The 72,089-nt window shown below is 40.8% G+C and overlaps 1 protein-coding gene and 1 long non-coding RNA gene across 3 annotated transcripts in view; one reads left to right on the top strand and one right to left on the bottom strand.

Moving 5' to 3' along the window:
- Positions 1-8,243, bottom strand: part of LOC127685907 (uncharacterized) — a 19,795-nt gene extending 11,552 nt beyond the window's left edge. For both annotated transcript variants that reach the window (XR_007977945.1, XR_007977946.1), the window contains exon 1: positions 8,074-8,243. This is a non-coding gene — a long non-coding RNA (uncharacterized LOC127685907). The remainder of the gene's footprint in view (positions 1-8,073) is intronic.
- A 25,384-nt stretch (positions 8,244-33,627) lies between these two features.
- LOC127684916 (signal-regulatory protein beta-1-like) lies at positions 33,628-50,890 on the top strand. The gene is made up of 7 exons (XM_052181688.1): positions 33,628-33,697; positions 37,571-37,888; positions 39,407-39,721; positions 45,259-45,567; positions 48,447-48,773; positions 49,791-49,900; positions 50,533-50,890. The coding sequence occupies exons 1-6, from the start codon at positions 33,628-33,630 to the stop codon at positions 49,895-49,897; spliced, it is 1,446 nt and encodes a 481-aa protein (XP_052037648.1). The 3' UTR covers positions 49,898-49,900; positions 50,533-50,890.
- The last annotated feature ends 21,199 nt before the right edge of the window (positions 50,891-72,089 follow it).

Genomic DNA, 72,089 nt, shown 5'->3' with positions numbered 1-72,089 from the left:
CTTGGAGTTTCCTAGCTTGTAAAAGCAAACTGTCACAGGAGAAATGCACCAATGTGGACAACGTGCTGGCAGGGAGGGAGGTGCTACAGACGAGATCCAAAAGGACCACAGGGAAGGAGTGGCTTTGGAGCTTAAAGAAAAGAAGGAAGAGGCAAGGAGAGAAATCAAAGAAGGAACAAAGCTTGGAGTGGAAAATCTGGTTCGTCCTGGGTCCTGTTCAAAGGGAAGCGGAGAACATGGAGCTGAGCCAGGGGCGCAGTTGAGCCCCTGTTGTAGGGAGGCTAAGAAGTCGTGAAGGCTGTGGAGAGACTTGTGCTTTTGTTTGAAAGGAACAACATTGCCATTCAGATGAAGCTTGGGGCTGAAGCAAATACACTAAGGAAAAGGCTACATAGATACCTGGGCAGGCGGTACAGCCAGAGTGCTGGAATCAGACACAGCTTTTGGCAAGAACTACTGGGAGGCCAAGAGTTGAATAGGAACAGATTGGAAGGTCCCTGAGAGCTAAGGGAAGCCAAGCTGAGTAAACCAAGACTGGCCCTGAGAAAGGGAAATGCTCTGGCTTCGTGGCCCTTCCCTCTCTCCTTCTTCCCTCCTCCCCCTCCCTCCCTCTCCCTCTCTCTTCCCCATCCCCCTTTCCTTTCCTCCCTCCCTCCTACCCCCTCCCAGGAAAAGAGATACATTGCTTCTCTGGGCTTAGCTGAGACATTATCTTTGAGGTCTGTGCTTTTTGAATGGGAACCTTAGAGAAAAATGAGGAAGCTAGGGTGGGGGTGGGGGTGGGGGTGGGGGGGAAGTGACCATGTGCTTGTCCCCTACAGTAGGTGAGTCAGTTCCCTCTGATGCGGAAGGGTCAGCATTTTTACTGTGTCTTAGGTCAGATGGAGAATTCAAGTGTCAGGGTCATCTGGCCAGTGTCCTCACCCCACGGGTTCACATGCGAGGCTGTGGAGGCTGCTGCTCTTCTCTGAGCCTCTTTTCTCTTGGGTCCCACAGAGGTGACAGTAGTCCTGAGACACTGGTTAGCACAAGCTGCACACGGTACTCAGCAGGGTTCCTGCTCACTGTAAGTGTTCCCCATTAACACTTCTAATGATATTGTGATTACTGCCATAGCTCTACTTTTTAACAAGGGATCCCACACTGGGTTTGAGATGCCTCCAGAGGGACAGAATCTGGCTTGGTCCTGTGCCCAAGAAGGCCAGTGGTCCCTTCTTCCTGTTCCCTCCATAGTAGCCCCAGAGCTCACCTGTTTCCAGGCTCTGAAGGTTGTCTTAAGTCAAGAGGCAATGTCAGGGGCAAAAGGGAAGGGATGGTAATAGGAAGGACAAGAGAGGGGGCATTCATGTTCTACCTCCTAGTCTAATAAGGAGGGACTGAACAGGTAGACACTGGAACTCGTCCTGAAGGTTGGCTTGGAACTGCTTGTGCCACAGTGACAGGAACTTTGCAGTTCTTAGAGACTAGATGTCAGCTCCTGACCTCAGCGCATGGGAGGAGAGTATCCCTAGCTCTCCATTCCCCTGCCAGGAATGAGGTAGGACCCAAAGCTGTTGCCTCTGAGGGCCCTGTCATAAAGCACACAGTGGTAGGTTACTGGTTTTCTCATAAGCCAAGCCCTTGATCTGCATGTTTGAGGAAACCCTTTGTTCCTTTCAAATCTCTATTCTCTCAGCTGCTGGTACAGTGACTGGAACAGTCAGGGTTTTTTTTTTTCCTTCTTCTTCTTCTTCTTCCTTTTCTCTTTGGGTTTTTAAAAATAACTGGCTTGTGAGTTCAGACAGAATTGGGTTCCAGGCTTGGTTCAGGGCCAGGGACTTCTACATCCTTTTAACCCCCTCAAAGGTCCCGGAAAGGGGAAGGACCTGAAGACTAATCAGGGTAGAGGAAAACATGCAGAGGTGGCCTCTAACTCCAGTCTAACAGAAAGAGACTGAACAATATTGTCAACAGGATGTACACTCTGTGATAGCAGGGAAGGGTTGGACAGATACAGACAGTGAGTGAATTCACCATCTACTCTAGAATAGGGGGAATAGTTTATCAGGTATACTGCAAGAGGACAGGAGTCTGAGGATCAGCTAGATTCCCGCCTATATATAATATTAGAGGGCAATGTCTCCATTTTAGAGAAACACTTTTGGTTCTTATGTTCAGTTTCTTAGCATGCAAAGGAATACAGCATAGACTGACTGGTGTCTAAGGGGTTAGCATGAGTGGCTGCACACATAATTTCCAGCTTTCTGATCTCTGGCATGCAAATAAGGTCTGTGTGAATCATGGTCATGCAAATCATGGTCAGCCCTAGCAGATTAAGGTTCCATCTTGTTAAAGGTTTTGGTTGTAGGCCACTTGGCTCTGTGGTATGCAACTTTCCAAGATTAGCAGTTAAGGATTCTTGGACCACACTTGTGAACATTCCTTAATTGGGAACAGACTCCATTTTTCTGGTCTCCTGTTAAAGGCCTTCCATCTACAAAAGGCACACAGATAGATGATGGGGATTCCTACACGGTCTGAACTCCAGGTACCCTCTCTCATTCCAGAGCTCAGTTTTCTTTGATATGAAATCAGGAGCCCTAGGAGATGTGTCTGCTTTCTTTGTCGGTTCATGCCTGACATCGGTAGTCAGTTTTCCACATGCAGTTTGGATTCTCAGATCTCTGAGAATGATTTTTAATACAGAGCTCCAGTTATCTGCTATCAATTGTATTTGGCCTTCCAAATGAAGCCTTTCTCCCATTCTGAGACAAGATCATCTCTAAGGGACCAACATGAAGTAAGTATGCAATAAATATTTGTTGCTTGAATGGACAATTGGTTTTTAGCTATTATTCCATGCCAAGGCTATTTTACGAATTATTTTTAACAGTGAACAACAAAAGTTCTTGACTTTAATATAATGTGTATGGGAGATGGGCAGCAAGCAAATAAGGAAAAAAAAAAAAAACCTCATGCTTGGTAATGAGCAATTGTAACAAATGGACAAACACAAAGCATCGGGAATCTCAATGGCCAGGGCACACTGTAGATAAGAAGTCAGGAAAAGCCCTCTAAAGCAGGAACATGGGAATGCAGGAGTCAAGAAATGGAGGGTCTCCTGGGATCCTTCTAGACTTTCAGTCTAACTTGGTCTGACTGTAAGATTGAAATCTTTTAAGAAAGACTCTAGAGGTCCAGTGACTAGTCACTGTTCTGTTGGTGTTACAAAACATCATGACCAAGTCAATTTATAAAAGAAAGCATTTAATTGGTGGCTCACAGTTCCAGGGCACTGGAGTCCATGACCATCATGGTGGGAAGCATGGTGGCAGGCAGGTAGGCATGGTTCTGGGGCAGGGCTAAAAGTTCATATCTGATCTGCAAGCACAAAGGGGGAGGGAGAGCAGGAGGGGGAAGGAAGGAGAAGGAGAGAGGGAGAGACAGAGACAGAGACAGAGACAGAGACAGAATGGTTTGGGCTTTTGAAACCTCAACCTTCACCCCAAGTGACAAACTTCCTCTAACAAGAACATATCTTCTAATCCTTTCCAAACAAAGTCACCAAGTGGGAACCAAGCATTCAAGTACATGAGTCTATGGAGGCCACTCTCACCCAGACCACCATACCCAGGACTCTAGGAATCTAACAAAACTATAGATTTCCACTGCTGCCATATTGCATGACTATGATCCCACTGTTCTTTGTAACCCTGAGATTCTTATTCGATAAAGCATTGATGCTTAAACATACCAGGAAATATTGCTACCCTCTTCCTCCCATTCCTAGGGAATAGATTTTTAAAATCTATTTTATTTTATCTTATTTTCTATTTTAAAAGATAGATTAATAGAAAAAAATCAGTCAAAATCATTGATTCCAATGCTAAGTGCCATAGTAAACTGTAGGTAGCACAGAGGTCCTAGTCAGAGATAAGCAATTGGAGAGCCTGAAATGTTAGCACACAGAGTTGTTCCTTCAAGGGAAGGAATGCTGTACCTGCTATTCTGTCAAAAGGCTGGATCGAATGTGCATTCTAGCCTGGTGCCATTTGTGCTATCTGTGTGGCTGGGGACCACATCAGACCTTTCTCATAAGCTTGTTTGTTTTTTGTTTGTTTGTTTGTTCTGGTCAATGTATAGAACCCGTCTTTATGAACGTATCACATAAACTTTAGAAGGACTTTTGAGGTAGTCACATCTGATCTTCATTTAGCTTACTTTATTCCTCAAGAAAATTTATGTAAGCTTTAGTGTTCACCCTGGATTGATCTAATTATCACTGAGAAATTTTTCACCAAGCTCTACTGTGCTTAAATATGCTTAAAATAAATCACTTGGGGGTCAGACTCTCAAAGTTTGAACTAACACCGGCTACTGTCATGCTGAACAGAACTGCCTGCCCTCTTACCTCCCACGGATCGGCACTCCGATAGACGTGAAGGTTACAGAGACCACACAATTTGGAGAAAGTAAGAACATTTTTCTTTAAGTGGGAGTGGAAGGCAGAAGTTCAGTCCTCTCACCCGAGGAGTCTCCACCATAAGAGAGGGTGAAATAACATGGGCTCTTCTTAGTCTTCTGAGCAAAGCATTTTATACAATTATTGAGACGCCTGTTAGCAAAATATTCAGACCAAAAGTTCTGAAACTTCATACAAGTGACTGTAAAATTCAATCCTTGGTTTCCTGAACAAGGACCCATCGGTGTTGCCAATTGGAAGCGCATAGGGAGCTAATGTGAAAAGAGACCGTGCAAAGGGGATAAAATCCCTGCCGATTATTTTTCGAACTCAACTGCAGTGATGCACTTCTTGGATCCCCTCCAGGAGGACCATCAAGAGGAAGAGCCTCTGGACACAGCTCAGCGAGGGGCTACTGCTCCTACGTTTAATGAGACTGATTTAGATACTTATGCTGCCTCCCCTTTCAAATACCCCAAATTTATATCCAAGTAAAACAATATTCATTCTCATCAATCTGATTCAGAAATTCTGTCTATGTTGCCTCCCTTTCAGAGACTACTTAGAGGAGATGAGGGACATAATCAACAGGAAAATGATTGGAGAGAACCTCTTACCATGCCAGCTCCTCTGATGTCTGTAATTTTAAATCCTCAAGACCCAAATGTGTGTCAACATTACCAATTTACTTTTGAGTTTTTAAAGAATTTCAGAAAGTCTGTTGCTGCCAATGGCATGCATGCTCCATTTACTGATATGATATAGGAATATTCAAGTAGGGATATTGTCACTCCTTGAGACAATAAACAAGTGTGTAAAGCTTCCTTAGCCCCAGGATAATACTTAATGTGGAAAGCAAAATATTATGATGAATGTGATGAACAGGCAGAAAGAAACCATAGCAATAATGCCCCTATTAGTTCAGATATGCTTTAAGGGAGTGGACTTATACAGTAATACTCTAACATAGATGAATGGTTTGACCCAGTATTTTGACCAACCACACTTTTGTGCACTGCAAACCCAGAGAACTACTCTTGATCATGGAGAAACTGTGGGTCCTCTGGTCATTTTAAAATAGAAGGTCAATGAGCCTTGGCCTGAGTTTCCTATTCAAGTTAGGAGAGCATACCAGAGAATAACTCACGGGGAAGCCGTAGGTATCCTGATCTGATATCTGGAGTTCGATGGAGCTACCAAAAACATAGATCTGCCACAGCACCAGCAAAACATGATGAGTTTTCTACTTGGACAACAGTCACTCAAGATGCTGGCAGATCTTCTCACTACAGCAACTATTCAAAAAACTTCAAAGGGGACCTTTGCTTTGAATGGGAGAATAAAGGACACTAGAAAATTTAATGAAAAAAAAATCTAGTAATCCAGCCCCTTGCCTTTGCCCATGATGTCAAAGAGGAAAACACTGGTGGTCTAAGGAACTTCAATCCAAATTTGACAAGGATGATAATCCTTTAAACTCCCAAGGGGGGAAATCCCCAATCCCCAAATTAAGGGCAAAATTCACCTAATCAAAAATGAACCAGACTCAAAAACAGTATCCAGTCACTCAGGAAGAAAAATAGAGTCTAGTGCAAGGGGATTCAATCCCTTAGCTTTATGGACAAGACCTTTATCTGATGATGGGCATCCTATGTTGACATTATACATGGAAAACTATTCCTCTAGAAACATGCTAGATACTGGAACAGATTATTCAGTTATTATCAAGAACAAGAGCCCATGAACCGGCCAATGTTTACAGCACCTCCCTTTACAAAGTCTCCCCCCTTTACAAGGTGTTGGAGGCCAACAGGATTCTTTAAAAAGTACTGTCTTAAATTGGACTAAGATTCTTCCTTTGGCACTGTGAAGTCTTATATTGTCCCAGGACTTTCATATTATCTGTAGAGAAGAGAAATATTACAACAAATGTAAGCAGAGAGAGAAGTTACCATTGCTACAACAAATCTTCTGATAATCACAATACAAAAAGTATAACACCCCTAATTGGGGTCATTGCTCAAGAGGCCATTCACACAGCTTTTAGAAGTACAATGGGTCTTTGATGACCCAGTATAGATTAATCAATGATTCCTTCATGAGGAAAAGTTAAAACAGGCCCAATATCTAGCCCAGGAATAATTACAACCAGGACATTGAACCTTTAGTCAGTCTCTGGAATTCCCCTACTTTTGAAACTCATAAAAAGGCAAACAATAAATTTCCACTGTTGTATGATCTTAGGGGCTTACATGTTACTATGAGAGCAATGGGGCCTCTAGCAAGTACTCCCCACTCCTACTATGATCCTCAAGGACATTATATTATTATATTTGACTTTAAAAGATGGCCTTTTCTCTATTCCTTTGATCCTGATAATAAGGAACATTTCACATTCTGTTTCTAAACAATCAATAGCCAATGACCCAATATCAGTGGAAAGTTTTACCACAGGGATGAAAAACAGCCCCACTATGTGTCAATAGTGTGCACATAAAGCACTTAGTCTGGTGCTGATTAAATTTCCCGAGGTATTGGTCATTCAGTATATGAGTGATGCTCTCCTCCCCTGTTCACTTAATCAATACTTAAACGAGAGCTTAACTTTAGTGTTAAATAGACCGAGCAAAATTTAAACAGTTTCAGACAAAATAAAAGTAATCACTATACAATTATTTAGGATATCATTATGCAATCACAAATTTGCCATCATCCTCTCTGCTTAGAATATCCTAAACATTGATTCCTCAATTAACAACAACAAAACAAAAATCAAAAAAACAAATTGGGGTCATATCAGTGTGGCAGGTCCTTATCTGCCTAACAGCACTACGGATTTGGCTCTGTTCTTTAAGTTGTTTTCCAGAGACTCTCAGGCAAACTTTGTAAGACACATAACACCTGAAGTGGAGTGAGTTATTAACTTATTAATTAATGCTGATACTAAAGTGGTAGCTTGGAGAATTAGTTCTTTACTTCCTTATCAGTTATTTATCCTTCCTTCCTCATCTTTGCCTACTGGAATGATCTGACAACAAGGTAATGGTATTACAGAAATTATGTATGTTATAATTATCTGTAACTTCTTACAAGAAAGTAATAATAATGGTGGGAAGGACAGACAGGTCTTAAACAATTTACTGATAAAGAAACCACAGAAATCACTGTGCCATTAAATAAGAATGATTTTTGTTCCACACTGATAATAATTGGCAGGTAGTGTTAATATGTTACTCAGAATACATAAATAATTATTATCCTAAAGATTCTTTCTTACGTTATTTTTGAAGATACTCTTTCAGCATTACCTAAAATCACAACTAATAAATCTCATAGAGCTCCATTTTAATGCTTTTACAGATGAGTCTTTAAAGATATAAGAAGCTTATGCCTTATGGACGAATTCCACATTCTCCACAAAAAAAAGATTGTACCCACCTTGCTAATCCAAACTCACCACAACCACTCAGCTTTTACTGGGGGTTTCTCAGCCATTAAACATTGTAACTGACTCTGCATATTGTGCTCAAATGTTTTTATCTTTTAGAAACTGCAAGACTTAAGCCCAAGACCACTACTAATGGTATTCCACAATTATTTCTTTCCCTTCGGACATCTATATGATAACGAACCTTTTTTTCCGTAACTCATAATCCCGCTCCTTCTAATTTCCAGGTCTCTTGGCATCCGCTAACGCTCTAGCTGGTGTGCTGCCGCCTCCTTGCCCCTAGTGCTTTTTTATACAGGCCACTCAAAAATCTCATGAACTTCATCAAAATGCAGAATCATTACAAGTAATTCTCTTTACCTCCAGAACGAGCACAACAAACTATTTGAACCTGCCCTTCCTCCTCTTTCACCCCACTGCCCTCTGCTGGTGTAATTAATCCTCAAGGATTAAAATTTAATGCCATTTGGCAAATATTAGTCATCTCTCAGAATTTGGAAGTTTAAAATGTGTTCATGCAACAGTTGATGCTTTTTCTAATAGCATTGCTGCTTCTGCTCACAAGCTATATCTCTTTTCTTTCTGGGACTCCCATTCCGACCAAACACTGATAATGGCCCTGCTTATACTAGCAAATGCTTTAAAGAATTTTGCAATTTAGGGAATATTAATCGTGTTACTGAAATGCCTTAAAATCCACAGGATCAAGCTATTGTGAAACAACACCATCAAATACTTAGATAGCATTTTTAAAAGTGGGGTTTTGGTTTATCCACCCACCTAAATCATTACATACCAAACTATACTTAGTCATGCTTACTTTAATTTTATTTTCATTTTAAAGGATAATGCTGCTCTCACTGCCTCAAAACATTTTGCCCTAAAGGAAACACAGCTTAATGTTAAATTTTGTTAAATGAAAATATCTAGAAACTAATCAATGGAAATGATCAATTGTTCTTCTAACATCAAGGTGGGGTTGTGCTTGAGTCTTTCCAGATAATGAATAAAGTCACAGATGGCTTCTGCTCCAGAGCATCTGACCAGGACAGCATTGGCTTGGGGAGACAGTAAGATTTTAACTCAAGTCAAAACTTTGGGAAGAATACAAGGACACAACACTACCGACCCCAAAATGATGCTGCTATGTTTACTGACTGTATCACATATTACTTCTCAGCTTGTCAATATAGGATCCAAATGCCTTTTGTCAAGGGTCAGAAAGGCATAGCCCTATTAGAAGACAGTATGATATTGTTTTGCAATAATAGGGGTTGTTTTTATGTTTTTTGTTTTTGTTTTTCTTTTTTATTACTAGTACCAGAAGTTATTACAAGAAAGCAAGGAGAAATTTTAAAAAATGGTCTGTATGGTTAGTAAAACTACTAACACTACAGCAAACCTATTGGTAGAAATTAGCCAAGAAATGGGTGAATTAAGAACCACAATTTTACAAACTAGAGCTAATACTATATATTATTTGCTGCTCAATCATTATCTTGGTTGTCAACAGTTTGATGGTTTGTGTTGCTCTAATACGATATATGTCTCTCATACTATCAATGGTCAAAGTAGTGATCTACATAAAGAGAGAAACACAATCTCTCAAGTGACCTTTGAGTGCCCATCCTGGTTAAGATGGCTTTTCTCTTTCCTTGGTCCTCTGTTAGATATTCTTATAGTTCTGTTATGCTTGTTTATAATAGTTAGACTAGCTATGCTGGCAATGTCTACAAACTTCGTCTCTACTACAGTCCCAACTTTATCTTTAAAAAATAAAAATGATGGGGAGAGATGTTGGAGGCATGGGGGGCCTTGTGCTCACAGATAAGTACTAGATGAATGCAGAATGTTGGCACACAGGATTGGTTGTTCCTTCAAGGGAAGGAATGCTATACCCGTTATCTCCTCAGAAGCCTGGGGAGGGACATGCATTCTGCCCTAATAAACTTTGTGCTATATGTGTGACCACACCGGACCCTTCCCCAGGACCTTTTCATAGACTTATTTGTCTCAGTCAATCTATAGAACCTATCTTTGTGGAAGATGTTGTACATACTTTACAAAGAGTTTGCATGTTAGTCACATCCGATCTTTATTTAGCTTACTTTGTTCCTTAAAGAAACTTATGTACCCGTTGCTGTGCACATGGGAGTTAGTTAATTACCAGGAGGAAAGTTTTCACCAAATTGTGCTGTGCTTGAATGTGCCTAAAATAAACCAGTCAGGGTCAGACTCTTGACATTGTGTTTATTCTGACTGCCTTCTTGCCTCCCACAGATCACCGTTCTTTGGGTTGTGGAGGTCTCAGAGATCTCCTGCAGTAAACAAATGGTCCAATGCTGTGCGGAAAGCCCATTGCAGCAATTTCATATGTGTCCACTCAGGAAGTTCCTGCAAACAATAGAGAGGAGTGAGACCCTCTGGTGGCTCTGGCACCCGAGGCTGATGCTTCCAGGGTGGGCTAAGTCTCATCAGTCAGAATCCCAATGGGATGGATCAAAGCCTTTAAAAAAAATGAATGTGACAGTATGCATATGATCTCTAAAACTCAAACCAGACCAAAATCCAATATGGAGGCGGGCAGGTGGCCACCCCAACCTGAGGAGAACATGCATTTGATTGCTTCTTAGAGGAGAGTCAGTTTTCTTTAATGGTGTATGACACCTGTTGGATCGTCTACACTGTAGGGCAAAGGAGTAGGTGACCAACGCAAACTGAACCTTGATGGAGGGTTGGGAAATGAACATGAAGTTGGATGGGTAGGGAGGTTGAGAGGACCTGGGGGAAGCTGGGAGAGAGGGGTGAATATAATCAAGATATGTCGTATGAAATTCTTAAAGAATTAATAAAAACAGTATTTTTTAAGGAGTGAGTTAAACAATGGTTTTCAGCTACAAGGATTTCATGAAACAACAGGCCTCACAAAACTGGAAGGAAATGGTACGGATGCTCCAGTCACATGAGGTTCCACAAGAGCTCACGGGAGTTAATTCTTTGTTTTGGCAGCATTGGATAAGGCCTCATGGAGGAGCTGTTGATTGAATTGGCTCCTTGGAAGGACATGGGGAAGGGGTGAATAAAGGAAAGGGGTAGTTTGAGAGACTATGGCTTGTTAAGGGCCAGGTTGGAAGACTGGGTATATGGAGGGATTCTGGGAGAGAGGAGGTTGGTTCTGTTTGGAAGAGAATATGCCATATTTTGGCCTACCCATTTCTATTCAGCTCTGCCTGCCCATCCCAGAGCCAGGTAATTTAATTAAGTGCCCCATCTTAAAGGAGATGAAGCTGTTTAGCAGATGTTATCTTCCACTCAAGATGAAGGTCCATCTTGGCAGTGGGCAGTGCATTTCCGAGGCATCTAATTTGTGAGACTGTAAAAGAGGCAAGAAGTACAAGATACTGTGAGCATTCCTTAACAGTGCTCACTCCCTACTCTCTCTCTCTCTCTCTCCCTTATAGTACCACCACACACATTATATTTTCCTGTTGGCTTTGTCCGATCTGGGATTGGAGGCACGGAGCCCTACTGGCTAGGGATCTGAGGCTTACTTAGCTTTGTTTGTTGCCACTCAGAAAAGAAGAAAGAAGAAAAGAAATGAAAGGTGGCCACAGAGCCTTCTAGAACTCTGATATGATTTTAAATGCCACAAGTAAAAGCTGTACCCTGTTGAGCACTTACACAAAGCCAGGCAAGTATCTGCTGCTTCTGCTGTGTGCCCTTGAGTCTTTGATCCTTCCTGAGGCCAGCCCCAGCCCCACAACAGAATCCCCATGCTCACTCTTTGCTCTGGTTGGGGGATGTTCTCCTTCCAAAGTCCACGTGACTAATTCCCCCATGGGCTTCCTTGATCACTTAACATAAACTTTCCCACCATTTTACTCCCTGCCACATCACTCCCCATTCCCCTCTCCCCTCCCCTCCCTCCTCTCCTCCCTTCATCTTTTCTTTTTAAATGTTGGTGCTTTATATCTCTAGGTTCCACATCCATGAATTCAACCAACCCATCATGATAAAAATGATTTTAAAAACAACCCCCCTCATTTTGGAGCTGGTTACGATGCCTCATTCCGGTAATCTGATTACTCTAGAGGCTGAGGTAGAAGGGTCACTAGCAGTACAAGACCAAACAGAGTTCAAGTTCAACTTGAATCATATAGCAAGACTTTGTCTCAAAAAATAGAACAAAGCAGCCAGGCATGGTGGTGCATGTCCTTAATACTAACACTTCAGACGCAAAGAGAGGCTCTGTGAGTTCGAAACCAGCCTTGTCTACAAAGTGAGTTCCAGGACAGTCAGGGCTGGTACACAGAGAAACTCTGTCTCCAAAACCCAAAACAAAAGCAACAACAACAACAACAAATAGAACAAAGTGAAATCTTATATTTTTCTTGCCATTATTCCCTAAACAGTGTAGCAACTACTACTTATTATTAGGTATTATTTTCAATCAGTGTAATTAATCTAGAGATGATTTAAAGGAGATTGGAGAGTGTAGGTTATACATACACTAGGCCATTTTACATAAGGGGCTTTCTTTCCTGGGTTTTTCTATAATGAGGATCCTAGAACCAGGTCCCTGTGGTTACCAAGGGAGGACTGTACTGTTTAGTGTCTGTTTCTCTTCTGAGAATTTAAACTTCCAAAGGCAAGGATTTTTCTCTGTTCTGTTCATTGTGGGCTTTATAGAATTCAGAACAGTATTAGACATGGGTTACAGTTTCATCAACTTTTGCTCAGTGAGTGGAAGAATGGCCAGTGTGGATCTCCTTGAACATATAAGAACAAGGACATCCAAAGCACCTTCCTAAGAGTTACAGCCAAGGAATGGTGAGGTGGGGTTAGAATTCAGGTCTGAGTGGGTGAAGGCTTTGTTCCCATTACTTCTCCTCACAAATTTCTGTGTCTGAGAGATTCTTGGTTACTCCTGGTTTAGCTCCAGGTCCCCTCACTGAATGGCAGCTCCCATTCATCTGGTTTGCCCACGGCTGAATCCTGGGTGATGGGACCCTCTTACTATGAGGTGCTCCACTCTGGTGCTCCACTCTGGACCCTGGATTACACACAGACCACGCCCAAACACCAAGTTCCAAAGCACAAACCAAATGCAAAGAGATCCTTTAATCAGCAAGGCAAAAAGACAAGGTAACAAAATCTAAATTGGGCAGAAACTGCAGTGAATAGCTTTGCAGATGTTAATTTTAAGGGAGGGGGAAGGGAGGTGTGTTAGGATGAGCTAGGACAAGTGAGTTCTGGTTAGGCTAAGCTCTGGTTGGGTGTTTTAGTTAGGTTAGTCAAAATAATGAAATTTGATTGCTGGACCTTGATATCTTATCTTGATTGTTGGACCTTAGCGATCAGTCTCAGGAGGAGGAAGTGGCCAGATAAAAGAATAGACCTTGGTGGCTTTGGGAAGATAATCTAACGGTTTAGCAAAGGGGGAAAGGCAATGCTTGCCATGCTCTTGCCTGCTAGAGCCCTTCCCTGAGTACCTCCTCAGTATATGCAGAAGGAGTGGAGGAAAGGCTGAAAAATTGGAAGCCAGGAGGGGTGGGGTGGGGTGGGGGCGGGGATGGTTCTCCCTACCTTTGGTGTGTTGTGATTGGTTGGATGCCTAGCCTCTCTTGAGTACAGATTGCCAGCAAGGAATCACTAATCCTCTTAGACATGAGCAAGTTGAGTTCAATCAGCTCACCCAGGTTATAAGTGGCAGGGCTGGCATTTGAACCCATCTTTCCAGAGCTCACTTGTCATGCAAAAAGGACTCCCACTTATCACTTCCTGGCTCACTCTACCCAAAGGTAACAGCTGTCTGTCCAGAAGGTCCACTGGCAACCAATTAGGACCCGTGTGTCTCATTCAAGGTCAGAGCTTTTGGGGACAATGTGAAATTCACTTTTAATTCACAACTCCCTTGTATCCATTTATGTAAAAACTTTCATGTTATTTAAACCCAAACCCCCCTTGGACTTCAATGGAAGCTTTGAATCCATGTGGAAGGTCAAAAGCATTTCTTTGAAAGTGTGTAGGGACCTGGTAGAAATCATATTAGCATATTCATTATCATCAGGGTTCTTTGAATGTAGCTTTTAGTCGTTCTCTGAAAGTGGTTGGAGAACTGTGGCTCTTTTTTGTTCAAAAACTCGGGGTCTGAAGTGAGGCTGTGGCTGCCTACTGGGTGCTACAGCATACCTTCTAAAAAGCAGCAATGGATCTGTGTTGCATAAGGCAGTGGTAAAGTGTCATCCATGAGGAGTCTCCACAGTGACCAAGCCTTGCTGGAGTCTGGAAGACGTACCTCTCCCTCAATAAGAATGATTTGTGGCAGAACCCAAGGCAGTGCCCAGGTAATAAAAGATGACTTCCTATGAAAGTTAGACACTGTTCACAGGAGGACCCTAGGTGAGGCAAAGAATCAGGGTTACACCTGTGTTGACAAACTAAAGGGTCAATTCTGTGATGCATGGATCTGATTCTTAGTGATAAGTGGAAGAGGCAATTGGGTATGGAAAGTTTTCAGTGTTCCAGGACACCTTCCATGTACATACAGATATGCCCATACAGAGTACCAAGACAATAGGTATTACTAGGTCATTCCAGATGATGTATTAATAGCCCAGAACATGGTAAGAAGTAATTAGGCTCTACGTTGGAAAGGTGGAGCCAGTGGATCCTGATGGCCAAGGAAATACTGGGGAAGAGATATTGGAGTTGGAGACAAGGATAACAGGCAGAGATGGCTTCTAGGTATTGATCTCTCTCATGGAACCATAGAATTACTGGTGTTTCCTGAAGAGGGATCATGCTTGAGCCATGATAAGAAGTGAGTTTGGTTGGGTAAGATGTAACATGTCTGTGACACACAAATGCAGTTAAGTGGGCAACTGGACATGTGTCTGTGGCACAGGGGAGAGCAAAGCATGACTTAGAGTCATCCCTAATGATGGGGAGGGAGGGAGACCATGAAGGGTGCCATCTGGAGAGAAGTGTACCAGGGACTGAGCCAAGGTTCTAGTGCCACAAAACTAGGCCAGGCTCTGTCTCCTGGGCTTCCTTGCTCGTGGGCTATGGGAGGGAATAACCTACTTGCCACTTGCAGTTCTAGTTAAGTCAATGGGGAAGGCTGAATCAAACCCATTCACAAATAAGGGTAAGACACCTGTCAACTGATTTCCATCACCCAGGTTATTGTAAAGCTACCTGCAGAGATTCATGGCTGGGGATTTTGACCATGTGTGACTGAACATAGTTGAGTCTTTGAGAAATTATATAGGACCTTGTGCTTAGCTATGTTGGTGGCTCTCGCTGGATTAGGACTGTTTTTTACCCGTGCTCTCCTGAGCTTCTGGTTAACTCTTTCCCCAGGCCTCCATTCCATTTCAAATGATGTAATCTGTAGAGTCTTCCAGCGTTCATGGTCTTGTGTGACACTTCCTAGAACCATGGCGATGTAGGAAATGACCAAGAGAAGAGACACAAGGCTGGAAGCTGGGAAGCAACTTTATTGCATGAATATAACAGGCCTAGGCAACATCAATCCCAAAATGGAGCTGCAGTTCAGTTAAGCAGAGCATCTTATACCACTTCTGTCCGCTTGCTGCTTCCTCACCCCCACATAGCAACGCAGAGTGACATATTTTGATTGGCTATATTAAGCTTGTTTAGAAGAGTTTGCTAAATTCCTCCATAAGCAGACATTTTCCTTAAGCAGAGCAATTAGCCACAGACCATTTATAGTACAGAGGGGAGAGGTGAGGAACATGGCTGCAGATCAGATACAGTGATACAACACAAGGGTGTGGCCCAACCTGTTGCATCTTTTTCCCATCAGCTTCTACTTCTTCTACGATTTTGATGCTCAAATCCCTTTCAGGGTCTATTTTAACTAGGTTTTCTATTACTGTGACTAAAGATCATGACCAAAAGGGCTTATTTCATCTTACAGCTCACAGGCCATGCATGCTACATTGCTGAGGAAAGTCAGGGTAGGAACCTTGAGGCAGGACTGATGCAGGGACCATGGAAGATTGCTGCTTACCGGCTTGCTTCCAGTGGCTTGTTCAGCCTGCTTTCCTAAAGATCCCAGGATCACCAGCTTAGGGTGGCCCCACCCACAGTGAGCTGGACCCTCCCACATCAATCACTAATTAAGAAAATGTCCTTCAGGCTTTCCCTTTCTCATTGGAGGCATTTTCTCAGTTGAGATTCCCTCCTTTCAGATGACTCTATCTTGTGTTAAGTTGACATAGGACTAGCCGGTGCAAGGGCAGAGAGAACCATCTACTATCTCAGGTGGTGCCCAAATACCTTGGAAATATAACTGTATGCATACATGAACAGGGCTTCTAATACAGCAAGCAAGCAAGAGTCTTCCAGTGTTGGAGGACAGAATTCTTTGGTGTTTAGATGTCACAGAATGTGTGTGTGCACGTGTGTGTGTGTGTGTGTGTGTGTGTGTGTGTGTGCATTCTTGTTCTAAAGCAAGATAAGCACATGGTTTGTCAGTCTCTCTTCTTAAAATTCCTATAGTTATATATAAATCGAAAGATATTATGACTGGCTCAGTCATTAACAGTATAAAATGGATAGAAGAATGTTAAAAATTGTAGGTAGGTAGGTATGTGTATTTATGTATTTATAAAAAGTCTTCTAGGGAGAGCAAATCAGAAACTATTAAGAGAATGAAAATAAAACAAAGCAAAACAAGAGAATCAACATGAAAATTTCCTAACTACCATTTGTCTTGGAGGCCACAGAAATTTTTAGCCATGTTGGGGCTGTGGCAGTCAGGTCTACAGCAAATATTAGAATATAGTAGATAATGTCAAGGGGTATAATATATAAGAAAATAAAAAAATAATCTACTTGTTTGTTTTGGTAGTCAAATCCTCAAGTTTTCACTACGCACAGTCTGGTTGGTTCCCAGGGTGGCCATAGCATGATCCTCTGGTCTCACTGGTCTTCCAGCAACAAAGCTTGGTCACTCCAGATGGTCGGTTTATGTGATGTTGACAGATCAGGAACACATTCTCAGTTGCAAGAAGCTGGCTTCATTCTGTTGTGCTGAGCCCAGGGAATCATCTCTGCCACACTTAGTATAGAGATGGATTCAAAAGCCAGCAAGCATATCCAACACGGGTCCCACTGGGTTTAACACCTAACACAAGGGCTTGTGTAGCTTGGTCTGAGTAGGTAGAGCTTAACTTTATGTTCGTCCATGGTTGACGTGGCTTTGTAATCGAGCTTTCAGAAACACGTGTTCAAATGCTACAGCTGAAAAGTATACTACAACTTTGGTGAACAATATGCAACCATAAGCTCATATTTTGATTTTCAGAAGTACTGACCCTGGAGGAATTTGAATTTCTATTAGATGGCTCTTAAATATTTTTTAGCAATACATTTATAAATTGTAACTAATATTTTCAGATTCTTTTGCTTGTGATATTCATCAGGAATATATTATGATAAGATTTATGAATTTTGGAAGTTAAACGTTTTGAAAGTAGTCATTGGCTAAAATCTTCATAAACATGGAGTCATATAATACCTAATTGTAATTATGATTCCTATGACAATGACAAGGGGACTCAGTGGGAAAAGTGGAGCATACCACTAGACAGAAGAACTGGTAAGGCTGAGTGAGCTCAGACCCTGTGAATCTCAGAATTGAGAATGGTATTAGTGGGGCCACTTCCTGCCTGTCTCTGCCTAGTCTGGAACACATACTCATGACACCCCACTGGGGACCATGGAAATCAGCCACATAGCATAATAACCGTAGAGTTCTCAATGCTGATAAGGTAACTAGATAGGCCCTGAGCATTCAGCTAATGAGCTTCCCTTCCTGAGTATTTCTTCCAACAAAAGGTATTTAATCCCTGGTTCACCCAGAATATGGAATATACATTCACATCCTCCATCAAATAAAACAGTTTGGACAAGAGAGGACTATCTTTTCATCATAGATCTCTGCCAGGAGATGCCTTCTCCTGAGGAAGGCCTTCTCTCTCCCTGTCCTTCCGTACTCATTCAGAATCAAAGCAGGTTCCACGCCTTGTCCTGGGCTATGCCTTCCTTTTTCTGCCCAGTGAATGGATGCTCTGAGAGGAAGCTGCTCTGAGAGGAAGCATGGATTGGGGACCCCCATTCCTGACTCCGAGATATATGCCAGCGTTGCCTGGGTACACAGGAGACTGGGAACCATGACAATTGTCCCAAACTCTGCTGTTGAAAACATAGAATGAAGACTTCCATTATAGATTTTGTTCTGCCTCCCCTGAGCAGCTTGAGTACACATACACACACACACACACACACACACACACACACACACACACACACACACACACGTATATAATAAGAGTGGCTTATAGGCTGTGGTCCAGCTAGCCCAACAAAGGCTGTTTCCTGAGGCAAAGTCCAAGAATCTGGCAGTTATTCAGTCCATGAGGCTAGATGTCTTAGCTTTTCTTAAGTCAGTGAAGAACCTGAAGAAGCAGGTTCTAGCACCAGCAAAGGAAAGCCTCAGCAACAAGGTAGATAAATTTGCCAGCAATGAAGGAAGGTAGGTAAAAGGCAAAAGCTTCCTTCCTCCATGTCCTTTTATATGGACTGCTAACAGAAGGTGTGGCCCAGATTTTGTGGGTCTTGCCACTCCAAATGACCCAATCAAGAAAAACCCCTCACAGGTGTGCCCAGCTGCTTAGGTTTTGGTTGATTCTGGATGTAGTCAACTTGAAAACCAAGGAGCCACAATGCCAAAATAATACAAATCTTTTTGTGTTAGCATCAGAATCAGAATCCTCCTTCCCCCAGGCCATTTGGCTGGTGGCATCCAGCTGATGATACTCCTGAAAGATTATTCCTGGTATAATTTATAAACCCTTGTTGGTTATTTTATGTTTTTATTTATCATTGACCACAAAAATAGTCTACTTGAATTTTGTAACTATTTGTTTACAGTCTTAAATGAATTTGGAATTCCTTTGAGGACTCCTATAGAGTCAATGTAGATATTAAAGGACTCAGATATTGTCCTCTTATCCCTAGACTTAGCTTTGCAAGGAGAAGGAGAACGGAAGGCCAGGGGAAAGGGTGCAGCCAAAGAGCAGTGTGCAGGCCCCACCAATCTGATTGTAGGCTTGAGTAAAAAGTTCCATTGCCCATAGGACCACCATATTTTAGCTTCTGAGATGAGCACGGCGCACTTTTCACATGCCCTTTGTTAGTTTGAGACATTCATAGTGTGGGTACAAGCTCCAAGCTTCCCCCGTTAGACAAAAGAATCCATCCCCCAGTTGTGAGACTTGAGAAGTAGCTCACCTTTCCTGTTGTTAAGAAGGGGGATTGGTGGCTCTGCCTGTACAGTTGGGAGCAGGAGCAACAAATTCTGGCAAGCCTCACTTTTCCATATGTTCTTATTCTACAACCGTTCATCACCTAACATGCAATTGCTACAGTTGGGTCTGTGCCCCGCCCAAGGGAAAGAGTGCTATTTTAGCCAGGGGATGTCCTAACATGCAAGTATCATGTATTGTAAGGTCAATTTTATCAGAGTATTTAATTCTCCATATTGAATTCTTGGCATACTTAGGAAAAGTAAAACCAAAGTGAACTCCATCAGCATTAGGTCCTTTATATAATAAGGTTTTGTGTGGTTTGTTATAAGTGCTGGCCCATGGGCTAATCCTGTAGTAATAGGAATTACAAACCTAGAGACTATTTCTTTTAGAAGCTGGGCTACCTCGTATAAGTAGAAAACACTTCTATACAGCCTGACAAATGGCATAGACAAGCAAGTATTTATAACCCCTGATTTAGGGAAGTTCTGTAAAGTCAACAACCAATTTTTTTAAATTGGGTTTTTCCAAAATTTTGTATTTGGGGAGGGCCCTAAGTCACTGTCATGGGTTAACCTGGGCACGGGGTCACATTATCCACAAGCTCATCAGATATCCTGGCAAATCAGGGAACATAAAAATGTCAGTCTAATGTAGTTTCCAGAGCTGTCTGGCTGATGTGAGCTCCCTAATGGACCTGTTTAACCCACTCGGGGCAATGGTCTCAGGATGGCTGTCACTTATCTTCAAATGCTCAATAGTCCCTGTTTTCAGTCTTACATGGCCATTTCTTTTTGTAATTGGGGTTCCATTTACTTAATAGGCTGGGAATCAAAGCAGTTAGTCACAAAGGAAGTTCTTCCACCACTACCTCCTCCCCTGCCCCCTACATTTTGGGGAAGTTGCTACTTCTGTTTCTCTGTCTGTTCTGTGGCTACCCCAAGTGGTAGCAATGTTTCCCGGTTGCATGTAGTAGGAGACTAGATAGTTTTACCCACATTATCAACAGTAGCAGCCGGGTTGTCTCTCTGAAGATCTAGCTCATTGCTGACTGTATATATTTTAGTTTTTATTACCCTCTTTCAGCGGTAAGCTACACATCTCTCACAAACCTGTTTAGCAATGGTGTAGACCCCATATAATTATTACTTCTATTTTGCATCACATGTAACCTGAGGCCCCTGCTGAGTTCCCTTTTTGTTGTTTTGTTTTGGTTGTTGTTGCTTTTTTTGGTTTTTGGGGTTTTTTGGTTTTGTTTTGTTTTGTTTTTCTTTTTGAGACATGATTTCTCTGTGTAGCCCTGGCTATCCTGAAACTTGATCTATAGACCAGGCTGGCCTCAAACTCACAGAGATCCACTTGCTTCTGCCTCTCCAGTGCTGGCAGGGCACTTGGGCATGTACGCCATGCTGACTTTAGACACAACTTTTTAAGTTAGTTTTTGTTACCATGAGTAGATCATTATCATCTTAGGAATTTTAATAAACTTTAATTATTAATCATATCATTCTTAAGTCCTGTCTTAGTTAAGGTTATTATTGCTGTGATGAAACACCATGACCAATGCAACTTGGGAAGGGAAGGATTTATTTAACTTACATTCTGTGTCACTATTCATCCTTGAAGGAAGTCAGGACAGGAACTTAAATAGGACAAGAACCTGGAAGGCAGGAGCTATGAAGGATGGTGCTTATTGGCTTTCTCTTCATGGCTTGCTCAGCCTGCTTTCTATAGAACCAGGGTCATCAGCTCAGGAATGACCCCACCCATACTGGGCTGAGCCCTCCCACATCAATCACCAAATTAAGAAAACTTTATACAGGCTTGCTTATGGCCCAATCTTATGGAGGTATTTTATCAGGTGAGATTCCTTCCTCTTCAATAACCCTAGTTTGTGTCAAGATGACATAAAACTAGCCAGCACAATGGATCCTCTGTCAACTTGACACACAAACAAATCACTGTTAAGTCACAACCTTTCCTTTCTTGTTCATCTCCAAGATCACGCATGAATGTCCACATCCCAAGGTCTTTAAAAATTCAAACGCTTAAAGATTCAGTCTCTTTAAAATATTCAGGCTCTTTTAAAATCAAAAATCTTTGTAAAGTCCCAAATCTTTTTAAAAGTTCAAAGTCTCTTGACTGTGAGCTACTTTAAAATCACATTCCATGATAAAACCAAATTTACGCAGTAACTATCTACAAATATAGCCCCATAGGAGGTACTAGGAAAAAAAACTTCAACCCTAAGAGGCTAAACATGCCCAGGAAAACACAAGAAATAAATTATATCAGATGAGCAAATCAAAATAAGAGGGAAATCCATACACCACCTCAACAAAATAATGGACTCAACAAACACGTTCATATCTCTCAACATCAGTGGTCTCAATTCCCCCAATAAAAAGATCATCTAAACTGAATGGATTTGAAAACCTTTGGCTGCATCCAAGAAACACACAGACTTACAGCACGGTAAAAGGATGGAAAAACATGCTCAAAGCTAACAGACCTAAGAAGCAAGTCCTTGTAGCCATTTTAATATCTGACAAGAGAGGCTTAAAAACAAAACTAATCAGCAGAGATAGGAAAAGACTCTACATACTCATCAAAGAGAAAAATCCACCAAAAGGACATTGCAGTTCTTAACATCTGTGCATCAAACACAAGAATACTTTCATAAAAGAAACATTATTGCAGCTTAAATCACATTTGACCCTCACACACTGATAGTGGGAGACTCAATACTCTGTTCTCAGTGATAGATGGGTTATCCAGACAAAAAGATAACAGAGAAATGCTGGAGCGAACTGATGTCATAAACCAAATGGACCAAACAGATATTTACAGAACATTTGACCCTAATAGAAAAGAGTATATCTTCTTAACAGCTCGCCAAACATTCTCCCAAAAAGGCCAAATACATGGACATGGAGCAATTCTCAACAGATACCAGAAAAGTGATACAACACCCTGCATCCTATCTGACCACCATGAATTAAAGCTGAGTATCAACAACTGAAACAACAGAAAACTTACAAACTCACAGAAATGGAACAACTCACTACTGAATGAAAAATGCGTCAAGGCAGAGATTAGTAAAGCAAAACAAAAAGCTAAAGCTTAAAAACCCTCTAGAATTGGCTAAAAGTGAGGATCTAATATATCCAAACTTATGGTACACAATGAAGGCAGATTTCAGATTCAAGTTCACATAGCACTAGATGTCTCCATTTAAAAAATGGAGAGATCTCATATTAGTAAATTATCAGCACGCCTGAAATCTGTAGACAAAAATAAGGTAATAACATCCAAAACAGACTAGATAGTAAGAAATACCCAGACTTAGGGTTGAAGTCAATAAAATAGAAACAAACAAAAAATAAATACAAGGAATCAATAGAGCAGAGTTGGAGAAAAAAAAAAAACAATAAAAGTGACAAACCCTTAGCCAGCTTAACTAAAGAGTTGAGAGAGAAGATCCAAATGGACCAAATTGGAAACAAAATGGGGACAACAACAGACATGAAGAAAATCAGAGAATCATAAGGAAATACTTTAAAAACCTGTACCCCATGAAATTGGAAAATCTGAAAGAAGTGGATTTTTTTTAATATAGATCACTAATTTATCAAAGTTAAATCAAGATCAAATAAGCAATTTAAACAGACCTATAGCTCCTAGTAAAATAGAAACAGTAATTAAATCTGCCAAAAAAAAAAAAAAAAAAAAAAAAAAGACCAGGGCCAGAATTCTATCAGACTTTCATAAAGAGTTATTCCCAGTGATCCTTAAATTATTCCACAAAATAGTAACAGAAACAATAACCAAGGGCAAGATGGTTTAGCTCAGAATTCCACCAGCTTTCTAATGAAGAATTAATGCAAATATACCTCAAATTATTCCACAAAATAGAAACTGAAGGAACATGCCCAATTTATTTCACAAGGCCAGAGTTAGCCTGATACCCAAACTACATAAAGACCCAACAACAACAAAAGAATTATAGAACAATTTCCCTTATGAACATAGACACAAAAATTCTCAATAAAATACTTAGCAAACTGAATTCAGGAACGCATCAAAAAGGTCATCCACCATGATCAAGTAGGCTTTGTCCCAGAAATGTAACTCACCATGTAAACAGACTGAATGACAAAAGCCACACATCATCTCAGTAGATGGAAAAAAATCCAAAAATCCTTTGAAAAAATCCAATACCCCTTCATGATAAAAGTCTTGGAGAGTCCAAAAAGAAAATGGAGAGAGCATACATTACCAGTTTAATGACACACCTGAAAGCCCTAGAACAAAAAGAAGCTATTTCGCCCAGGAGGAGTAGAAGGCAGGAAATAATCAAACTCAGGGCCGAAATCAATCAAGTAGAAACAAAGAGAACCATACAAAAAATCAACAATACCAGGAGCTGGTTCTTTGAGAAAATCAACAAGATAGATAAACCCTTAGCCAGACTGACCAAAGGGCACAGAGAAAGTATACAAATTAACAAACTTAGAAATGAAAAGGGAGATATAACAACGGAAACTGAGGAAATCCAAAAAATCATCAGATCCTACTAAAAGAGCCTGTACTCAACACAACTGGAGAATCTGGAGGAAATGGACAATTTCCTTGACAGATACCAAATACCAAAATTAAGTCAGGACCAACTAGACCATCTAAACAGTCCCATAATGCCTAAAGAGATAGAAGGAGTCATAGAAAGTCTTCCAACCAAAAAAAGCACAGGTCCAGATGGCTTCAGTGCAGAATTCTACCAGACCTTCAAGGAAGAGTTAACACCAATACTCTTCAAATTATTCCACAAAATAGAAACAGAAGGAACACTACCCAATTCCTTCTACGAAGCCACAATTATGCTGATACCAAAGCCACACAAAGATCCAACAAAGAAAGAGAACTTCAGACCAATTTCCCTTATGAACATCGATACAAAAATACTCAATAAAATTCTTGCCAACCGAATCCAAGAACACATCAAAACGATCATCCACCATGATCAAGTAGGCTTTATCCCGGGAAGGCAGGGTTGGTTCAATATACGGAAATCCATCAATACAATCCACTACATAAACAAACTCAAAGAACAAAACCACATGGTCATTTCATTGGATGCTGAAAAAGCATTTGACAAAATTCAGCATCCCTTCATGCTTAAAGTCTTGGAGAGAACAGGAATTCAAGGCCCATACCTAAACATAGTAAAAGCAATATACAGCAAACCGGTAGCCAGCATCAAACTAAATGGAGAGAAACTTGAAGCAATCCCACTGAAATCAGGGACCAGACAAGGCTGCCCCCTTTCTCCTTATCTTTTCAATATTGTACTTGAGGTACTAGCTCGGGCAATTCGACAACATAAGGAGGTCAAAGGGATACAAATTGGAAAGGAAGAAGTCAAACTATCATTATTTGCAGACGACATGATCGTCTACCTAAGTGACCCAAAGAACTCCACTAGAGAGCTCCTACAGCTGATAAACAACTTCAGCAAAGTGGCAGGTTATAAAATCAACTCCAGCAAATCAGTGGCCTTCCTATACTCAAAGGATAAGCAGGCTGAGAAAGAAATTAGGGAAATGACCCCCTTCACAATAGCCACAAACAGTATAAAGTATCTTGGGGTGACTCTTACCAAACATGTGAAAGATCTGTATGACAAGAACTTCAAGACTCTGAAGAAGGAAATGGAAGAAGACCTCAAAAAATGGGAAAACCTCCCATGCTCATGGATCGGTAGAATCAATATAGTTAAAATGGCCATTTTGCCTAAAGCACTATACAGATTCAATGCAATACCCATCAAAATCCCAACTCAATTCTTCACAGAGTTAGAAAGAGCAATTATCAAATTCATCTGGAACAACAAAAAACCCAGGATAGCTAAAACTATTCTCAGCAACAAAAGAAAATCTGGGGGAATCAGTATCCCTGACCTCAAGCAATACTACAGAGCAATAGTGTTAAAAACTGCATGGTATTGGTACAGTGACAGGCAGGAGGATCAATGGAACAGGATTGAAGATCCAGAAATGAACCCACACACCTATGGCCACTTGATCCTCGACAAAGAGGCTGAAAACATCCAATGGAAAAAAGATAGCCTTTTCAACAAATGGTGCTGGTTCAACTGGAGGGCAGCATGCAGAAGAATGAGAATTGATCCATCCTTGTCTCCTTGTACTAAGCTCAAATCCAAATGGATCAAGGACCTCCACATAAAGCCAGACACTCTGAAGCTAATAGAAAAGAAACTGGGGAAGACCCTTGAGGACATCGGTACAGGGAGAAAGTTTCTGAACAGAACACCAATAGCGTATGCTCTAAGAGCAAGAATTGACAAATGGGACCTCATAAAATTACAAAGTTTCTGTAAGGCAAAGGACACCATCAAGAGGACAAATCGGCAACCAACAAATTGGGAAAAGATCTTCACCAATCCTACATCAGATAGAGGGCTAATATCCAATATATATAAAGAACTCAAGAAGTTAGACTCCAGAAAACCAAACAACCCTATTAAAAAATGGGGTACAGAGTTAAACAAAGAATTCTCACCTGAAGAACTTCGGATGGCGGAGAAGCATCTTAAAAAATGCTCAACTTCATTAGTCATTAGGGAAATGCAAATCAAAACAACCCTAAGATTTCATCTTACACCAGTCAGAATGGCTAAGATTAAAAATTCAGGAGACAGCAGGTGTTGGAGAGGGTGTGGAGAAAGAGGAACACTCCTCCACTGCTGGTGGGGTTGCAAATTGGTACAACCACTCTGGAAATCAGTCTGGCGGTTCCTCCGAAAACTGGGCACCTCACTTCCAGAAGATCCTGCTATACCACTCCTGGGCATATACCCAGAAGACTCCCCACCATGTAATAAGGATACATGTTCTACTATGTTCATAGCAGCCCTATTTATAATTGCCAGATGCTGGAAAGAACCCAGGTATCCCTCAACAGAAGAGTGGATGCAAAAAATGTGGTATATCTACACAATGGAGTACTATTCAGCCATTAGAAACAATGAATTCATGAAATTCTTAGGCAAATGGATGGAGCTAGAGAATATCATACTAAGTGAGGTAACCCAGACTCAAAAGGTGAATCATGGTATGCACTCACTAATAAGTGGATATTAACCTAGAAAACTGGAATACCCAAAACATAATCCACACATCAAATGAGGTACAAGAAGAAAGGAGGAGTGGCCCCTGGTTCTGGAAAGACGCAGTGAAACAGTACTCAGCAAAACCAGAACGGGGAAGTGGGAAGGGGTGGGTGGGAGGACAGGGGAAGAGAAGGGGGCTTGCGGGACTTTCGGGGAGTGGGGGGGCTAGAAAAGGGGAAATCATTTGAAATGTAAATAAATTATATCGAATAAAAAAAAAAGAAAAATGAAAAAAAAAAGTCTTGGAGAGATTGGGATATACAAGGGACATACCTAATCATAATAATGGCAGTTTACAGAATGCCCATAGCCAACACCAACTTAAATGAGGAGAAAGTCAAAGCATTTCTACTAAAATCAGAAATAAGACAAGGTTGCCCACTCTCTCCATTCCTGAATTCAGTAGAAGTCTTAGCTAACAGCAGTAAGACAACTGGAGATCAAGGGGATACAAATAGGAAGGGCAGAGGTTTAAGTACCTTTATTTGCAGATGATATGATAAGATATGTAAGTGACCCTAAAAATTCCCTCAGGTAATTCCTACAATTGATAAACACTTTCAGTAAAGTGGCAGGATACAAAATTAATAAAAAAAAAAAAAAAAAAAAAAAACCAGAAGCCTTCCCACACACAAATGACAAATGGAGTAAGAAAAAAAAAAAGTCAGGGAAACAACATGTTTCACAATAATCTGAAAAAAATATAAAATATTTTAGGGTAACTCTAACCAAGCAAGTGAAAAGACTTGTTCGTAAAAAGTTGAAGATAATGAAGAAAGTAACTGAAGAAGATATCAGAAGAAGAAAAGATTTCCACATTCATGGTATTGGTGGGATTAATGTAGTTCTAAAGTCCATAAAAATTCTAACACAATTCTTCACAAAACTTGGAAAGGCAATTTTCAGTTCCACCTGGAAACACACAAAAACCAGGAGGGCTAAAACAATCCCGAATCATGAAAGAACTGCCAGAAGTATCACCATTCCCGACCTTATATTGTACTACAGAGCTATGATAACAACAGTGCTGGCACAACAGCTGAAGAGCCAGAAATAAGCTCACACACCTATGGACACCTGACTTTTTTTTTAAATAAAGAAGCCAGAAACACACACTAGAACAAAGTCAGCATCTTCAGCAAGTGGTGGTGATCAAACTGGGCAGATATACGTAGAAGAATGAAAATAGATCACACTTACCATCCATGTGAGGTACAACTCCAAATGGATCAAAGATCTCAATATAGGGTCACATACACCGACTCTGATAGAAGAGAAAGTGGGGAGTGGCCTCGATCTCATCGCACAGGAGAAGACTTTCCGAATACAGACAGCATGGACACAAAGAACAATAATTAATAAATGGGACCTCGTGACACTGAAAAGCTTCTGAACTGTGAAGTACACCATCATCTGGACAAAGTTTCAGGCTATAGACTGGGAAGAGGCTTTTTGCCAACACATCCAATAGGAAGCTAAGATCCAAAATACATGAAAAACTCAAAAAACTGCACATCGAGGAAGCAAATAACACAATTTTAAGATGGGGCACATAATTAAACAGAGTTCTCAGAAGATGCAGTGCAGTGACTGAGAAACACTTAAGAAAATACCCTACAGGCTTGCTTATATCCAATGGAGGCATTTTCTCAACCGAGGTTCCCTTCTCTTAGATGACCCTAGGTTGTTATGTTGACATAAAACCAACCAGCACAAGTCCATCCTTTATAACCTTGTATAAGACCCAGCTGTAGGGTATTTTCTTAATTAGCGATGGATGTGGGGTTTGTGCTGGCAATTATAATACCACAATGTGGGACCTGGATACGGATGTGATTTTCTCCATAGCAATCACTTGAATGGAAGCCAAAAGCACACAGTATCTGGTCTTATTTCCTTAAGCAGATTGCTGTTAAGTTCTTTCCATGGCTCTGAACCTCAGTGTTTGGTTAATGGTCCATTTGTTTTTCTGTGCTGGTTAAAGATTCTGATTCGATAGACACCATTTTGGTCTGTTTTCAAAGTATTTAGCTAAAAGAATTTAGTTTTGTTTGCTTCGAAGCATTTTGGTCTAGATATTTTGGGTTTGGTTTTTGCCTTTGGATTTCTGAAGGCATTTGAATTTTTGTTCACTTTTGGAAGTTTGAAGGCATTTTTTGTTATGTTTTGTTTGTTATGGTTTTCTTTATCTTTGGAATGTTTTCATTTATTGGCCTTTCTCTCCCGACGCTCTTCCTCAAATATAGAATTTTGAGTTTTTCTGTTGTTTTTCCTATGGACTTATCAAATCTTTAGGTTAAGGAATTTTTGAACCCAAGGTGCTAAAGACCCTGAAGATAAAGGCCCTTGTTCTCTTCCATACAGTGTCATGGGTGCAGCAGGCATGGAGGAATTTTTACTCACAGACATGTGCTAAAGGGACCCAGAATGTTAAGAGAAGAGGAAAGGAATGCAAAATCCTGTTTTCCACCAGAAGGCTGGAGTGGCCACGATTTCTAGCCTGGTGACCTTTGTACAATCTGTATAGACAAACACTTTTCTGACATTGGATCCTGTTCCAGCCCCATTCCCACAAACTCTTTTTTCCCAGTCAGTCTATAGAAGTCATCTTTATGGAAGGTATCACAAGCACCTTACAAAGAATTTCAATGTAGTCATAACTCGTCCGTATTGAGTTTACTTTGCTCCTCAAAGAGATGTGGGTATGTTTCGTTGTACTTGCAGGATTGATTTAATCATCTCAAGAATGGTCCTCACCAGATTGTGTTGTGTTTAAATACTCCTAAAATAAACAACACTGGAGCAGACTCCCAAAGTTAGAACCAGCATTGGCTACTACGTGGTGTTGTGCTGAACGGCCTTCTTACCTACCATAGTTCGTCACTCTGCAGCCCATGAACGTTGCAGAGACCCTTGCTGCATAGTTTTATGTCAACAAGCTAGAGTCGCTTAAGGGGAGGGAACCTCAATTATAAAAATGCTTCTCAACCCTCTGCTACCATCGAGCCCTCTCTCCCCTTTCCTCCTCCGACAGAAGACCTTCCTCTTCCTCCTTCAGTGTCATCTGCCCCCAACCAGCTCTTGTGTACAAGGTTTCAGAAGAGCTGGGGAGCAGGGTTTCCTGACACAGTGAGTACAGCCTAAGAACGACCTGGGAGACTGTTTCAGAGGACAACTTGTTGATTGAAATAGTGAGGCTAGAGTCAGGGGAAGGGGAGGAAAAGGGACAAGGGAGGACCTGCTGTAGCGGAGGCAGGAGCCTTACAAGTGTATCAGCACAATTAGCAGACTGCCACTCCTGTGATTTCTGAGACACAATTCTCTGGTGGGGGAAACAGCAGCCTAAGTGACTTTATCATGACACAGTCTTTGTCTCTGTAGAGTTGCATATGGCCCAAGCCTGATTTGGGTAGAGAGAAGCCGCACTCCTTTCACGCTCTCTGAGAATGTCCTGGGTATGGGCAATGCTCTACTGTCCCTTATCTGGCTTGGGAACCCACAGCTCCCCCTTTGATTTTTATAATGGGGCCGTGTCATCATACGTGCCGGCCTAGTCTGTGAGACTAGCTTGATAGTGTACCAGTACTCGGTTGACGGTGACTTTTGCTATATTAGTAACTTGGTTTAGTTTTTTTTTTTTTTTTTTTTTTTTTGAGAAACTGTATAAGGTATGGGGTAAGAAAGAAGAGGGCTCCAATGCCCATCAAGGGCAAGAACCAGGTGATGAGGGGGTTGGTGTATTAGAGGGCAGGGTCATTGAAGGCCTATTGGGACCTCAAATTGTTGCAGAGGTCATGAAGGATCTTAATATTTTGTTTAACCAGTCCCGATTCATTTACAAAGAAACAATATTCCTCCCCCAGGATGACACAAGTCCTTTCCTACCTCTTGTGTTGTCAAAAGGTCCAGAGTCCTTCTATTTTGTAGTACAACTCCAGCAAAAGTGGTTATTTGCTGCTGGAGGGCATCCAGGATATCTGTGGTGGCTACCATGGATAGAACCAACGTTTTCTGGCCTATATCAATTAATCTAATTATTGGTTTCAGGAAGTAAGGCAAAAGAATGGCTTTGCCTGGCGGAGTGGACCCCACCCCTGGCCCTGCACCTTGAGGACTTTTGTAAAATAGGTATAGATGCTAAAAATGCTCATGTGAGTTAAAGAGTAAGAAATCATTTCTCTGCTCTGATGCCAAAGTCGTTCCCACGAACAATATTGACTGGTCTGAAATAATACAACAGTGTAAATAAAATAAGGCCAAGGAAGACTCCCTTGAGGGTCACAGAAGTGATGTCTGGTTCCTGAAACTTGGCTGTGATGTGTGTACTGACTGGTTTTGTGTGTCAACTTGACACAAGCTGGAGTTATCACAGAGAAAGGAGCCTCCCTTGAGGAAATGCCTCCATGAGATCCAGCTGTAAGGCATTTTCTCAGTTGGTGATCAAGGTGGGGAGGGCCCACTGTGGTGGTGCCATCCCTGGGCTGGTAGCCTTGGGTTATATAAGAGGGCAGGCTGAGCAAGCCAGGGGAAGCAAGCCAGTAGAAACATCCCTCCGTGGCCTCTGCATCAGATCCTGCTTCCTGACCTGCTTGAGTTCCAGTCCTGACTTGCTTTGGTGATGAACAGCAATGTGGAAGTGTAAGCTCAATAAACCCTTTCCTCCCAAACTTGCTTCTTGGTTATGATGTTTTGTGTAGGAATACAAACCCTGACTAAGACAATGTGCTTTGGGGAGAACGGGGCTTGTCTTCATGTTGTAGGTATATTCCCCAGAATTGCAACATCCCTGACAAATTAATATCTCCTTCAGGATGGAACTCCCTCCCCACAGGTGGTAAGGAGGAGGTAAGTAAGGTCTTGTCTGAGAGAATGAGTGTTGCTGAAGGCTCTACAGCAGTGTAAGCGGGTGTGGCAGGGCATGGGGAACCTGCTTGGACTGTAGGGCTGCACACAAGATGCAGAGAAGCCGCAGAGCTGCAGGGGTTTGGGACTCAGCATCCACGGTAAGTGAACTTTCTAGTGATGTAGCTGCTTTTGCATTCTCACTGTCTCTTGTAAGTAACTCCTCATCCACACACATGTTATTCTAATAAAAGCTCATTATTTACCCAATTGGCCAGTGGTACAACCATTACTTTAGACTAGTGTGAACTCCTTTTCTGGGATGAGTGAATCTTCTGTATTTTTCTCCAAATTGTTAAAAGTTTTATATAGAGAGTCACTGAATCTGTTGCCTCTCAAAACTGGTCAATCGGGATAATCAAATGCATTTGTCTTCTTGAGCACATAAGATAATTCACACCATGGGCTTTTAGTAATTTCCAAGCTTCTAAGAGAGGTTTCAGTGACTGGAGAGGCTTCAGAAACTATTGGCAAATTGGAAACTGTAGGTGTTGGCAAATTGGAAAGATTCTTCCAGATATTCTTTTAAAAAATCATCTTTATACTTCTGTTGCTGTAGAATGACTTCTGATATCAGAATCCGCATTAGGTATGATTCTCTAGAGAAACAGAACTGATATAATTTATCTATCTATCTATCTATCTATCTATCTATCTATCTATCAGTTAGATTCTTTCTCTCTCTCTCTCTCTCTCTCTCTCTCTCTCTCTCTCTCTCTCTCTCTCTCTCTCAAGAATCCAGTAATTGTTCAGGCCACAAGTCTGAATGTCTCAGCTGGCCTTCATTATATGATAGAATTCTGAAGAAGTGGCCTCCAGTGCCAATGGAGGGATAGACTTAGCAGTGAAAGCAAGCAGGAAAAGAGAGAAAGCTTCCTTCTGTGTTCTTTACGTGAACACAGATGCCAGAAGAAGGTGTGGCCCAGATTAGAGCTGGATCTTCCCACCTCATAAGACCTGAATTAGAAGTGGATCTTCCCACTTCAAATTTTCTTTGCATTTTATTTCCCTTCTAGATTGTCACTTCCATAGTTCCCCCTCTTTGCCCCTGGATCAACGTGGCATGAAGATCTAGTTCAGTAAACCTATACCAGCTGAGAGAGGGCCTACTCTTCCTGGAAGCATCTCTAAGGAGTTATCTTTCTCAGAGTGTCTGCTAAGTTGGGTGATGGTGGTTGGAAAAAAAGGAAAAAACATCTATAAAAGTTTCCCTTGCAGGCTGAATGACTTCTCTGTTCTTTCCCACGTTAGCTAGGTGGGCACACTGCTGAGGAGTGGGGTGCAGGAGAGGGCTTTGAGAGAGGAAAGAAGGCATGCTTGCCTCATCATCAGTTCTGGGGACACACGTGAAACTAAGGGTCTCCTTATTGTTACAGTGTTTCTTCTATGTGCTTAGGATGTGAAGCATCTTTCAGGTCAAATTATTTTTCACCGGGGAAAAGATAAAACAGCAACCAGTTAAGGTTGGAGTTGTAATATGGTGATAGCCTAATTGCTTAACATGCATAAAGTCATTAGATCAATTCCTACTATTACAAAGAAATAAATCAAGCAAAAGCTCTCAAAAAAAAAAAAAAAAAACCACCCACCACATGTCCAAATACACAACAGGGACTTCAGATACAGCAGAATAAGGATAGAATATAAACCAAGGGAGAAGTTTTCCCAATCAGGTCAAATAAACAGGCTGCTATGCCTCCAGTTTAGTTTTCTGGAGCTTGGTGACTATTAGATGATTTTGAGCAACCAAACACCCCAGGAAACATTTATGAACCTAGGGAGGTGGAGACCAAGGGTTGGCCTTTAAAGCCCATACTCTATCCTCATTGTATCTGGTTGTACTTCCAAGATTCATTATATCTGCCTTTCTCGGACTCAGCGTCCATTCTATATTTCTAGAAGATGTTCTTGGGCTATGATAGAGTAGACTAGGTGATGGTGATGTCTGTCGAGTGTGTTGGTCCCTCCAGAAAAGGGGAGTCTAAGGATCAGAACATCATAGACCAGCTCTTGGAGGTAAGCTCAGCCTCTCCCTAGTTTGGCTTATGGGCTCCCAGAAAACTAGCATCCAGCCAAAGTGGTAAACTTCTTTTGGCTGTGGACTTGAGGAATGGACAGAAATTTTAGCCACAATGACCACTTCCCTCACTGTGGCACAAATGTCTGCCCAAACCCTGCTAAGTGTTAGCAACTAGGGTGTGTAGGGCAGCCCAGGTTGGGAAGACACGAGCCAGAAGCTCCAGGCTCACTCAGAGCTTCATCCAGGTTTGTCACCTGGCACATGCCAGGGCTGGAGCTTCTGATCATGGCTACTACACTGTGGAAGGTTCTGGGCCTGGGGCCCCTTTTGTCCACACTTCTGCTGGCATTTGCAGGTGAGTCTTGGCCATGGAGCGTCTCGGGCATGCAGGAGAGTACTCAGCGGTAGCAAAATCCTGTTCTCCACAGTAAGCTGAGTCCTAAGGTTCTTCCTGGGCTGATTGTACCTTTTCCAGGCTATAGACCTTTTAGATAAAGGGAACTAGTGGGACCTTAGGGATCAGAGGAAGAACATGTGACATGGAGGTAGGGACTAGGAGACCTGGTGACAAGGAAAGAACCTGGAGTTCTGTGATGTCAACTCTGGACTCACTGGCTACTAAGTCTACCAGTATTTTATATATATTGGAGAGAGAGAGAGAGAGAGAGAGAGAGAGAGAGAGAGAGAGAGAGAGAGACAGAGACAGAGACAGAGAGAGAATATAAATTCAAATAATGAGTGCTGGATCCAAAATCAGATGAACTGGCTAAGTCTTCTTTAGTCACTGACAGGCTATATGACTTTAAGTAAGTTACTAATCATCTCTGCATCCCTGATTGCTCAAGAAACAGGCCATGATACTATCTTCTCACCATTGAATTGTGGATAAAACTTATACCTGGAAGTGTTTTATAACCATTAGGAGCTATGTTTACATAAAGCAGAAGAAAATATAATTGAAGGTGTCGGAGCCGGTGGCTACCTGCATTGTCCTCTGTCTTTCTTTGTCATGTAGGGCTACTTGATTCTCTCTTGTAACCTGACTTTGAAAGAAGGATTCTTGTCACTAGGCCTCTAGAGTATAACTCATAGTCTGAGCACAGTAGGGGTGCAAGGGAAACAGCATGACTTAAGTAAACCTCTGCTATGAATCTACAAAAAGTATCCCCAGATAGGGCAGTCTTTATTTCTCTAGGGGAGACCCCTATGTTAGAGTAGTGAGGACTTTGCCACGGTACTGCATGAGCCTGAAGGAAGGTGTTCCTAGGATGGAGGGTGTTCCTAGTTTTGGCTCAGCTGCCTTTGTTCTCAGTTTGTTTCTTGACCTTAGCCATCCTGATGGGGCTAAGGTACAAACATAGTTTCATTTGTTGGCTTTCTATAGTCACATGACTGATTATTCCCTTATTTTGTCTGAGGATCAGCTCCAGGATTGTATGTTGGACTGTTTTGATGAACATGAACTCCTTTAACCAGTTTGTGTGATGGAAAGGCTCTCTTTCTCCTTCAGCTATGGCAGATAGTTTTGCTGGGTATAGTAGTTTAGCTTGGCATTTGTGGTCTTTGAGAAGTTGAAGAGCATTTCTCAAGGCTTTTACATCTTCTATTGAAATCAGAGGTTAATATGATGGGATTTCCTTCATATGTGAGACGTGGTTTTTCTCTTTTTGCTCTTGTACCTTCTCTTTGCTCTGTATATTTCATGTTTTATCTATAATATACACAGGGAGTTTTGATTCTGATCTTGTCTATTTGATTTACTGTGTATTTCTCGTATCTACTTGTTGTACCTTTCCTTAGTTTGGGGAATTTCTCTTATGATCTTGTTGAAGATATAGTCTTTGCCATTGATTTGGGATTCTTCTCTTTCATCTATTTCTATAATTAGAAGATTTGGTCATCTTCCTTCCTTCCTTCCTTCCTTCCTTCCTTCCTTCCTTCCTTCCTTTTTTTTTTCTGTTTGTTTTTTCAAGACAGGGTTTCCTTGTGTAGCTCTGGCGATCCTGGAACTTGCTCTGTAGACCAGGCTGATCTCAAACTCACAGGGATCCATCTACCTCTGCCTCCTAAGTGCTGGGATAAAAAGTGTGTGCTGCTACCACTTTGAAGATTTTTTTTGTTATCTCATAGTTTCTGAACATTCTTTTTATGTGTTTTTAATTTCTATAATTATATTTACTTGAGTGGTCTAATTGCTCTACTTTACCTCCAAAACATAATAGCTTATCTTCTATGTGACCCATCCTATTTGTAAGGCTTTCTTCTGAGTTTTCTAATTGTCTTATTTATTATTCAATTCTATCTTCACTGCAGCTTATGTTCTCAATATTTCTGTCTTTACTAAATTCTGGATTTTGTTTCTCATTTCACTCAGCTACAGATATTTTCTTATACATTTATTGTCTTCCTCTTCAAATTCACTAAGCTGTGTCTTTGTGTCTTCCTTACATTTTATGAGTTATTTAATAAAGTTTTTAGTTCTTTTAAGTTCTGTGTGCTGGGGTTCATCTAGGTAACTCACACCGAGAACATTAATGTGGGCCTGACAGGTCTGAAGAGACAGAACGACTCTCTTGTCCTTTCATATGGTTTGTGTTTTTGTGATATGCTGTGGGCATGTGGACTTCTTTCTTTGGTTGGATGTCTGATATGAGATTTTAGCTTCCATTAGATTGGGTCAGTGTAGGGACTGAGCCAATGTAGATAAGCCAGGAATATCTGGTATATTATAAGAATTGGTTAAGGTTGGAGTTGTAGCGCAGTGGTAGCATAATTGCTTAACATGCATAAAGTCATTAGATAAATTCCTACTATTACAAAGAAATAAATCAAACAAAAGCTCTCAAAAAACTCTAGAAGATATGTCCAACTGAACAACTGGAAATTCAGATACAGCAGAATAAGGATAGAAAAAAATGAGGTAGAAGTTTCCCATATCAGGTTAGAGAAACAGGCTGCTATGCCTCCAGTTCATTTCCTGGAGCTTGGTGACTATTAGATGATTTTGAGCAATAGATAACACCCAGACAACATTTATGAACCCGGGGAAGTGGAGATCAAGGGTTGGCTTTTAAAGCCTATACTCTATCCTCATTGTATCTGGTTGTACTTCCAAGATTCACTATATCTGCCTTTCTGGGACTCAATGTCCATTCTATATGTCTAGAAGTTTCTCTAGAGCTATAATAGAGCAGACTTGGTGACAGTGATATCTATTGACTGTGTTGGTCTCTCCAGAAAAGGGAGCATGCTTGACCTACCAAGCCTAGCCCTTCAAGAAAAGGCCTGGGAATAAGGAGATGGGTCAGGGTAGATGTAGTTCAGGGGAACTCAGCAGACAATGGCTGTATGTGAAGTAAGCGTCCAGTGACATGACTGTAAGTGTGGACATAACACGGGGGCAGATGGGAGTCAGATGATGCTCTAAGCAAATAGGGTAGTGAGGTGGGTCCTTGGAGCTAGTGGAGATTATATCAGTTATGTGTGTAAGAGAGAAGTATTGAGTATGCAAAGATGATGCTCTCAGCCTACATAGCCAGACCTAAGCCTGTGTGTACGGACATGGTACAGGAGTAGGGGTAAATCAGAAGAACCCAGCAGGAAAAGACTGTGCAAGCTATACTCTCAGGATTAGGCCTGAACTTATCAGAAGCAATGTTACAGTCTTGTAGTAGAACTTATGTGTTCTTAAGTCTCTTAAAGACTTGTTGCCTAAGGCAGCCAAAGACTGATACAGCTAGATCATACAACCCATTTATTTGGTATATGCCTAAGCATTACACACTCTTTCTCCTTAGTTGCCAAATGTCATTCCTGTGTCTCTTCCGTAGGTGGTTTTTATTCATTCTTCAGTTTTTAAGTTTTAGTACAGAATGTCCTGTTTCAACCACCCTTTTAGAATGACTCCTGATTTTTCTGTGTACATTTTGAGTCTCCTGAGGACATCTACTCCTCATAGAAGTCATATTTTGTTTGCCAGTTGCTTATGGTCCATTTGTGCTTCCTCCTCAAAGTCAGATATGTAATGCTCCTTTAATATGGGTACAGTGGAATGCATCTTGACTTGAGGGAGCTATTGCTCTAAGTTTCTGAAAGCCTGGACTCTAGAGAAAGAACAGTTCTCATTCTCTTGGGACAGGTCTTGGGAGGGTTGGCATGCTCTTGCATATTGGTTCCTCCAACCCTGAGAAGGGAGAGTAACTGTTTTGTATTCTTTGTTTTGTTTCAGTTGGGAAGCCTTTCATCTCCCTAATTGGCCCAGATCAAAGGACAACCCCTTCTTCCATTCCAGTGTCGTTTTTCTGTTCTGCTGGCCCTTTCAGCTCCAGGAACCTCAGTATTGACTGGCTGAAGAACAACTACGAACATCCAGCCTCAACCTCAGACCTGGCAGTACATGACAACAATGACTCTTACTCTGTCACAAGCAAAGCATGGGTATCCCTGACCAAGCAAGATATCTTGTCTCAAATCACCTGCAAAGTCACCCATGGAGACCTCAAAGAACCACTAAGAATGACCATTAATCTTTCTCAAGTACTCCGAGGTGAGTGATCAGTGAAATATGTGTTGGGACCACAGGAGGCATGGAGGGTTTGCTCAAGGCTCCATTTTGGGGAACAAAGGGGAGGGGAGATGAGATAGGGGGTTTTTGGAGGGGTAACAAGGAAAGGGGATAACATTTAAATGTAGGCATGTAAATAGAGTAAATATCTAATTAAAAATAAAAAACAAACGAGGAGCAGAAATTGATCAATGCCAGCCTTGAACATATAGATATGGATTAAAAGTACAGGCCCCGTGGGCTTCCCAGCTGGGCTTTGATCTTAGTTGTGTCATAGGCTACAAAATATTGTCCTTGTGTCTTAAATATTCTGTGCCCCAGTTTCCTACTACACCTACTTTGTAAGTTTCCTCTGAAGATTAAAACAGTTGTTCCTTCTAAAACCACCAAGAACTATGCCCCATATATTGTAAGATGTTTAGGACTGTTTGACCTTACTATTATATGGCCCTAGCATTCCTCTCTGATCCCATGTAACTTATTTATATCATTGGTAATGTTTTAATATTTCTAAATATTTATTATTAGTTGCTGACATAAGGCATGCAATCTCATCTCCTTGGGAAGCCTAGCAGAATATAACAACTCCTAGACCTGTGAGGATTAAGCTCGAGTTCAAGGCTAGCCTGAACAATATAATGAAATAAAATAAAATTAAACAAAACAAAATAAAATAAGTGAAAGAGAGCTAACGATGCACTTCAGTGGTGGAGAGCTTGTCTTCTGTGAATAAGGTCCTAAGATCTGGGAAACACTCAGTATTGAGTAATTCACTCGATAAATAATGAACAGCTACTATCTGCCAGGCACTGCTGCTGGTGCTGTGATTGTAGAGTCCCTGGTCTCGTGGGCAATTCACCTTAATAATTCTTGTAAGTATATATCATGATATGGAATATTTAAAACTCGGATCACATTAGATGTCCATGTGTCTCCAGCTATGTTTCATGAATATTTATACTTGTCTCTATTTGTCTTACATCAAACACATAAAAATTGTTTATTTAAAAAAACAAGTGAACTCACAATCTCTCTTCACTCATGAACTCAGAGTAGTTGTTCAGGAACTGCACAAAATCAAGCCACTTGACATTGAAGGATGAAATGGAGGTCATCAGAAGCCCCTGCCCCATAGCTGTAGAGCTCCTGATAGCTAGATTCTGAAGAAATGAGGTAAGTTTTCTTGAAGGGCATGGGCCTGGTAGATCAAGTATGCTCCAGTGTCCCACATTCACGAGGATATAGGCAGCACAAATTAGACTGGCTGGATTATAAGACAAGAAAAGAGGGGTTGAAAAGTGTCTAGTGGAGACAGAAGGATATGATGTTCTGGATCATCCTGACTATATAATGAGTCCAAGGTCACCTTGGAATTCTTGGGACTCCATCAATCAACCAACCAACCAATCAAAAATCAATAAATCAATCTGAGAGAGCCTGAGATAGGTAGATAAGTCAATGCTAAGATTTTCCCTAGGCTTACTTATTGTCCCTGTCTAGTTACCCCCACAGTGACGATCACCACTGAGCCCCCGGAGATCCAAGATCATGCGCATCAAAGAGTGAACCTGACTTGCCATGTAAACCACTTCTACCCCCAAGACATGTACCTCATCTGGGCTAAGAATGGGCACAAGATCCTGACCGTGGAGCTTCCTCAGGCCATCAGAAACTCTGATGGGACTTACTCTCTACAGCACACATTACAGGAGGACGCCATTTTGGATGAGACTAACTTTGTCTGCTTGATGATCCAGGATGACCAGCCTCCAGTTGAAAAACGCATCACCCTGGGAGCTCCCAGGAAGGTCAAAGGTATGAGCCTTGCTTCCTTCATGTCCTTGGGACAAAGGGTCAGAGACTCAGGGAGCCCCTGAGTGAACATGGAGAAAAAAAGCCCCCTTCCAGAGAGGATGCTCTCACAGAGCCACTCCCACTGCACGCCCCTCCTTCCAGATACTTCCACCAAGAAGTGAGTCTCCTTTGCTGCCCTCATCATATTGCAAGGTTTTCTCCTTAACCCTTAGTTGCAAGAAATTGCCACAGTTGAGGGTAGCCGGGCTCCAAATAATTTCTGGGACGGCACTTAATCAAGACGGTGAATTCAGCTGGATATTTCTAGAAATCAACTTTGAAGAGACCCAGAATTATTGACACCCCCCCCCCCCATAGCTAGGAAAAGATAGGTGTGGCTCCCTCTTGTCACTACCTCCTTCACTCTTCCCATTTTACTTTTTTTTTTCTATGCACAAATGCTCCTGATGGTAATTTCTTCTGTTTCTACTCCCTTTCACACGTTCATGATTCGTACGATTTCTCCCACAAGAGGGCACTGTTACCCCGCAGTCCAGAACTTCCTTGTTTCTCTGCTCCAGCTTCATACTCTGCTTTCATGCCATGTCTACAAGGCAAGCGCATAACTGGTATAAGAAAGTTACTGATTTTCTTTCTTTTCTTTTGTGACTTGCATCTTTTTTAAAATTAGGTATATTCTTTATTTACATTTCAAATGTTGTTCCCTTTCCTGGTTCTTCCCTCCCCCCAAAATCCCATAAGCCATCTCCCCTTCTCCAATCAACCCTCCCTCCCTGTCCTGGTATTCCTCTACACTACAGCATCAAGTTTTTCTAGAGCCTCTCCTCCCTTTGGTGTCTAACAAGACCATTCCGACATGTTGGTGCAGGTGCACAGTCAGGGACAGATAGAATGATTTCTTTCGGTCCTATTTTTGTTGTCCAGTAGAAATAAGAGAACTGTCCATTCACTGAGACACACGGACCTGGGTGGTAAACTCCAAACGGATGGGTGCCTTTTGATGGGAAGCTAGTTGCATGATTCTTACATTTTTTTCCTTATTACTGTTGTGAGAATTGTAAACACGAATGCTGCGTTTACTTCATTTCCACTCCGCACTCTTCCCCCAGCTCCTCCCACATCCCCTCATTCCCTTTCAACTTCACAATCTCTTCATAACCGTCATATATGTAGTCATACTTATATAAATGTGACTTGTTAATTAATTCATACTATGGTTTTTCTTTTCTGTCTTATTTTCCCCCTACACCTGCACTCAGGTGTTTGTCTGACCTGTAACTGGAGGGTGGGCCTCATGACAGCATGGCATCGACAGTGCCAGACACCACAGGGTCTGATGGAGTTGTTCTGTCTGTCTGTCTGTCTGTCTGTCTGTCTGTCTCTCTCTCTCTCTCTCTCTCTTCATTGAGGCATCTTTCTATTTAATATTAACATATCTTTGTAGCTATAGCAAGTTTCCCCAAATCCCTTTGTTCAACGCTCTGACTCCTGAGTACATCTACTCACATGTCTGTTCTATTTTGTTAGTATACTCAGAGAACTTACTGCATATCAGTCATGGAGCACTTACTGCATATCAGTCATGGAGCACTTACTGCATATCAGTCATGGAATACTTACTACATTTTAGCCACGGAACACTTACTGCATATCAGTCATGGAATACTTACTGCATATCAGTCATGGAACACTTACTGCATATCTTCCATGGAGCATTAACTACATATCAGCAGGTATGGAGCACTTTACTATATATCAGCCATGGAGCACTTACTGCAGATCAGTCATGGAGCATTTACCACATATCAGCCATGGAGCACTTACTGCAGATCAGCCATGGAGCACTTACCACATATCAACCATGGAGCACTTACTGCATATCAGCCATGGAGCACATACTGCAGATCAGCCATGGAGCACTTACCACATATCAGCCATGGAGCACTTACCACATATCAGCCATGGAGCACTTACTGTATATCATCAGTCATGGAGCACTTACTGCCTATCAGCCATGGAGCACATACTGCAGATCAGTCATGGAGCACTTACACATATCAGCCATGGAGCACTTACTGTATATCATCAGCCATGGAGCACTTATTGCCTATCACCCATGGAGCACTTACCACATATCAGCCCTGGAGCACTTACTGCCTATCACCCGTGGAGGACTTACCACATAACAGTCATGGAGCACTTACTACCTATCACCTGTGGAGCACTTACCACATATCAGCCATGGAGCACTTACTGCCTATCACCTGTAGAGCACTTAACCACATATGAGCCCTGGAGCACTTACTGCCTATCACCCGTGGAGCACTTACTGTGTAGAGGTGTTCCCACTGGTTGTTATCTCACACTTTGAGAGCTGGAAAGTGGCAGAGACTCTGATATAAGTGACAGCCAGCAGCACTAGGCTTACAATGTAGCTGTCAGATTACAAACTAAACGTGGTGTTTCTGTATGTCTCTTTTTGTCACCTGAGAATGCAGACCTTAACATTGTCACACAACGCTTCTCAAATCCTATTGGAAGGTATTTACTTTTCCTGAAATGTCTTATCTGTCTATGCTGTTCAACTCCCACAATCAAATACTTAAACGTCAGTGATGACTGAGAGCTCAGGCCTGTGACTTTATAGTGTGGGCGTCTCTTCTGCATGCCTCCCTCCCCATGATCTTGGAGGAAGAACAGGCTGATGTTTGAATTTGGCCAGACTGCAGTAGAGCAGATCAGTGTCAAGCTGAAGGGTCAGCGTGGCCAGTGCCTGTCTGTGTGACCTCAGGTGACACAGTAAAGGTCAGGTCACACAGGTAAAGCAGTTTTCTTTTAAATTTGTTCCATCACTCAACGAGAGCTGCCAACTGCTCTCTTCCTGGGCTCTTGCATGGTATCTGAACACCAGGACAGCTTTTGCAATGGTTATTCCAAGTTTACATGTCCCAGAGTTGGACTGAAAGCAAGACAGTATTAAAATCATCAAGAAATATAGAACTAACCTCAGAGAAGTAGCCTTTTTTGTTAGGGGAATATAGGAAGGCATATATAGATTTTCGTGAGTTGATTTTGTATTCTACCACTTTTCTCTTAACAGATGCTTTCTGATGGATCTTTGGGACCTGTTATGTATGAATGTAAGAAATCACATAAATGGTCTTCAAGATAAAACTCAGTTGCTGAACTCAATAGGCCTTTGACAAAATTCATTATGCCTTTATTTTAGTTATAAAAGGACTTTATCATTAAATATCATCTACAAATGGTGGATATAACTTTGCATTCTTTGTCGAAACCAAGCAGGCATAGTTATTACTTTTTTTCTAGTTATTACTTCTATCCTCACCCACTGATCTCCTTGTCTATTTTATGCCAGTACTGGGCTGTCTTTATCACTATAGCTCTATACTATAATTCAAGGTCAGATATTGCATTGCATTTGGTAGTGCTGTTACTCCTTAGGATTGCTTAGGATATCCATGGTTGTTTGTGGTTCCATATTAATTCCTTGCATTGCTTCTTTCTAAAACTGTGAACTATGACATTAGAATTTTTGAAATGTATTGTTTTAAGTGTGTAATTAATTTTTGTAGTGTAGCCACTTTCACAGTATTAATCCGACCAATCTAGGAGCATGGGATACCTTTCTACTGTCTAGTACCTTCTGTGATTTTCTTTTTCAGTATCTTAAAGTTTTTGTTGTAGGAATCCTTTTCATATATACATATATATATATATTCCTAAGCACTAAATATTTTTGAAGTTATTTTTCTATTTTTTAAAGATTATTCTTATATTTTGAAATAATATATTTTTTATCAATTCCTCTTCCCTTTCCCCCTTCAAACCCTTCCATAAAATCCTTCTTGGTCTTTCAAATTCACAGCCTCTTTTTCTCATTAATTACTATTATATGCTATATTAGCTAAGGATCTATATAGAAATAGAATATATAGAATTAATGCACACACACACACACACACACACACACACACACATACACACACACACAACTTGCCGGCTGTACTCCAGCTATCCAAACAATTGCTCTATCAATGGAAGGTTCAAGAATCTAGTAGTTGGTCAGTCCACAAGGCTGTGTGTCTTCCTTATCTTTAGATTCTGATAGTCCAGCTTCTATTTTGTTCATTCTGCTTGTATTTCTTTGCCTGAGTTTTGGATTTGGGTTGTTGAGTTTTTCAGTTCTATCTTTTTCGAGTTTTCATTAACATTTATATATCTTTACTGAATTAAGTTTTCAAATTCTGAATTCTGCTTTTATTCAGTTCTATATTTGTCTTTTCTTGAGCATCTTTTAGGCAATTATTTATATATCCTTTAAGTTCATTGGTTTGTTCGTGTCTTCTTTAAACCCCTTGAATTTTTCAATGATATATATATATATATATATAATTTTTCTTCTACATTTTTTCATATGGTTCAGCTGGGTAACTATCAGTGAAAATTGTTTTTATAGGAGTAGTGACTATTGTCGGTATACCGTCTTGATGATTCATAGTTGTGTTTTTTCAATGTGACCTAGGTATGTGAATTTCTTTCCTTGGTTGTGTGTTTGAACTATGATTCTTGGTGGGTTCGTGTATGAGCTGTGTGCCAAGCTAGGTTTGTGGTCAGAGAGGGGCTGGCTGGTCTCAGTCCTGGGTAGACTTACTAGGAAGATCCACTGTGAAAGCTGTACTTCTGGAGCTAGAAGTGTTCAGAAGGGCTTGGGTCAACTTACCAAGGAATTCCAATGGGTGACACTTGCCCTCAAACTGGACCTGAGTATGGAAATGTCACTTGGAGAGGTGTGAGACTCTTCAGGGAAAACCAATTCATGAGCTCTGGCGTTTACTTTTTTAAGATAATAACAACCCTTCAGGTGGTCCCTTGAGATTTTAATGTTATAGTTCACACTTGTAATGTGCTTATCATGCTCCACACAGACAGTATCTGCTTCCTCAGTTGTTAACCCTGAGAAATAAGATTCACCCCACATTGCTAATTAGAAGTAAGATTTAGGAAAAGTTAAGCTGCTAGGGCATGTGTGTGTGTGTGTGTGTGTGTGTGTGTGTGTGTGTGTGTGTGATACAGATGTAGTTTTAGTGGACACCAATAATTATGCTGCCAAACTTTCTGTATGACATGCCTATGGGCATTAAGGAATCTCCCTTTAGTAGTGAAAGAAAGACAAAGTATAAGGTCAGAGGCCAGACCCTGAGACTAGACTACCTGATTTTGAACTCCTAGCTGTGTCATTAACTATGGATTTGGACTTGTTCTCCTATTCATTATTTGATGCATCCAAGAAGAACTTGAAAGCAAGATATTGTTGCTGTGGGTGTGTTTTATGTGGTGTTGGTCTTCTGAGCTGAACCTTTGGTATTATTGTTTGCCATCTGCTAAAAGCTTTAGAATCCTATCAGAAGGAAATATTTCTCTATGAAAGAGGAAGTGATGGGACTTTACAAAATGGATTCCAGGTAATTATTCACACTGGAAATTGATGAGATGTGCAACTTCTCTTCTTGCAGGAAGGAAAGACTACTCTCATTACCTTGAAGGCCCCCTGAGGAGGTTTACACCCGGATCAAGCATCCAATTGAAGTACACCTCCTCTGAATTACCAACCAGTCAAGTTACTGTGGCCTGGTTAAAAAACAATCACAGCATTCTCCAGAGCCAGACCAGTATCTTGTCCAGTGGAGAGACCTACAATGTGACTAGCACTGTGCTGGTCCCACTGGAGAGAGATGACATATTATCTTTAGTTCTCTGCCTGGTCCAGCACAAGTCGTTAGTGGTTTTCCAGAAAGTCATCTACTTAGACCAGTACCTCCATGGTAAGACTTTTCTCTTTCTGTCTTAGGTAGGCTGTGGGCTTCTCTTGGTGTTGGTTTATTCACTGAGGAAATGTCCTTAGTGAGTGGTGACACTAGAAACAGAACCTGTAAAGTACTTAACACTATGTTCAGGCTGACTATGCAGAGGTGGAATTTTGTTGTTTTAACTAGCTAGAGTAACACTCAGAACACATTTCCTTCATCCAAAAACCATGGGCTGTTTACCCTCTGGGATTTAGTTTTAGTATTGCTAGTCTATAGGAAGAATACTCACAGGGCTTTGTGAGTTTCTAAATTTTGGAAACTATGTCATCCTTGGATCATTGCTCCTATCTGGATTTGAGTCTAGATTTTCCTTCTTTGTTGTTGGTTTACATAGGATGTATTGATGGTTGGCACATTTGTAAAATCAGAGAAATCATGTCTCATATCTAGGAATAAATGTAAAGGTCCAAGATTGACCAGTAATAAAATTAACTGCCTAAAGCATATAAGACTTTTAAAATTTTAAAAATATGGGCTGGAGAGATGGCTCAGTGGTTAAGAGCACTGACTGTTCTTCCAGAGGTCATGAGTTCAAATCCCAGCAACCACATGGCTCACAACCATCCTTAATGAGAAACAAAACAAAACAAAAACCTATGGCTGGAATGAGTGGGGACAGAGCAAGAGGGAAAAGGGAAGGGAAGGGGGAAAAATTTTAAAAATATTTTCCTCTTCATTTTTTGCATTTGCACAATAGAAGAAATATGCTACATGAAATGGGAACAAAGTTATCATCTTACTTGGAGGAAAATGCTAATATCACTGTCTCCAGAAAACATAGTTCACAGCCAATACAGCACAGTAGGGAGGTTTGCCTTACTTGATGTGTACAGGCATCTTGTGCTATTTGTCTTATTCTTAAAGGCAACCGATTCAGACATGAAAGCACCCGATATTGTAAGCTGATGAGTGAGTGACCTTTGTCCAACTCTGTATGTACCTAGTCACAGTGCTTGTGTTATCAGTCTCAGTGTTTGGATGTCTTTTAGCAAAACTGTATTTAAGGGAAGCCTCTTACCTAAGTATATTTTTTATATTATATTATTCTCTGGAGTTAGGGCAACTGTGTAAGGAAGAAAAATCATAGGACATACAAATGTTGACAAATGAACTGAGTACTTTATCAGATTAGCTGCTGTTCCAAACCTCTCCTTGCGCAGCACATGTAACTTCAGCTGTGTTTTCTCTTGTAGAAATATCTTCATTGATCTAAAAGCAGGACTTCAGGGGTCAAAGCCTCAGTTCCTTCAAGTTGCAATACATAAGGACTTAACACTATCAACACTAGACTAAGAGCTGAAATCTGTCAGTTAAGTCATCAGATAGTTGATTTGACCTTAGAACATGTCTCTTGATTTCAAAGTCTTACAAAGTGAAAATAGCTACACAAGGTCTAGTTGGCTTTGATGTCAGCGTAGGGCCCATGTGGGACAGTAGACCATGCTAGGAAACTTGGTAAGGTAGAACAGGCCTGAGACCCTGGTACACAGGTACCACCTGAGACAGTAGGTGTCTCCCTGCTCCCTGCTAGATTCCTGGCCTGGAATGCATGTCTACACTCCCCACGTAGGTCACATAGAACTGAGTTCTTCATGTTAATGAGTTATTGAGAGGCCCGTAAGGTTTAGTCAACAAGCTTCCCTTCCCAGACATTCCTTCTGCAAAAGGTATTTAATCTCTGTCCCACCCTGAGAAGTTGGTATGTACCCATTTTTCACAGTGAACAGTCAGTAAATGGTATGTATACGCATGGACTGTCTCTTCTATTGAAACCATCATAGGGAGCATGAAGAAGACCATTGCCTACAAGAGCTACAGCCTAAGTCTCCTGTAGAAGGCCTCTCTATGCTTCCAGACAACCACTAATGAGCTAAACCAGAACAACCACCAATGAGCTAAGCCAGAGCTCCCCATTTCCCCAGACCCAGGTTCCTTACCGTCCTCAGACCATGAACCCCTAATAGTCCTGACCTCATCACTGGTTTAGGAGTCAGGGAACCCCAACTTTGACTTCCCATGTCTTAGATTGCTGTCTTCCACCTTCTGAACTGGTTTCTGTGCTTCCCTAAAGCTCAGTACCCAACAGCGGTGGTCAACACAGTCAAGCATTCCCCATGTTTCACCTTCCCAGTGGCAGGACAGAATGTGGACCCATAGGCGCAGAACCTAGATCACCTAGCCTTGAATTTAGAGTGATATTTCTACCATGCTTCTGTTTCACATGAAAATTACTCTAAAGGATGATAATGGGATTTCCAACCCCTCCCTGTAATGTCTGCCATTGTGAGCACAATGCTTTGTATGCTGACAACTTCAGGTGAATCCCTTTTAGGAGCCATCACTCTAATCTCAGAAGACTTATAGTCCTGGTTATGACTTTTATATAGTGCCAAACATTCTGTTTCTGCTATGATCCCCAGATTTGCTACTTAAGACCTTGGAAAAATTATTTAACCTCTCTAAACTAAAGAGAATTTTTTTCTATGTAAAAATCTTAGTATCTTGGTCTCTAACACTTAGTGTCCATGAATCTTCAAATTTTGGAATCATCTAATCATAAAGTAAACCAACAGTTGTGTAGTTTGCTAAATGGTTTTGATACCTCATTTTCTATAGCTCAAAACGAAAAGAAGAAAAATTGGGAGGTCCCTTATCAACCCATCTGTCTATCCATCTATCCAAACTTGTATTCTCACTGTCTCTATTCATGTGACTATTAACCAATTCCTATGTGTGGCAGGCACTGGGTTGGGCCCTTGCAGATGACCCCACCCTCAAGGAACTTCCAGTAGATTTCCTGCACTAACTCTTGGCTTCATCTGGATTTTTGTCAGTTCCTCCAGCAGTGAGAGTGTCCCAGTCTTCAACTGTCTCCAGTTTGGTGACTGTTACTTGCCATGTGCAGAGATTCTATCCACAGGATATATATCTCACCTGGCTGGAAGACTGCCATGTGATCAGGAGAATAGAGAAACCTATACCTAAGAGGAATGAGGATGGATCCTACACTCTGGAAATCCTGCAATTGGTAAACACATCAGTGCAGAGGTCTGATCAAGTACTCACTTGCAAGGTAGAACATGAGGAACAGCCTCCCATCCAGGCCAGCATTATATTGTCTACAGCATCCTTTCCCACATCCAGAGCCATCAGGAGCCTAAGTAAGTTTGCCTCTTTTCTTGTGGGCATATGGGAGTCACCTTGGTTTCCTTGCTGCATTTCAGAAGACACTAGGGAGATACAAAGTTTCATAATCATGAAAGTCTTATCCAAATTAGGAGTCTGAGGTTTCTTCCATAGGTACAATGAATGGTCTCCAGTCAGTAGATTGCTTTAGAGTGACCACCCAGAATGAGTCTTCCATTTCTATTGGAAGAATGTTCTACCAGTTCATCCTCTTTGAAAATGCCCTAGAGAAAGTTTAGCTTAATGCTGATCCACTAGTGAGAGTTTATCACCAAGACTCTACTTTAAAGTAGACTAAGGTATATGGAAGTAAACTTGTACGTGCACTGTCCTTTAAGACTCACTTGAACAGCCATATCTGGAAACTGCCTTATGCCTACTCCAATGATAACTATTTTACTTCATTTTTGAATGAACATATAACTCCTGTTCAATGTGCAATAAACAGGTTCCTAATTTGTAGAACCTTTTTGAGAATTAAATGTTAATATACAATAAATGTAAAACTGATATGTTATCTATACCAAATATCAATTGTTAATATTATTTATTTTATGTAAAATTGTTTTCAAATTAATTTCCAATAACTCAAGTTGTGTAAATTTAGTCAGCACTGTCAACTCTCTCTCAGAGATCCCATTTCTTCATTTATAAGATATTAACGTTAATACCAATGTTCACAGATTACAACAAATGTTACTTTAAGTGACCTTTGACTAGTGACCACTAGACCTTAGAGACTGAAGGCAATGATTATATTCATGTTGGCATGCTGACTAGTGACCATCAGATCTTTAAACAGTGTTTGCTGGGGTGGGTAGGAATTCAAGGTTAACTTCACAGGTCTCTTCTTTCTGAGAGCTAAGTGTAAAGAAATGAGCCCGAGGATGCGATCAGGATTGGGGAATACTCGGAACTGCCTGGCTACCAATGTCAGATTGATCATTTCAATTCACATTTCACTGTTGACCCCTTTGCTGTGTGTATTTTAGGTTCAGAGACATCTATCCACGTTTTTGTGGCTTTCCTTCTATGCCTCAAGGTACTTCTGGTGGTGAGTTTACTAGTCATCTACATGTATAGACGGTGGGGCCTGTGACAGGTGAGTATGAAAATAGGCCTTTGTTCTTAAAAGAGTGAGGTCACAGCCATGGTCATGGGTAGCACGAAAACTTCAGAGTAAACACACGGGATTCACAGGGTATGCCTTCAAAGATGTCCTCAAATGTTATCTACCTTCAAGGGGAAATTGTGAATAGTCTCATTTTCTCCAAATATCTTTTGAAATTTTTAGAGGCTCCCAACCCTGTGCATTGTGTGATATACTGGAGTTGGAATTTTTTTATAGTTAGTTTTTTGTGCTTCCAGATGTAGGAGTTGAAGGTGTGGGAATGAAATAATAGTCAAGGCCTAAACTCAAAAGAGTCAGCGCACACACTGTTAAATTGTCCTATGATGCCAACTAATCTAAGAGAATGGGCATGCTAACTGGTAAGAAAAAAATGGATGCTCATATGGAAGAGAGGTCAGGCCCCAGAAAGAGGTGTGAGGTGGAGTAAGCAGAGGTTTCATTTCTGACATACTTTATGAATTCAGAAAAAGAAGAAAACTAGCTACTTAGTGCATATTCAGTAAGCACTAACTGAATTAATACACTAATGAAGGAACAAATGAATAAATGGTGTTTCCTACTTCTATGTGACCTGTAATACATTGCCTCCTACCCTCTCCAAGGAGCGCAAGTAGGGAGAAGATGCAAGGACCTGCAGGTGATCCAAGATTCCTGCTCTTCACTCCTCCACCTCCACCACAGATGTGCTCCCCCTGCACACTGTCAGACATGGAATTGGATTGTTTAGGAAAGTTTCAGACTCGAGATACTGAATTTCAAATGGGCCCTTCTTACATCTAAAAGGCAATTTGATGATGGGGAAAACGAATGTTTACTCTGTCTCTGGTCACGGTCAACCCTTAATTTTCCAGTTTTCACTACCAACTGGAATTTCTGCAAGCATGATTTAATTTTAGCAAACACAAAACTTAAATTACTGGACTGTTGAAAAAGAGTTTTCCTATCATGAAATGGAATTTAAAACAGTATAAAATACTTCTAGATTCATTATAACATTTTGTAAAATATAACATTTTATCCACATCTTCAAGTTTCTTTTTTATATTGCCCTGAATTTGCTGGATTTCTTTTTCAATCATGATTTTACACTGTTATGACATATGCATAACCTTTAAACAGCACATAGTGTTTTCTGGTTTTATTCTTTATAAAATCTATGATATCTTATATTACATTTTGAAACTTTATTTAATTTTATACTTGCTATACCTTGTGAATTTATTAATTTGAAGCATAACTATTTTACCCGTTTTATACTGCTCTGTGGTCTTCTACTGTAACTAGATGCCATATTTTGTTAATCTCACAATGAACAATGATTATTCAATGCTTTTGCATTACAATGTTGTGGCATTCTTTTCCTAATCTCTCTGAGTATGTGAGAGAATCTTTCTTGTTTCTCAAGCAGGACACAAAGCTACAGTGTTAGTAACAATTGTATGTTTTGTTACCTCAAAAATAAATTTTCAGTTTTTGAACATTATGTTCTCATTTGGTTACACACACACACACACACACACACACACACACACACACATGTTCCTTCCTGATTGTGCTGATGGTGTAGGTATAAAAGGCAGAGATCTTTTATTCCTGCACAGTTAAGCTATCCAGGGTACACTGGTATTTGCTTTCATCTTTAGTACATATTAAATGTCTATAATCTGGAGCTGTATTTATATTTATTCCATTAATCTACTTGTCTGTCTCTGTCAAGCCTATGCTGCCTTAGTAAGAATAGTTTTATAGTTTTTGGTTTTTCCTCTAGAAAAAATTGTTCTACATTTTCTCATTCAAATTTTTTTGTGTTTATTTCTTTTTCTTGAGCTTTATATTTTTTACAGAATTATTCATCGCATGAATATTCTGAAAATGGCATCAAACATTCTCCTAAAATATCAACATAACCAGTGTAGTTTACATGTTATTATAAATATTCTTTTTATATCAAAACTATTTCAGTTCAAGGCCAGCCTGGTCTACAGAGCTAGTTCTAGGACATCCAGGGCTACTTAAAGAAACTCTGTTCAAACAAACAAACAAATAAGCAAAAAGGAAAGGAGAGAGAGAGGAAGAAGGAGGAGGAGGAGAAAGAGGAGGAGGAGGGGAGGAGGAGAAGGAGGAAGAGGAGGATGAGGAGGAAGAGGAGGAGGAGGAGGAAGAGGAGGAGGATGAGGAGGAAGAAGAACAAATGGGCACACATAAACATAAACATGAATAGTTTTAGCTGGGCAGTGATGATGCACGCCTTTAATCCTAGCACTTGGGAGGCAGAGGCAGGTGGATCTCTGTGAGTTCCAGGACATCCAGGGACACACAGAGAAACCCTGTCTTAAAAAGCAAACAAACAAAATCCTCACCGTTGAAACTAAGCAACCTAAGCATAAGCCAGACAGAAATGAGCTTTGGATATTGTGGGTACATTTATCTTTTCCTGTGTGATTTCTGTGTTTTATTATTTGAATTTTAATTGTTTTCAGCACACTTCACCTGTAGTCCTCCTCTCCCTCTTCCACAAGAAGCCTCTCCTGGTTGTTTGAGGAAGAAATGTCTATCATTGTCTGGCCAGGTCGAGGATGTGGACTGCTAGAGGAAGCCTTTGAGAGTTTACATCTCATAATGCTTCCAGTTTGTTTTCTCTGCTCCTTGTTTGCATTTCAAGATGTAAACTCCCAGATTCCTTTCCTAGTGCTATGCTTGCAGCTGTGACCACGCCTCACTGCCGTGATGGTTCTTGTGTTGGGGATGTTTTGTGCACTGTGTATTCAATTGCTGATTTATGCACCCAGAGATCTGGTTGCAGTCTGGACTTTGGTCTCAGGGGAGGGTCCAGAGGAGCCACCATTGGACACAGATGAAGAAGGAGATGTCAGGTGAAACTTGGATGACAGATAGCAAGTCACATGGGTGGGAAGAAGTCTAAGGCCAGCATTGTCAGGTTAGAATAGCTTAGAATCTGCCCAGATGTGGTACAGAAAACTTATATTTTTTTTATTGAGTATTTTCTTTGTTTACATTGCCAATGGTAAAAACTTTCCCAATTTCCCCCTCCCAAAAGCCCCCTCCCCAACGATTCCCTACCCCTCCTCCCACCCCCTGCCTCCATGTATATGCCCCTCTACCTGACACAGTCCCACCTCCCCCACAACTTCCCCCCCCCCATCTGTTTCCCTTTGTTGTGGCCTCTATTGAGCCTTTACCTGACCAAAGACTACTCTTCCCACTGATGCCCCAAAAAACATTCCTCTGCCACATTTTTGGCTGGAACCATGTATACCCCTTGGTTGATGATTCAGTCCCTGGGAATCTTGGGGTGTCTGGGTGTCCAAAGTCATTGTTTTTCCCATGGGGCTATATACCCCTTCAGCTTCTCTGGACCACCCTCCAGATCCTCTGTTGGGGACCCCAAGCTCAGTCCAAGCTTGGTTGCTAGTTTCTGCTTCTGAATTCATAAGACTCTGGCAGGGCCCCTCTGGAGATAGCCATGGCATGCTCCTTTTGGTACATGCTTCTCATCGTAGTGTCGGGGTTTGCTGACTATTTATAGGATGAATCCCCAGGTAGGGCACTCGCTGGGTGGCCTTTACTTCAGACTCTGCTCCACACATTGCCTCCCTTGTTGCTCCTGTGAGCATTTTGTTCATTTCTCAGAGGAACCATAGCTCCCTCACTTAAATCATTCTTCTGGAGCTTCCTGTGCTGGGTGAATTGCAACTTGTTTATTTTGAGCTTTTGAACTAGCATCCACTTATTAGTGAGTGCATACCACGTGCTTTCTTTTGTGACTGGGATACCTTGCTCAGGATGACACTTTCTAGTTCCATCCATTTGCCTAAGAATTTCATGAACTCATTGTTTTTAATAGCTGAATAGTACTCCATTGTGTATATATACCACACAGGTTGGGTCCTTTAGAAAGATAAATGAATTCAACTGAGAAATTGCTTTCATCTGATTGGCATGTGGGCAAGTCTGTGGGGTCTTTTGCTCTCTTTTTGATTAATGGTTGATGTGGGTGAGCCCAGTTTACCTTGAGAGGTACCACCAGTGGGCAGACTGCCTTTGGCTATGAGAAAGGCAACTGACAGGGGTGTGGGCTCCAGCCAGCAAACAGCTTTCCTCCATGTCCCTGCTTCAGTGCTTGCCTCTGTGTTCTTGCCTTGAGCACCTGCCCTCGCATTTCTCAAAGATGGATCCTCATATAGAACTGTATTCCAAACGAACCCTTTCCTCCACAAGTCACTTTTGGTCACAGTGTTTTACCATAGCAATAGGACAAGTAATTTCCAGAAATTGGAACCAGAGAATAAGTGTTGTTGTAAAGGGCTTGGCCATGTAGGCCAGGAATTTTGGAGGAATGTAGAAGACTTTGGTGGTTCAGACTAGAAAAACAAAAACAAACAAGGATGCTATACGTAAGTTTAAAGACACATTCCAGTAGGAGCCTAGAATACAGAAGTGCTGGAAGAATGCGGTCAATGGAGGCCCAGCTTAGGAGGTTTCAGGTAAGAATGATGCTAGTAACTAGGCTACAGACCATAATTTGGCAAAGAATATAGCTAGCTGCCTTCTGCCCATGCTCTCAGTACATCGCCTGAAGCTAGCTTTGAAAATATTAGACTGGGGCTGGAGAGATAACTCAGCAGTTAAGACCCTGGCTGCTCTTCCAGAGAATCAAGGTTGGAGTCTGCAGGTTTATACATTTCAAGGCTTGTTTTAATAAACATTCTTAAATGCTTTAACTTCCCTTCGAGCCCACCACTCAGCAGAGGAAGTAGAAAGGAAAGGTTTAAAGGGAAAGGGGGACCTGTTTAGAAATACTTCTTTTGGGTGATTCCAATCTTTGTGGTCAGGATATCAGCAGTTCAGTTCACACAAATCAGCAGCAGCGGCTCCTTGCACTTGCAAACACCAGTCATGAACCAGCAACAGCAATTCAAATCCAGAAGAAACCGTGAGTCTCTGCCAATCAGCCTGAGTCCATGGAAGCAGCAAGATGCTGCTGGAAGTTCACAAGAATTTCTTTGGTGTGTTTCTCTCTACAGAGTCACAACAGAGGATGATCAGCAAAGATGGCAAGGCAAACCAATGCCACACTGTTGTGCACTGCCTTTTGGGTTATAGTTACACCCTTTCCAAACATCAGGTGTTCTTTCAAGCATCTGCTCTAGCAAAGCATCATACCCTTTTTCTAGGCAGCTTCCAGAAAAATGCTATGTGTCTGTTCTCAGCAAAACATCCTCTCAAAAGACAGTTTCCAGAAAAACATCACATGATAAAACCGAGTCTCCAAAGAAACCAGGAATTTCCATTTCAGAGTCCCAGCATTCACACAGCCACTTACAACCACCTGTGATGCCAGTTATGGGGGTTCTGCACCCTCTTGTGGCCTCCATGGGCACCAGTCATACATGTGATAGACATACACACAGGCAAAACACTCATACACATTTTTAAAGTAATGGGTTAATTTCTTCAGTGGAGGAGGTTTCAAGATTGCATATTGTTGAGTCTGTGGTATGGTTGGTATTTGCCGGGAGCCAACAGGTATATCTTAGCATATTTGACTCCATGTCTGATTCACTCCCAGGGCCAAGCTTCTATTTCTCACGGATTGAATTGATTTTTTAGTAATCAGCTGACCCTTTTGTAGTTAGTTTGAAACTAGATGGCTGCCCTAACAATACATCCTGCTTGGCGGAATGCTCTATTTCACCATGGGAACTTCCCACCCCTGAACAGTTATGAGTTTCCTCCTCGCTTACTGCTTATGAGCAGGTAAAAAATAAAGTTTCTTTGGAGCTTGATCGGATCACCCGTCTTGTTCTCATTCTTCGTGTCTCTTATTCCCTTCATCCATCGGTTCTCTCCTCACGCTGAAGACCCCACTGGCCTTCTGATGATGCTTATATGCAGGTCTACAATGAAAAGGTGCAAGTAGGAAAGAAACACAAAACCTACAGTTTTGGAGAGAAAAAGAGTGCCAGCAAACAATGTTACAGCCAAAGCAAGCACTGGAAGAGATGCTATAATCGTAACTGCTAAATAGCTCCATCAATGAGAGAGCTGCTTTATACTACCTGCCGTTTAGTTTTATGTCAACTCGACAGGGGTTAGAGTTATCTGAACGGGGGTGGGGAGGACTACAATACCTCAATTAAGAAAATGTTCCCACAAGATTCAGCTATAGGACCTTTTTTGATAAGTGATTGATGGGGGAATATCCAGCCCATGGTGGGTGGTGCCACCCCTAGGGTAATGTTCCTGGATTCTATAAGAAAGCAGACTGAGCAAGTCAGCACGCAGTACTCCTCCACTGCCTCTGCATCAGCTCCTGCTTCCAGGTTTCTGCCGCGCTTGAGTTCCTGCCCTGATGTCTCAATCAGGGTTTATATTCCTGCACTAAGATCATGACCAAGAAGCTAGTTGGGGAGGAAATGGCTTACTCAGCTTACACTTCTATGTTGCTGTTCATCACCAAAGGAAGTCAAGACTCAAACAGGTCAGGAAGCAGGAACTGATGCAAAGGCCATGGAGGGATGTTACTTACTGGCTTGCTTCCTCTGGCTTGCTCAGCCTGCTCTCTTATAGAACTCAAGAATATCAGCCCAGGGATGGCACCACCTACAATGGGCCCTCCTCCTTACAGCTGGATCTCATGAAGATATTTCCTCAACTGAAGCTCCTTTCTCTGTGATAACTCCAGCCTGTGTCAAGTTGACACAAAAAACCAGCCAGTATAGTGATTGATGGGGAAATATCCAGCCCATGGTGGGTGGTGCCACCCCTGGGCTGGTGGTCCTGGATTCTATAAGAAAGCAGGCTGAGCAAGCCAGTAAGCAGCACCCCTCCATGGCCTCTGCATCAGCTCCTGCTTCCAGGTTCCTGCCCTGCTTGAGTTCCTATCCTGACTTCCATAATGGACTATGATATGGAATTATAAGTCAAACAAATCCTTTCCTCCTGAAGTTGCTATAACCATGGTGTTTCATCATGGAAATACAAACCTTAGTGAGGACATATTAAAAGCGAAGGGGTGTCCTTAGGGCAAGACCTTACCCAGCTAAGTTTCTAAATTGTGTACAGAGCCTAAGGCGGTTTCTACTAGTTTTCCCAGAAAGCAACTGAATACAAAAGCTGATAATTATGTGATTCAAGGGAACCAGAGTCCATTCCAAGCCAGCACCTGAATTTGGCAGTGTCATCCACATGATACTGCCTTTAGATTCATAAAGAGAAGAGAGAGTGGGTCATGAATCCTTTGTGATTTCAGAGATCCACTGAGACCACACAGTGTGAGAAGCTAGGAAAGGGCAGCCTGGGTTGCAGGGGAGGCCAGAAGATGTTGATGGCAAAGCCATGGAACATTTGCCAAGAAAAACTGCATACAGGAAGTAAAACTATCCCCAGTGACATATAATGTTATGGGCAGTACAACTGGTGGGGCAGAGTCATCTAAGCCCTTTGGCATCAGACATGGAGCTATAGGATTTTATGTTTGTCCAGTCTTGAGTTCCAGTCTTGCTTTGATCACAAGTTCTCCATCCCTCTGTTTTAGACTGGTAATATATATTACATGCTGTAGGTACATAATTTGTGTTTTTATTTTATAGTTTGTAATTAGGAGATTGATTTATGCCTCAGAAGAGTCTTTGATTTTTTTTTAAACATTTGTTCAGACCATGAAAGACTTAGAAATTGGGAATTTGCACTAAATGCATTTTGTGTTGTGATATGGCCACAGTGCATGGGGCCAGTGAGTGGTGTGAATAAGAAATGTGCCCCACAGCCTTAGGTATTTTCACATTCGGTTCCCACTTGGTGGTGCTCTATGGAGGGAGAGTTTTAGGAGGTTGACCAAGCCCTCTCAGTCAGTCATCAGGTCCTCTAGCACAGGAGCGAGGATTTAAAAGAAAGAGATAATTAGACAATGCTACAGCATGACCCCAGTCAATTCTGAGACTGAAGGCAGGTTTGTTTTCCAATCCACTTTTATACCATATTATTTACATGCAAGTACTAAGGGCAATAGTAGTACAATGAGGAACAAGCAAGACAATAAACAGAAAATTGTCAAGGCAATAAGCAAAGTCCCTTGACAGTTGTTTCCAAGGGCTTCTCAGAATGGCCAAAATACCCGAGCCTACTTCCTTTTCCAGGACCCAAATCTCACCTGAAGCTTGCTTCTCTCAGTCCACCCTAAGATTAAAATTCCTGTTTTATCCTATTTCCCTATTATAGCCTAATGTTAGATTCCTACCTGAACTTAGCTTTCCTATCATGCCCTAAAGTCAGATTCCTGTTTGAGCTTACTTCCCTGTCATGGCCTAACATCAGATTCCTGCCTGAAGCCTTGTCCTTGGCCAATGTCCCGCTCCTGTGAGGTGGCACGGCACCCCAATAAGGGTCTCTACAGGAGGTGCAGCCTTGCTGAAGGAAACACAACACTAGAGGTGGGTTTGGAGAGTTTAAAACCTTGGGACACTTCCAGATGATTTCTCTGCTTTGAATTCGTGAGCTCTCAGTGTCCTGTTCCTGCCACCATGCTTGCTGCTTAACACTGTCCCATGTCCACAGTGGGCTCTAATCTCTGGGTCCATTAGCCAAAATAAACTTTCCTCTATAAGTTAACTTGGTTGTGGTATTTATCACAGCAACATAAAATTAATATGTCCCTTTTCTCCACAAGCTCTCCCTTTGATTTTGGTATCTGGTTTTGAAGGATTTTCTTTTTTTAGCTTTTGGTGGTAGTGGTGGTGGTGGTGGTGGTGGTGTGGTGGTGGTGGTGGTTGACCCTGTAAGTTTGAAGTTCCTTTCACAAGCATGGATAGATAGTTATTTACTGTAACATAGACAAGGTTAAAAATCACAACAGAAATGAATGACTCTCCTTCAAGAAGCTAATGACAACCAATATCCCCTCAAAGTAGGGTTGGGGCTCATGAGCCCATCTTCAGTCCTTGAAAAGGTGTTAGCAGACCCGGCTTCATTCAGGGGATATGATCGTGAGAACAGCATCCATGGCCTCTATGTCCGAAATACATAGTTGTAAAACTCCGATCTCTTTTCAGATTTTATAATCTTTTACCTTTTTTAAAGATATGTTTTTACCTCCCTCCTCCCAGCTATATACCATGTGCACAGCGGTATTAGGATACCCATTTTCACTGCTGGACTAGTGCAGCACTGTGAGCTGCTCTACGGGTGCAGCAGAGTGCATTAGTGCTTCAGTACACCCACTGGCAGAGGTCTGTGTGTTCTGCTGTACTAGGTCATTCCTTTGCAGTACTAGTTCGTTCAGCGTGCTACTGTATCATATACCTACGTGCTACAAGTACTTCCTGAGTACTGCTATAGCACATCCATATGCACTTCTGAACTGTATATCTACATACACTAATGAGTTAGTACACCCATGAACACAGCTGTACTAGTACATCCACACACAGTGATATAGTAGTACATCCTTGTGCTCTGCTATACCATTCATGTGAAACCATTTGGAAACTGTGCATGTGAATGTGTGTGAAACCCTGACTTTTGACCATGCTTGGAAACTGTATGCCTGTGAGCATGCTTGTATATGCCAGCCATGTGTTTATACTTTGAGGCTGCATGTATATAAACATGCACATACACACTGATATGTGACTGCTCTCAAATTTTATTCATATATAGCATTAGTGTACATGCTGACATATGATGGCACTCCCAAACTTCATACATGTGAGCATGTAATTTATACCAACATGAAAGTGTTCAGAAACAGTATTCATGTAAACACATGTATACATAATGACATTTGAGAGTGCTCAGAAATTAAACATAGATGAAAACATGCATACACATGAATGCTCAGAAATGTCATGGGTGTGAACATTTGCACATATGCTTACTTGTGAATGTATTTGAAAATATCATGCATGTGAACATAAAGGAAGAAAGTGATGAGAAAAGAAAAGTGGAAGACAAATAAAATAAAAAGTTGAATAAAACAAAGAAATAAATAACAAGGAAAGAAAAGAGTGAAGGATTCCCTGCCTTTCTTTTCTTTCTGTCTTTGTTCTTTGTCTAATTCTGAAGGGCTCTAACAGGCAAACATGGCACCAGAAGGTTCTTCCCTCTCCCTTCCCTCTGTCTTGCTAAACCATTAGATTATATTCCTAAAGCTGGCCCCCAAGGTCTATTCCCTCACTGGACTCTTTAGTAAGCTTGACTCACTCCTGAGGGTGATCACCAAAGTCCAACTATCAAAACATCAAGATCCAGCAATCAAAAAAAAAAATCTCCATTTGGCTACTCTAGTTTGCCAGGAGCCATCTAGGCGAGGCTAAAAACTAGCTTATGAACTTCCTGAGATGGTTTCACCATAGATTGTAGAACTACAGTGGATGAGCTCTTCTAGGCAAGGTTGAAGGGACTACATTTTAGTAAAGATTCCTGCTATTAACATGTTAATTCTGTTATTAAATATATATAACAACCACTAGGTATTGGCCCATGCTTTGGGGCAGATTTCTATAGATCAACAAAAATGTACTGTCTTGTAGTGATGCTACATAGACAACTACATGATTTCGTAATTATGATCCTATAAAACTTCCTAAAATTATATTGGTAATTATTAAGCCCTTTATAATAGGACAGCTATTAAAGTCCTCTCTAGTATAAAAACTGTTGTCTTCATGTGTCATGAGTTAATTGCTTCTGAGACAGAAAGTGGTCACTTAAAACTTAGAATATATTCCAAGAGGTTGTAAAACAATTAACCAAAGGTCTCAAAAGGGAACTAATGATTTATTGTAGGTGCAAAGTCAAAAGATAAAATATTGACTGGGTTTATCTACACAAAACTTCAATGGTAACTTAATCACAAAAATTATGATTTTTAACTCTCCATGAACCCATGTAAACATCTCTGTTGTAAATTTCTTATTCAATTTGTGATTTAAATTTATGTGTAAACTTGTAATTATGTGATCATATATTCTGAAAGATGTATAAGATCTGAGGACAAAGAGCAGAGAGAGAATTTTTTGGAGAGAATTTTTGGAGAAGAACTTAGAAATAAAGATTAAAGTCACTTTTCAAAGTGTCCCCTTTTCTTCTTTCTCTTTGGTGTTTTATTCTATCTCTCTATCTTCCTGTCGTGATTCTGTTTTATATTTTGTTCTTTGATCTGCCTTCCTTTCTTCCTTCCTCCTTGCTTTCTGTCATGGTTTGTATTTTCTTTCTTTTTCTCTGCCTTTTTGGTTTTTTGCTCATTATTTTCTATCTTTCTATTTTTCACTCATTTTTTCATTTTACTTTTTTCTTTTTGTTTTTCTTAATTCATTTTCTCCTTTTTTGTCTTCATTTCTTCCTTTGTTCCTTCTGTCTTTTTTCTTTCTGTTCATTACATTTTTGCCTTTATTTTTAAAATTCTGTTATTTCTTTCTATTTTACCTCTTTTTTCTGTTTTTGTCTTTCTTTCTTCTTCCTTTCTTATTTTCTATCTATTGTTCATACATTCTTGATTTTGCTTTTTTTCTTTCTTGCTTTGATTTTCATTTTCTCTTTGGCTGTCTTTCTATATTTCTTTGTTTTTCATTCTTCCTTTTTCTTTCTGTCCTTCAACCTCTTTCTGTCTGTCTGTCTGCCTTTTTGATTCGTTCTGTATTTCTTCCCTTTTTTTCCTCTTTTTGATTTAATTTTTATGTTCTTTTTCGTCCATCATTCTTTTATTTCTTTTTTCTTTATCTTTTCACTTTTCACTTTCTATCTCTTTTTCTTTTTCTTTCTTTTTTCTTTTCCATCTCATTTCTTTCTTTCTGCCTTCCCTTAACTTGTTTCTTCATTTTTTCTATATTTCTTTCTGCTTTTATTTGTTTTCTTTATTTTTTTTGCTTTCTATCTTTGTTTTTCCTTTCTTTTATTTGTTCTTTCTTTTTCTATATTTCTTCCTTTTGTTTTTATTTTCTTTCATTTTCTTTCTTTTCTTCTTCCTTTTTCTGTATACTCTTCTTTGTGTTTCTTACCTTCTTTCTGTCTTTTAGTCCCCCTTTCTTCCTTATGTTATCTTCATTTCTTTTGTTCTGTTTTTCTTTCTATATTCCTTCCTTCCTTTCTTTTTGTCAGGTTTATTTTTCTGTTTGCAGTTGTACTGGTGCTATATGCATGCTGCTCTACCACGTCATCCATATCATTGATGCACTAATTCATCCAAGGGCACTGCTCTCCTACCACCTTTGTGTTTACGGCTGTACCACATTCATGAATACTTCATGCATTTCTGAATCACTGTGTCTTGGTTTTCCTCACTTCTAATTCAACACATTACCTGCAGTGCTGTAAGAATATGTACATAGACACTGCCATCCATCCATGTGCAGTGCGCCGCTGCTCCATTCGCATGCTCTGCTGTATTAGTACAAGCGTATTCTCTTCTGCTGCTATAGAAGTATAACCATGTGTGCTGCTGTACTTGTCATAACCTATATGCATCTGTGTTACACAGATGTGTGGCTATAGCTCATGGCTATAACTCATAATCTACCAGCATCTGTATTATTTTCTGCCTATTGTTTATATACTGTTGGCATCACTACCTGAAACTCATGATCTATACGCACCTGTGTTATTATCTGCCTATAGATTAACTCCTGCTATTTAAAATCTATATTAGCTTAACTCTTCCTGTAACTTGTGGTCTATAAATATCTGCATCACTTTCACTTCCAAACTGAAAGCACACATAATCTAATGTGTGTACCTGACATGAATAGTATATCTTGTTCTTTGACCTTTTGTATTTACTGAGCATTAATTAAGGCTTTAAATGACTTAGAAACTGATTCCTATTAGCATCTGAACCCCACATTCATTCTCTCACCTTCCCTCTGATCACTCTCCTATCTCATCTCCTTGACCTTGGGTGAACACATCCCTCTTCAAGCCCCCAGTGCGGAAAAGATAGAAAACCTTTTGTAGGTCTGTGCTGGTTTGAATGAGCAAAACCTCTATAAGCTCATACCTTTGAACGTTTGATCCTCAGTTAGTGGAACTGTTTGGGAAGGATTAAGAGGTCTGATTTTGTTGGTGTGGACTTGTTAGAGGCAGTATGTCTCCAGGTATAGGTCTTGAGGATTCAAAAGCACACACAAGGCCAACTCTTGATCTCTCTTCCTGCTGTCTGTGGATCAGAACATAAACCCTCAGCTACTGCTCCAGAACCATGTTTAACTATCTAACATCATGCTCCCTGCCATCATGATCGTGGACTAACCTGAAACAGTAAGCAAGCCCCTCCCCCCCATTAAATCCTTTCCTCTATAATCTGTCATGGTATCCCATTCACAGAAAGAGAGCAGTAACACAAGTTGGTACCAGGGACTCATATTATAAGGGATATCAGTAATGTGGTTAATATACAATAAATTGCCTTAAAGCAGTTGCTAATATAAGCAGGACCATTATCACTTTTTAATTGTAATAGAAATCTTAGAAAAGAGAAGATGAATAATAAATGATTAATGGCACCCAATATTGTTTTACTCCTGTTATCAGAAGCAAAAGTCATATTTTAAAAGTACTAACTGTTACAGGAACATATTTTAAACATCCAAATTCTGAAATATGAGAAATATCTGTTTGTCAAATGGTTTTGGATTTTAATCCTCAAGGATTAATTATGCCAGCAGAGGGCGGTAGTGTAAAAGAAAAACAAAAAGATGAAATTAATTGGATTTTTAAGCAGTGTGAAAAAAAAAAAAAGTACCAGGGGCAAGGAAGAAGCCAGCACATTGGTTGACTTGAGCATTTGTGGATGCCAACAGTACTGGAAAATTAGAACGAGCACAGATATGATTCATGAAGAAAGACTGAATTTGCCATATAGATGCCTGAAGAGAGAAAAGATAACTATGAAATAACATCAGAAGTGGGCTTGGATTTAAGTCTTGCAGTTTCTAAAAGAGAAACAGTTTGAATACAATGTGCAGAGTCAGTTAAAATATTTAATGACCTAGAAACATCCCTTAAAAGCTGAGTGACTGTGGTGAGTTCAGATAACCAGGGAGGGTTCAATCTTTATTGAGGATAATGCTGAATTTATATATAAAACATAAGCTCTTTATCCTTTTGAAAAGCCATCTGAAAAAGCATTACGAATGGTCTCACAGGATTTATTAGTTTTAATATTAGATAATACTCATGGGGTACCTTCAAAAATATCTTAAAAGGGGATCTTTAGGATAATGATTATTTATGTGTACTGAGTGACATATAAATACTACCTGCCAAGTATTAGCAGTGTGGTATGAATAATCACCCTGGATTTTATTTAATGGCACAGTAATTTCTGTAGTCGCTTTACCAGTAAGTTGTTTAAGACCCACCCTTCCCATCATTATTAAGTCTATATTGTCTTTTAAATAAGGAGTTACAGATCATTGTGACATGTATTAATTTCTATAATACTATAATTACCTTATTGATGTATAATTCCAGGAGAAGAGAAGGAAGGAAGGGTAAACAATTGATAAAGAAGTAAGGGACTAATTCTATAAGCTACCACTTTAATAGCAGCATTGTTTAATAAGCTAATAACTGACTCTGCTTCAGGTGTTGTGTTTCTTACAAGGTTTGCCTGAGAGTCTTCGGAAAGAGCAGAATCTGTGGTGCCAATGGGCAGGTGAGGACCTGCCAAACTGATGTGGCTCCAATTGAGGAAGCATTGTCTGGGAAGTTCTAAGCAGGGAGGATGATAGCCTGAGATCTGAGGATAGATTTAAAGCAGAAAAAGAGAATACAAAATGTTTTTATCGTTAGGCTATAAAGGAATAGAGAAAATGTCATCTTTTAAATCAAGAATAATAATTTAATGTCCTTGAGGAATCATGACAGGAGTGGGAAGCCCTTTGAAGGCTCCCTTCCCAGTTTTTCATAGTAGTAACCCCTGAGATCATGTAACAGTGAAAATTTATTATTTGTCTTTTTATGACTTATAAAACCACAGAAATTGCAGGGACCAACTGAAGGCTTGATATCCTAGTTGAAATTCCTGTACTAGAAGTCGGGCCTGTTTTAATTTTTCCCTATGAAGGGGGCCTCAACATTCTTTAGTCCTAGTTTTCCATGGGGAATGGGAAGGAGCCTCCAGCACTTCAGTCCAGATGCTGAAGTAATTGACAGGATTTTATTCCTCTTTTCGTGGTCTCTTCACGTTGGCTCCTATGCCTCTCCAATTTTCAATATCAATGGTTTCTCGTTCAGGAAACCAAGGGCTAAATTTTACAGTCACTTGCACAAAGTTGCGGAGCTAGTGCTCTGAATATTTTCCTCCCCTGAATCTTCATAGGTGTCTCAATAATTGTATAAAATGCACTACTTCAGAGGGCTGAGGGGAAGTCTTGCATATGTCACTCTCTTATGGTTACAACTGCTTGGCTGAGAGGACCAAATGCAGACCCTCCACTTCTACTAAAATACACACACACACACACACACACACACACATCTTCTCCAAGCTCCACACATTAGGCAACATTTACAGTGGTCTCTGTGACCTCCACGGCCTTCAGAGTGACTATCCACAGGATATAAGAAGGCAGGCAGTTCAGGTCACCATGACTCAATAGTAGGAGTTGGTTCAAACTATCAGGGTCTGACTCCCAGTAGTTTATTTTAGGCATATTTAAGCAGAGCACAATTTGGTAAAAATTTATTCTGGTTATAATTAACACAATCTCACATTCACAATAAAGCATACATAAATTTCTTTGAGGAATGAAATAAGCTAAATACAAATTGGATATGACTTCACTGAAACTGTAAAGTCCATAAAGATAGGTTCTATAGACTGACTGAGGAAAGCATATTTACGGTAAGAATGTTAACAAATGATGCCCCTAGACTCCTCCCAGGGACCCAGCGATGGATTACATCATCACCTGCAGCCATTGCCTGTAGCCAGGTGTGGGCGGTGCACATACATAGCAGAGTATAAAAAGACCATTTGTGACCCGTTCCTCCTCCCTCTCTCTTTCTTTCTCTGGTCCCACGTATTCCCAGCTGGCTTTTCTTTCTCTCTTTCTGTCTTTCTGTGCCCCCTTCTCTGCCCTCATGGCTCTGCTCTTTACCTGCCTCTACCGGTTCCCCAGATCCTTGCTCCCCTCCCTTCTCCCAAACAAACCTCCCTTATACCGGGTCTATCACGTGGTGTGATTTCTCAGGGGGTAACTTGGCATGGGCTGGCCAATTACCCCCATCCACATGGGCTCCACGTTATATTTTATAACAAAGGGTCTTGAGGGAGGATCTGATACCAGAAAAGTCTCCAGCCAGCCACATGGGGAGAACAAACATCATCAGACTATTAAACACGTCTGCTCCCAGCGTTCAGGGCCAATAATAGGTATAGCATTCCTACAGGATACAGGCCAAGTTAAAAAAAAAATCTGCTGGAGCGCTAGGATGCCTGGATTAAAGTAAACGTGGGAATGTGGGATATGGAGGGACAAAAGCAGGAGTCAGAACTGCTACGTGAACATCGTTAATGAGCTTTGGTTTTGTCCCAAGGGTACAAGTGAGTCTTTCTATTGTGGGTGGTCACATGGTCATGGTAGTGTTTCCTAACAGATATTCCTGACTTAGTCTGGGGAAAGACCACAATAAATGTATGACATGACATTGTGGATGAACAGGATGTTGGTAGGGATGAAATGGCTAGATTTAAGATATAGCCAGGGTGTTTTAGCAACAACAAAGACTCCGGGAGTTGATGACTGGATGGCAGCATCCTACGTTTTTGGAAGCAGGGTAGTGGCAGTCACTGCTGAGATGCAGATTACTAATAAAGACATTTTATTAATAACAAGATGATAGGGTGCATTTCCTGAGTGATAAGGGAGAACGGTCCAACAAATAAAAACTACCTAGCAAATAAGGAAAAGTAAGGAAAACACACACACACACACACCCCAGACCCAGTAACCTTGGGAAGGTTACTAACCTTCCCAATCTCAACTTTATTATTTACTATATTAAGACTATTAAGGGAGTAGATTAAATTTATGTTGCTGTAAAAAGTAGGGTGAAAAACCTAAAGAAAACTGGCAAAATTTTTCAACAGAAAAATGGGAGAGCTAAGCAGAAACAATATACACTGCAGGTTAAGGTTTCTGTTAGCAGTTAAGACAGTTAAGAATAGGTTCCTGTTTGTCCTGTGCAGGCTAAGGCGTCTGTAGTTAAAGTTCCTGTTTGTCCTGTGTTACATCCATGAAGGTTAAGTTCTCTATTTATAATTAAGAATAAGTTCCTGTTTCTTAGATTTGATGTAAGCAACAAAACATGTTTTTCAACCTACACTAGCTTGCAACCCCATCTGCATGATGTAACCCTTACCCCTGTTCCTTCCCTTTCACTGTGTTTTCTAAGGATGTATAACAGCCTACTCTCTCAACCCTGTAAACACGCTAGCTCTCAGATAAAAGGGACCTGAAGGGGCTGGCAGGGGCTGCTCTCTAAATCCCCAAATTAGTGAAAGGCAGCCAGACTGGCCAGTCCTAGATGCACCCCAAAAGACAGCCTGCTTTAATTAGACAGTGAACTTGGTTTTTCTCCTCACAAGTCTCGGGTTCAACAAAGATATCTATAACTGCGATGGAGAATACCATCATTACAAAATTCTATAACCTGGGAATAGTGAATTGCAAAGCCATAAACATTAAACATGCAAAGGTCTGGTGTTTACCTTATACAAATAATAATCCCTGTTTCACTTATTTTTTTATGGCTCCTCCAGCATTCCACAATGAGGAAATCATATTGATGAAAATCTGCAGCTGGGCAGTGGTGGTGCACGCCTGTAATCCCAGCACTCTGGGAGGCAGAGGCAGGCGGATTTCTGAGTTCGAGGCCAGCCTGGTCTACAGAGTGAGTTCCAGGACAGCCAGGGCTATACAGAGAAACCCTGTCTCAAAAAAGCCAAAAAAACCAAAAAAAAAAAAAAAAAAAAAAAAAAAAAAAAAAAAAAAAGAAAGAAAAGAAAAGAAAAGAAAAGAAAAGAAAAGAAAAGAAAAGAAAAGAAATCTGTAGAAGACAAGGAACTAGGTAGTAGATGTGGTACCTGTCTCATGAACCTCACCATGTTTCTTGCCCTGCTTCTGACTGTTGCTCCTCTCTCCCTGCCCCCTCCTCTTCCCCCCTCTCTCCCTGCCCCTCTCCCCTTCCCCCCTCTCTCCCTGCCCCTCTCCTCTTCCCCCTCTCTCTCCCTCTCACTCTCCCCACACACACACACAAAAACACACACTTCCACAGGTGTAGCCTTTCAATAATAAATCACTGTGTATGCTTTTATTTACTACACTTAAGAATCTTCCTGAAGATGAACTTCTAAACTGTTGCTCATGATCTGCAAACATTCCGTGAAGAAGAGGGGTTGTTAGTGTTAACATAATCTTTTGTGTCCTTTTCTTCTCTTTGAACTAGATAAGGCATTTTGCTTTATTAAAGGCTTTGAGAAGCTTTATAGCCAAAAAAAAATGAGTTCATTTTGCATATCCCCAAATTTCCAGAGCCATTTGTCTGCAACAAACTTTGTAATGTGTTATCAGGTAACATGTCACAGACATCAAAGCATTAGGATCCTTCAAACCATCCTAGAAACCTTGGCCATGTTATTCCTGCCTCTACTGTTCTTTGCTGTCTCTTTGTAGAAGCAGGCATTTGAGGCACATGTGACAAGGATGTCGAGGACATTTGTGGCTCCTCTCTTAAGTAGTGGCTACTCTTTAGGGCCTGTTAAAATCCCATAAGAATATATATATATATATATATATATATATATATAAGAATGTATATATATATATATATGTGTGTGTGTGTGTGTGTGTGTATATATATATATCATCAAAATATCTCAGTTTTCCTACTGGCTCCTTTCCCACGAGTAGTCATACTTGACACAGTCTACCTAGATCCCATAAACAAAATGATGGATGAGTATTTTGTGAAAAGGGTGAAATCTCCAGTAAGCAATGACTTTCTCATAGAGAAAAAGCCCATCTCTGCTTACCAGTCCTGAGATGAGTATGAACGAGCACTTGTTGGCCAAGATAGATTGTGTGTGCCTGTTCTCCACTCTATGTGCCTGTTCTCCACCCTGTGTGCCTGTTCTGCACCATGTGTGTCTGTTCTCTACCCTGTGTGCCTGTTCTCCACCCTGTGTGCCTCTCCTCCACCCTGTGTGCCTCTCCTCCACCCTGTGTGCCTCTTCTCCACCCTGTGTGCCTCTTCTCCACCCTGTGTGCCTCTTCTCCACTCTGTCAGTCTCTTACAATATAATCTGGCAATCCATACACCTTCCCACTCCTGGAAGTGACCATATTGGCTGATTAACAGTTCAAACTGGTTTCTTTGCTACTATTTTTGTTTGGTTTTGGAGATACAAGTGGCTATGTCACTATCTGGGGACATCAGAGTTGGGCCTCTGCTAGCAAACACTTATAACTAAAGATTATATTTTAATTTTATATTTAATTTATGGTTTATTTAACTAATAGTTATTAATCTTATATTTAAGTTATATATTTAATTTAATATTTATATTTCTAAGTTATAATTACCTTGTAATCTTATTTTTGCTTTGTTTTGTTTGTTTGTATTTTGAGACATGGTTTCAATATGCCTAGCTAGTTAGAAAGTAACTATGTATCCCAGGTTGACCTCAACAAAATCACAGTATCCCTTCTGCCTCTGCCTCTGGAGTACCAAACATGCAGCACCATACCCAACATGTAAGGCTTCTTATAGAGCTGTAATGTCTGTTTCCACAAAAATGAGGCATCTCTAAATTGAAGTGTGTCGTATGTGTAAAATCCACACCAGATTTATTTACAAAACTTGAAAATACCCTGCAATAATTTTATGTTGGTTATATGCTGAATAAAATCTAATATTAAAGTTACATAAATATATAATTAAGATTACTTGTTCCTTCTTTGAGAAATTTTGCATTAATGTGCATGGTTGTTACCCTTGTGGCTCATTGCCTCTATTACTACTGCGTAGCATATCTATAAAGAATTGGAAATTAAAAATAGAATGAAATAAAAAGGGAGAAATGTAAGAAAAGCTTGGTTAAAAACTCTCACAAGCTAAGAGTTGAGAATTTTGATACTAAGATAGATAGATAGATAGATAGATAGATAGATAGATAGATAGATAGATAAAAGATAGATGGTTTTAACAATTGCCTACACAGAGATAATCTTCCTTCTTATAGAAATATTTCAAATAAAAATGATAAAAATACAATGAGCATGCACCCTTCCCAGCTGTGAATCTGAAAAATTTTGAGAACCACACAAACAGAACGAAAAACTTTGTTTAGAGTTAAAAGTCTTAACTTCCTTAGAAATTAATACAATGAGACACCTTTTACCCTGTGACCTAGAGTTTTCTTTTGGCAACCCATAAATTTACCAAATAGACTCTAGAATCTTATTTAGTGAGATCATTTAGTGAAAAACATAAAAGTTCCTTTGAAACACTTTAAACACTGTAATATTGGAGGCCACCAAAATTTGAACATATAATCATTGTTAAACCATTACCACTCTCTTAAAAAGCCTGTACTCATGTCTAGCATGTAAACTGTTCTTTTCCTAATCTTCTCCCCTCTGTACATAATATTTGTGCTTAGATATGCTAAAACATTTTTTTATAATTTATTTATTTTTATTCACATTACATCCCTATTGCAACCTCCCTTCCTCCTCTCCTCCCAGTCCAGTCCTCCCCTCCCCCATTACCTCTCCCCTTTTCCTCAGAGAAGAGGAAGCTCCACCCTGGGACATCTAGTCCCAATAGGAATAAGCACCTCCTCTCCCACTGAGACTGCCAGCCAGGCAGTCTGTGTAGAAGGGGATCCTGTGACAGGCAACAGAGTCAGAGACAGCCCTGTACCAATTGTTAGGGGACCCACATGAAGACCAAGCTGCACATCTGCTAAAAATGTAGGAGTTGGGACATAGATCTAGCCTCTGCATGCTCTTTGGTTAGTGACTCAGTCAATGTAAGCCCATGGACCCAGATTAGCTGATGTCCAGTGCAAGGGATAGGTTGTATCTAATTGAGTTATTGACCAAAGAGGCTCCATGTAAACCTCCCAACAATTCACTATTGCCAAGGCTCAGTTGCTCTCCACAAACTGATGGTCAAGCCCTATCATTGAAGACAACATTTATATATCTCATTGAACACAGAGAAGCAGAACTGGTGTCTCACTAGAGCTTCCACCCCTATTGGCTAATATTCATGGTACTAAAAGGTATTCTGTACACTACTGATGGCAAAAAGCAACCATAAATCCAGGTAACATTCCTAATATCTACAATGGTGGCCTGCCTGCAAAGTATGCTGGTACAGCAGTGGCACAAATGTTGTGGGAGCAGCCAACCATCCTCTGATTTGATTTAAGTCCCACTGCACAATGAGATAAAAGCCATGCCTGACAGTGCATAGGTAGCCAAGAACATGAGATTGGATAGAGTGTGAGTCAAAGGGAAATCCAGATGCTACAGTTTTAATATATAGTGATATATTAGCTAGGAGAACATAATATATATTATATAGGAGAACATAGCAATAAAATTTCTCCTAATACCCCTCTGCTCTACCCCAGTACCCCAGTACCCCACACAGCCATCATCAGAGATGCTTCTTGCAATAGATGAGAGTTAACACAGAGACCCTTAGCTGTATAACATGCATGAGAGTGAGAGGCGCTGAAATACTCAGTCCTAAATGAGATGACTTCATCAAACCCCTCCACTCAGGGCTCAGGATGCTATGCAGAAGAGAAGGCAGAAAGACTGTAAGAGTCAAAGGGGATGGATGGCACCCAGGAAACAGGGTCTTCCACACACAACAGGACTAATGCACACATGAACTCAGAGACTGTGTCAGCATGCACAGGGCCTGCACAGGATCAAGTCAGACGGGATTCCAGTGCTCATACATGAAATGGACACAGGGTCCCATCCCTAACCAAGATGCATCAATTGCCCATCCCTAACCAAGATGCATCCAGTGTCCATCTACTTGCAAAGGAAAAAAAATTGTTTTCTCCAATGGAGTCTCACTGAGTATTCTAGTCACACTTAAAGCATGAAGTTGA

The sequence above is a fragment of the Apodemus sylvaticus genome, chromosome 5, assembly GCF_947179515.1.
Source record: "Apodemus sylvaticus chromosome 5, mApoSyl1.1, whole genome shotgun sequence".
Classification (NCBI taxonomy): Eukaryota; Metazoa; Chordata; class Mammalia; order Rodentia; family Muridae; genus Apodemus; species Apodemus sylvaticus.
The sequence above is the reverse complement of the archived record's forward strand: the minus strand, read 5'-3'. Positions and strand labels throughout refer to the sequence as shown.

Excerpts from the sequence above, each read along its gene's own strand:
- LOC127684916 (XM_052181688.1), top strand. The coding sequence starts at position 33,628 with ATGGCTACTACACTGTGGAAGGTTCTGGGCCTGGGGCCCCTTTTGTCC. Across the intron at positions 39,722-45,258 it reads AGCTCCCAGGAAGGTCAAAG|GAAGGAAAGACTACTCTCAT; the intron begins GTATGAGCCTTG and ends CTCTTCTTGCAG. Across the intron at positions 45,568-48,446 it reads CTTAGACCAGTACCTCCATG|TTCCTCCAGCAGTGAGAGTG; the intron begins GTAAGACTTTTC and ends GATTTTTGTCAG.